At 46.9% G+C, this 70,960-nt stretch overlaps 3 protein-coding genes across 3 annotated transcripts; all 3 read right to left on the reverse strand.

Moving 5' to 3' along the window:
• Window positions 1–3,088: 3,088 nt before the first annotated feature.
• Window positions 3,089–6,370, reverse strand: LOC115645246 (lymphocyte antigen 6E-like). The gene is made up of 3 exons (XM_030549616.1): window positions 6,319–6,370; window positions 4,758–4,877; window positions 3,089–3,288 (listed from the first exon to the last, which is right to left on the reverse strand). Exons 1-3 carry the CDS (start codon window positions 6,368–6,370, stop codon window positions 3,089–3,091), a joined length of 372 nt encoding a protein of 123 aa, XP_030405476.1.
• Window positions 6,371–14,266: 7,896 nt separating this feature from the next.
• LOC115645247 (lymphocyte antigen 6E-like) lies at window positions 14,267–20,271 on the reverse strand. Its single transcript, XM_030549617.1, has 3 exons — window positions 20,191–20,271; window positions 16,746–16,865; window positions 14,267–15,300 (listed from the first exon to the last, which is right to left on the reverse strand). The coding sequence occupies exons 1-3, from the start codon at window positions 20,240–20,242 to the stop codon at window positions 15,092–15,094; spliced, it is 381 nt and encodes a 126-aa protein (XP_030405477.1). The 5' UTR covers window positions 20,243–20,271; the 3' UTR covers window positions 14,267–15,091.
• A 43,663-nt stretch (window positions 20,272–63,934) lies between these two features.
• LOC115645076 (lymphocyte antigen 6E-like) lies at window positions 63,935–66,551 on the reverse strand. The gene is made up of 3 exons (XM_030549478.1): window positions 66,500–66,551; window positions 64,474–64,593; window positions 63,935–64,092 (listed from the first exon to the last, which is right to left on the reverse strand). The coding sequence occupies exons 1-3, from the start codon at window positions 66,549–66,551 to the stop codon at window positions 63,935–63,937; spliced, it is 330 nt and encodes a 109-aa protein (XP_030405338.1).
• Window positions 66,552–70,960: the final 4,409 nt, after the last annotated feature.

Raw genomic sequence — 70,960 nt, forward strand, 5'->3', positions numbered from 1 at the left:
AGGTTGCTAAGGGGAAATAATGCCCAACTGAAACTGACAAAAGTCAGGCAATACAGAGTAGAGTTGTAGCATCACAAGAAATCAACAAGGCACATGGGATGGGTTGTGTACCCGACGCAGGCAAAGAATGAGGGCCTGAGAGGCCAATTAAGCCCTCAGGCTGCACCTGTGGGGTGCAACAGATGAAGCCCAGCTGGGGAAGGAGCTGGGTGGTATAAAGGCAGGAGGTCTGGAGCAGAAGGGGGCTGGGCTGGCTTGAGAGAGCTAGGAGGGGAGATGCTGGCTGGGAGGAGCTGTGACAGGGCTGGGGCTGTTGAACTAGGGTTCAGAAGGCTGCTGGCCGGCTGAGCTGTGGCTGGCTGGGAAGCCAGGCAGAGTGAGATGGAAGAGACAACAAACGAGACTGACACCAGGATAGACGATGAGGCTAGGGAAAGCGTGAAGGAAAAAGAAAAGGGTAGATTCTCTGGCACTCAGAAGAAGGACCTGCAAGGAGAAGGGCATGAAAGGGAAATGGCAAAAGTTACAGAATTGTAAATTCCTTAGATGAGAACATAAAGACAGGGGATCTCAACCTCCCGAGCACGGCAGAGTGGATCAGAACAAGTGCTGGAGATATAGTAAGAGCTAAGAAACTACCTGGAGGAGACTGGTTAGTGGAATGTAAAATACAAAGAACAAGCAGGGAACTCCATAAGACACAGGTACTAGGTAAAATGGACAAAAACCTGTCAGCTGCCTAAATTCCTTACGGAAGCCAGAGGGGTAGGATATGGTTTGCCACCTGAACAGTCATCACAGAGGAAATAAACATTGCTAATAAGTAAGACGTCCCAGCTTTACTTTGCATTCACTCAGCTGATGTTTTCAAGGCTGTCATAGAATCATAGAAGATCAGGGTTGGAAGAGACCTCAGGAGGTATCTAGTCTCACCCCCTGCTCAAAGCAGGACCAACCCCAACTAAATCATCCCAGCCAGGGCTTTGTCAAGCCTGACCTTAAAAAACCTCTAAGGAAGGAGATTCCACCACCTCCCTAGGTAACCCATTCCAGTGCTTCAACACGCTCCTAGTGAAATAGTGTTTCCTAATATCCAACCTAAACCTCCCCCACTGCAACTTGAGACCATTGCTCTGTCATCTGCCACCACTGTCATAGCAACCAGGAGATTTAGAACATTTAGATGTTATCTGAATGGAAGCTTAGTTTCTGGAACAAAATTCTGCTGCAAGGGGTGGGTTCTGTGACTGATTGCCTGACACCAGTATACACAAGGCACTTGGACATTCCTGACTAGTAAATACAAGGAGAGGCCTTTCTTCCCCTTATAATAGTCCTTGCTGCTTATAAAGCCCCTTCCAGTGGAGGCTCTTAAATCACTTTACACCCCCGACCATGGATTAAGCCTCATTCCCCATGCTGCCAAGGCAGGGAAGTCCCATTTTCCCATTCCTTACAGATGGGGAGATGGAGGTGGAGAAATGTGATGTGATTTTCCTGAACGCCACCCCCAACCCACATGTGGCATCCCACTGCCACCTGTGGGCTTGTAGCACCTTGCTGGGAGCAGAAGCCCGCTTCTGGCCACCTCTTTAAAAGGCCACTTTCAGCTCATGGCGCAGACTCTGCGGCCTGAGATCAAACAGGAAGATTTTTATATAGAAACACACTAGACAGCCCCAGCTAGTGTGCTCCAGGGACTACAGCAATCTGGTGAAAATACTGACACCAATAATTATAGTTTCAGTATCATACAAACTCAGACCTCCCGTCTTCTTGTTCCCAACCTGGCAGGACTGTTTTCTCCAGCTAGCCCAGAGCTGACACATCAGACGCATACGCAATAAAATAAAACGACACTTTATTTTGTCCAGCCTCTAGCTGACAGAGTGTTTCGAAAAGGGCTTTTCACAGAGTGAAACAATACAAGCCAGCGATTGGTATTACTGACCCTCTGAGCCGCGTGTGATAATCTTCAGAAGTTCAAGAGCCCAGTGTGCCTGACGGGGCTTGGGGCTTCAGCCCTGCAGGGTGCACCAGTCAGGACTCAGGGCTTTAGCCCCGCTCCTGCCACAGAAGGCCCAAGACCCCACTCCCAGCAGGGCAGAAACCTGTAGCCCCACCACCCTGCCGCAGGGCAGGAGCCGTGAAGTCCCCCCACCCCAGGCTGGTAGGTAGAGAATGGGGTGGGGGGGCTCCATGAGCCACACTTTAACTCTAGAAGAGCCGCCTGCAGCTCATAAGCCATGGTTTGCCCACCCCGGTATATGGGGGAAAAAGACAGAAACTGGTGGTGAGGACAAAATGTAGGTGAATAAACTCAACTCTTGGTTCACTCACCGGGGCTGATGTTAGAGGGGCAGAAGTAGGGCAGACCTGGGAGTAAAGGTCTGTTCAGAAACACAGGGAGGCAGCCCTGGTGAGGGGAAGGCTCTCGAGCTGTCGGTGGTGAGGAGAGGCAGCGAGGAGACAGGTGCCAAGGGAATTACACAGGGTCTGCGGCAGAGGTTGAAACAAGTAACTCTAACAGTGTTAGTACTTTGCCCTTCTGAGCAGGCAGCGCCCTTTAGCTGAGCATCCCAGGTCACCAACGCCGAGCACGGAGTTGTGGTTGTGCCCAAGGCAGAACCACCATGTGAAAACGGAGAGAGGAATGACTTGCCGACGGAATCTGAAGTGACTCTGAGGCCAAGTCTAGCTAGTAGTGTGACTCCCAGCCCATGTAGACGTACTAGCCCCAGCTCTCATTGAGCAGGTTGCTAACGGTAGAAGTGTAGTCATGGCAGCACAGGCAGCGGCCACGTACTTGGGGCAACTAGGCCCTGCTGCTGCTTGCTGCGGCTCCATGTTACCATGGCTACACTAGTGTTTTTAGCATGCTCCTTCAGTGAGAGCTGGAGCACGAGGACATCTGTGTGAGCTGGGCTTCACACCCCTAGCTTTAGGGTAGACGTCGCCTTACCGGGCACAGGGCTGTGTTAACCCAGGTGAAACCTTTTGCACAGAGGATGTTTGGTGTCTCACTGGAGAAGCTCGAGCTGGTTCTTTGGGGCATCACGGCCTCCTTTTCCTGGCCCCATCACAGTCCCTATCTGAGGACATAGATGAGACTGGCCAAGATCCCCGTGGCCATCACTGCGTAGCTGGATTTCACGCTGCTGGCCCCGCTGATATTGCACAAGGAATGCTGACAGCAAGAGGTAGAAGCAGCTGCTATACCAACATTCCAGTTTGTCTGAGGACACTCGGCAGAGCATTTCTTGGTGATGCGGTACTCAGCTTTCTCACCTTAAGGGGGAAAGAAAAACAGAGCGAAGAATCCTTATTCAGGAGTCCCCCAGACTTCCAGCAACTCTGCTTATCAAGGAGATAATGGTACTAAAGCAGCTAAGCAACAAAGGGCAATGGGAAGGACATTTCTCAGAAGTTAGGATTGGTTGATTTGCCTCAGGCTTTTAACCCAACCAGTCCATCTGCTAGGCAGTGCCCGACCTAACACTCATTGTTGCTATCAGCGCAGCAATCATGTCACAGCACCGGTCTCTTGATAGCAGTTACAGACCAGTATGCAGCAGTATGGGAATGTTTACATAAGTTTTCTAATTCCTTTAATCATTATTGTGATGGACTCAAGAGGCACAAATTAGGTATTTGATTTAGTTGGGGATTGGTCTTGCTTTGAGCAGGGGGTTGGACTAGATGACCTCCTGAGGTCCCTTCCAACCCTGATATTCTCTGATTCTATGTAGCTTAGCAAAGAGACGGTTAAGGGATGACTTTTGATCAAAGTCTATAAGAACGTACACAAGGGACAAATATTTGATAATGGGCTCTTCCATCTAGCAGAGAAAGATCTAATATCATCCAGTGGCTGAAAGCGAATCTAGACAAATTCTGACTGGAAAGAAGGTGTACATTTTTAACACAGACGGTCGTTAACCATTGGAAGAATTTAGCAGGGGTCATGGTGGAGTCTCCATCATGGGCAATTTTTCAGTCTGCTCTAGGAATTGTTCTGGGGCAGTTTTCTAGCCTGTGCTATACAGGAGGTCAGACTAGGTGACCCCAATGGTCCCTTCTGGCCTTGGATTCTATAATCCTCTCCAGATTCCTGACCATGGCTTTGGAACAGCCAAAGGAGAGATCTTCCCAGGATTCAAACGGAGCCCCTGGAATGTGGGGGGACGAGGGATTGGGGAGTTTGAAGCTTTTGTGGACACCCGTGCAGTGCAGATATTATCAATATGGCTCACAGCTATGCATCTCACTCCCACTAGTAACCTGGGTCGCTGCCCAGCACCTACAGCAGTAGGAGAGAGTAAGGATTCCCTGCCAGCCTAACATTAGGATTCTTATAGGGCCACGTTCCCTAGGGTTCTCAATCCTTTTGTGCATGCACAACACAACACAGATATATTTTTGAGCATCAAGATCAGGCAATGGGATTTTGCATGTAAATTCTATTTCTCCAAATAGGTCCCTCCCCGGAGTGTGATTACTGAGGAGTGAGGATCTATCCCTGGTGAGAAGGGATACAGGTCATTTGAAGTGTCCTACTGCTGTGTAGTTTGCTCTCCACATGCTATGCTCACTACTCCTGAGTAATTATTCATCCTCCCAGGAGAGGGAAGAAAGAATCCAGCTTCCTGGCATGGGGGTGAGACAGAGGACCTATTGCATGATCAATAAAGGGATACCCAGACATCATGGTGATCGGAACCTTAGACAAACCTTACTGAGATATTGCAGGCACTCACCAAGCCCTGTCTTTGTGTAGGTTGTTAGACAGTATTTGTCGTTCTCTGCACAGTCCGTTATTTTAATACAATTCCAGTTGGAGGGTTCATCATTGCAAGTGAAGCATTTCAGGGAGGAAACTGCAAAAGGAAGATGCAACACAGTTCAGACCCTTGCGGAAAACTCTTCTTTGGAAGAGTGCTGAGAAAATTGGCTGATCCTCCTACGGAAATAGTGACACTGGCACCACATAAAGTGCTATCAAATGTATGGAGCTGAACAAGCTGGAAAAATAGGGACAGATGCTTTTTTTCTGATCTCAGGCATATTAATAATATTAATTAATTAACCACAATTGTTACATCTAACAGCAGTAGAAACATTTCAGACAGTGATTGGTGATGTCCCTGTACATAACAATTGCCCAGTAATGCGCATTGGTTAATAGCCAGAGCTTCTCCTTCGTAGACGGCTCCAGACAGGGAACAAAAGACAAATAGACAGCACACATAGGTTTTCTCTCTGACGGGCTCCCCACCATGCACTGAGCAAACTCAGACCTACCTTGGCTCCAGTACTGCAAATACTTTGTCTAACCTTACACATGTAAGGTTCAATAGTCCCAATCAGTTCAATAGGATTACTCATATGCAGACAATGACTCACCTGTGCAATTGTTTACAAGGTCAGGGAGGTAGTTTTGAAAAGCATGAGATCAGGAATCCTTGCAGCAGAACAACTATCTCCTTGAAAGGATCCAGCCGCTGGCCTTTCAGCTAGAACTTCTTGCTCTGATTGCGTATTGTTAGATCCTCTAGCAAATATCTGCTATATCATTGTACACATTTATTTTGTATTTGATCACATTTATTAAACTCTTGCCTAAGGGCTCAACCCAGCACAATGCTGAGCACGCCAGTCCGCAGCCAGCAAAACACTTTAGACCTGCTGAACTTTCTACATGGGAGTAATCCTATTGACTTCAATGAGAGTATTCACATGCTTACAGCTAAGAATGTGATTACGAGCTTTGCTGGATAGGAAGCAGCATGAACAGCACTGGGCAGAATCAAAGCCTATGCAACAGGACAGTTGAGGAAGGTTATTTCTGTAAGAAATGGTTCTGGGAAGCACCGCTCATCCTAGCAGAAGGCTCAAGATTGCAGAGTGGATAAATGATCTTTGTCAAATGTCTAGGTAGGTCCCCAGAACTGGCCTCGTCCTGTATTGTCCTCTCCCTCAGGCCTTCATAACATGCAGCTGGTAGACTGGACACCTAGGTTACGGGCATGGGACTGTGGTCCTTTGCATAGCCCAATCTGCAAGAGTTCAAAGCTTTGCATGGCTTTCTGAAGGGAACGGGATGAAACTAATTAGTTGAAGCCACTCTGAAATAGCCCAGTCACAAGCTGGTGCTCAAAGACAGCAAAGGGGACAGCACCAGTGTCAATTCACTGTTGACTATCGCATCTTCGCCACTGATGCTGTAAAATCTCCCTGTGTCCCTGCCATTTCTACGCTGGTTCTCTCTCATTATCTGCACATTCTTTGTCTAGCAGAGAAGAATCATTAGCATCTCACCTCGCTCCGCACACAGGACTGCAGCCAGCAGGGCGAAAAGAAAAGCCTTCATCTTCGCTATGTCTTGCAGCCTTTGCAATAAGGGCAGCTCCATCCAGGGCAGGTTTTATAGCTGTCTGGTGTTTGCTTTTCATTACTAGGATGATGGTGATTTGAGGAAGTGAGAGGTGTGCCATAGCGTAGGACACGAAATTGATGGGTGTGTGTCTGTGTGATGTCTCCCTATGGAAATAACCTCTCCCTATGGAAAGTTTCTGCCTGAGTCTTTCAGTTAGTATTTGGCTTATGCCCCAAAACACGAAAGATTTGGTTTCAGAGTAGGGAATTCCTGTGAGAATGTTTTTTTCTTATGCTTTGTATAATAAGGTGCCTTTGGGGGAACTGGTTGGTTTTGTTTTTGGCATTTTCTTCAAAAATTTCTGCTGATAGCATCCACACCACACAGCCAGTGAGGGAAATGCCAGGAGGAAAGAGAGAATTAGGTTTAAAACCACCGGGAAGAAAACTTTTCTGAAATGTTGTCTGATCTAAAAGAGTTATTGTCCCATAGTCTCATTTTCATCAATGAAATTTTTCAGTTCCAAAACTGGTAATTTTAAAGATGCAATTGGCTTGATTTTTAAAACATCCTGACATGTGATTAAGCTGACCAGTCAACATGAAAATAAAAAACAACATTTAGAAGAACAATTTCAGAGGGAAAATATTTACAACAGAGTAAATGGAAGCACTTGATTGACAGTCTATGAGTAGTTCAATATTATGTTCACCACTGTTATAGCCCCTCTTGTCTCTCTTCTCTCTAAATTAAAAAGTCTGAATCTTTTTGGGCCTCGAATGATTTTTTTTGCTTTCCCCTTCACTCTTCTGATTCTCTAGCTCTTCTTTGAGGTGGAGTCATGGTCCCATGGTTGAAATGCCAGTACACATACAACCCAAAATTACACTGGCAATGTTTTTCATGCCTTTGCAAATGACTGTCTAACTTGCTGTTCTCCATCATTCCCAATGTCTCTGTTAAGTCTTGACCTCAAGTTTCTCTCTCCCACTGAATATTCACGTTTCTGAATATTTTCCACCTACAGCCATGAGCTCTCTTACAGAATATGTGAGTGAGTCATAGAATCATAGAATATCAGGGTTGGAAGAGACTTCAGGAACAATTCTAGTCCAACCCCCTGCTCAAAGCAGGACCAACATCAACTAAATCATCCCAGCCAGGGCTTTGTCAAGCCAGACCTTAAAAACCTATAAGGATGGAGATTCCACCACCTCCCTAGGTAACCCATTTCAGTGCTTCACCACCCTCCTAGTGAAATAGTGTTTCCTAATATCCAACCTAGACCTTCCTCACTGCAACTTGAGACCATTGCTCCTTGTTCTGTCATCTGCCACCACTGAGAAGAGCCGAGCTCCATCCTCTTTGGAACCCCCCTTCAGGTAATTGAAGGCTGCTCTCAAAGTCATTTAGCAGTGATGCCATTTTTCCAGCACGCACTCTTACATTAATTAATAATGCCAAATTTGGGCCCTGTGTGACTCAGGCATGGATATCTCTTGTTTCCCAACAGCTGCAACTGTGAAACTGGGAGCAAGGATAGGTATCAATTAAACAACCAAACCTCACAAGAGTATGTGTGTTGGGAAACTTTCCAGGCCTTTAGGGTGGTATCAGGCACGAGGCAGAAGGTAGCAGGTCCCCTGACTCCGCATGCCATGTCCTGTCTTGTTTTGTTGGGATTATAAAACAGCCCCGTGTCAATATTAGTGGGGGTGGGTATTAAAAGAAAAGTCTATTTTGGGTATTTCCCTGCTGATCAGAAACATATCATTACGCCTAGAAAAATAGTTCCAATGGAAAGCTATTTAAATTAAACCAAATATTTGCTGAAAAATAATAATCGTTGGTGAGTGTGAACCAATGGCTTTTGAGGATGGGACAGCTAGGCTGCCTGTGCTCCTCAGACCCACGTCTGTCTCAGGGGAGAAGCATCTATCATTCGCCAAAGAATGATGTGTGTGGTTGGCTGTGGCCCAGTGCTGGACTTTGGGAGGGTTTTCCAACCTTTCATGCTCATCCATAAGAACCTAAGAACAGCCATACTGGGTCAGACCAATGGTCCATCTAGCCCAGTGTCCTGTCTTCTGACAGTGGCCAATGCCAGGTGTCCTAGAGGGAATGAACAGAACAGGTAATCATCAAGTGATCCATCCCCTGTCACCCATTCCCAGCTTCTGGCAAACAGAGGCTAGGGACACCATTCCTGCCCATCCTGGCTAATAGCCATTGATAGAGCTAACCTCCATGAATTTATCTAGTTCTTTTTTAAACCCTGTTATAGGCTCGACCTTCACAACATCCTCTGGCAAAGAGTTCTTCAGACTGATGGTATGTTGTGTGAAAAAATGCTTCCTTTTGTTTATTTTAAACCTGCTGCCTATTAATTAATTCCAATCCAAGCCGCCTTCTGCTCCCTTCTTGGCTGTTTCGCCTGTTTGGTCAGGCATTTCCTGGGGACAAACGTGTTCAAATTTGCTGCAAGATTGGAGTGAGGAGGAAACACACGAGCGAAAAGAACCGAACTGCACAGTGACCTGGGGAGATGAGGGGTGAGGGCTGCAGGTAGGGAGGGACCAGTCAGTGTCAGTGAATGCAGATTCCTCCACCCAGTGATGGTACATTCAAGATCACCTAAGACAAAGCCCTCGGGCCTCCACACCGACAACAAATTAAATTCTACTTTTATTGCTCCCTATTCCGAGCTAGAAATAAAAAAAGAAGGTCAAATCGCCACCCACTACCATTCTGCAGTCCATATGTTGCCCTGCACAACCAGCCACCACTCTGATGATGGCGCATTTCACATTTCATTCAGTTAGCATCATCCATTGTCAGTTACAGAAAGAGCAGGCGTCATTTTGGCAAAAGCGTCTTATTGCCTGACACAGCTCAGGAGTTAAAATACCCATTGGACAACTTTTCTCTCCTGCATGCTGTGGGAATTTAGAGATGACAGCTTTGCTGTGTGTAAATGATTCTTAGCTGGATTTCGGGCAGACACAGGATATATACTGCTAAATTGGTCTGGTATCATCTGGCAATTCCTATATGTTTCTGTGATCTTAATATTAGCTTCGCTTTTCAGCACCTCAACACCAGAACGATGTAGATACATTGGAAGGAATTCAGAAAAGAGGGACACAATTGATTGGGGAATGGGTTTGATCAAGGAAGAAAGATTGAAAAGACTAACAAGGCTAGGTAAAGAGACTAGGGAGTGTATGAGCCAAGGGAGTGGAAATGATACCGTCTACAAATATTTGGAAGATACGTATGTCCAGGAGGGTGGAATTAATTAGGGAGAAAAATGGGGTTTAAATAGGGAAAATGGGAGGAGTTGGAGCATGGGGGAAGCTATTTATGGATCTATTTCATCTTAGACATTCAGTGAGTAGAAAGAAGTGCCCATCACTTGCTCAAGGTGCTCCTTGACACTAGAGCTGTTTAAAATGTATCAACTGAAACTTTATCAGCTGGATTTTTGGATGTATCACCTGTAGGCTGTCTGGTCCCCTCTCTCTAGACCGTTCTGGTCAGGACTCCTCTCAGGCTGAGGAAGGCCCAGGAGATGCTGGCGGTGGCAGCCATGATGGTGAAGCTGGCTTCAATAGTCTCTGTCTGCGCTTCTATATTCCCCTCTGCCCTCCCAAAGTCTTTCTTTATGGACCCATGATGGGCAGCAGTTCCTCTCCCCCCCTCCGCTCATTATTTTGTCCACCTATTAGGCCTCATATCCAACACACCTCTTTTGGTTCATTAATTTCCAGTTCCACTTACTGTTTTGAACAACCGTAATTTCAACACTCCTTGGATTAGCTCAATGTGGCCTTTTCGGTTTAGCCTAATCCAGTTTCTCTGCCTGGTTTTCTTGCCCCTGTTCCCGTCCACACCTGTTGTCAGAGCTTATTGTGATGTTTTATGCATTTACACTCACTTTTCACAGGTAAGCTCACAATTAGGATGATATTCATAGGCCCGATTGCCACAAAATACCCCTTGTCCTCCTTGAGCCATATTGTGTCGCTACCAGCCTCTTGAGCCTCTGTTCTGGGGGCAGGGAGTTGGGAAGTTGGCAGGTCACTCCTTGGTTGGTTTTTCCCCACCTGGATAAAGGCCTGGGCATGGAAACCATCTCCCCCCATCCCCCTGAAACACAACAGCAGATACCATGTTACAACAGCAGATATCATGGCCCTCTGGTGTTTCATTAAGCACTCCGCTGTAGGAATACTGGCCCTCATCCTCAAAGATCTTCTGGGGCCTAGCTCCCGCTGATTTCATCGGACTGTTGTCTCTAGTGCACAGGCAAGGTGGGGCTGCGGCACTCACTGGCTTTGATGCAAAGGGAAGTTAAAAGTTTAGGAGCTGCTGCTCTAGAAGCTGCATCAGGGCTGAGATGTCTCTTGCTGAAAGCAGCAGTGTCTCCAAAGAGAGCCTGTTTCACTGATCACCACTAGGGGGGCCACATCTAAGCTCCCCCTGCCTCTGACACACACCAGCTATCATGTGTTTGTTGCTATATTTTATGTGTTGCTTAAAACCCCAGCTCCTGGAGTCAGGGGATTCATAGATCATAGAGTTGGAAGGGACCTCAGGAGGTCATCTAGTCCAACCTCCTGCTCAAAGCAGGACCAATCCCTAGACACATTTTTTCCCTCAGTTCCCTAAATGGCCTCCTTGAGGATTGAACTCACAACCCTGAGTTTAGCAGGCCAATGCTCAATTACATGACAATCTGAGCTCGGGCAGGTCTTCTTTGTCTGTTTGTTATTCGGGGAAATTTCCAGCCCTCATGGCTCTGGAGTAAAGCTTGAAAACATAACCCCACAGACTCAAAACCAGAATATAAATAAAAAGAATCCAACATTTATTATTATTTTTAAGACCTTTTCATTATTTCGCGGACTGACTCATGAGTTTCCAGCACTTGGGGTTGACATGCTGCTCACATTGCTCTTGTTTTTGGGGAAGTCTCCTGGCCTGGGTTTTGGGATTTTTTTTTTAATTATTATAATTTTTTGTAATGGTTTCTTCCTCCCATCCCCCATGCTGCTGCTTGTGAACTCAAAGAGCCAGCAAGGGCAGCGCCAAGAGTAGAACCCATGATGGGAAGCACTCGACCCCTTCTTCTGTTTGTGGGTCACAGATCCTCCTTCATTAGGGTCCAGAGACTCCTGTAAGCCCATCTCCTGCGCGCTGCCTCCAAAAACCCAATCTAGGCTTCCAGTAAAAAAGCTTCTCATTCGAGAAATCAAGAGACCCCAATTTCCCACCCACTTGCTGTGTCCCCCCTTCCCCATCCCAATCCACACAAGAGATTTTCTTTGTTAGGGGTGAATTTAGCCACAAACTCCTCCCAGATCCCCAGTTCGGACAGGATCTCACCCCAGGAGAGCACAAGCGTTTGGGGAAACATGAGGAATTAACAGAGGCCAACAAAGGAAAAATAGCACTGTGCCCTGTTTACGTCTTTATGAAGCAAAAAAGTGGCCTGAAAGGTATGTGTGTGCATATATCCTCTGCAGTAGGAGAGAGTTCACCGTCCACTGCAGTATAGAATTGGGGGCCGGTTGCCTCCTACCTGGCCCTGTAATAGGAGCTGGGCCATGTCTCTGCAGTGCCTTGGGCGGTTTCCCCAGTGAGAGGGGAGTGGTCAGCTCTCTGCAAGAAGCTAGGTAGGAGGCAGTTGTCAGGGAACCTGGCACTTAGAGAGGGGTGTGGATAAGCACATTAGCTGGATGTTTCTGGTAAAGTCATCAGCAATGAAAGCGTTAACAGTGTTGCAATGGGATAGTCATCACAGTCAACTATCACCTTGGGGTACTTGGTCCCCTTACAAACAAACAGACAGATGATTTAGGTGATAATGACAGTGCTGGAAATGAAGAGGTTCGGACCAGTGGGTGGACCTAAGCCAGTGATGGTGTATATACATGGAGGGTCCTACATGGAAGGCACTGGAAATTTATATGATGGCAGTGTTCTGACATTGACACAGTGATTCCTACCTTTCTGAGTCCATACCCTGAAGCTCACAGCCTCCGCATGCAGCTTTTGTCAGGCTCAGGCAGGCCTCCCCGCATCAATTCACATCCAGTCGGTTCATGTTTTCAAGACCTTCTCCACCACAATGTAGCCTAAAATTTTAATTATTTTTAGTGGAAGCTTAAAGTTCTGGAGCAAACTTCTGCTGCAAGGGATGGGTCCTGTGGGTAATTCCATTGCCACTGAAAAGCCAGGGCAGCCTACAAGGTGCACTCAAACATTCCTGACTACTTGTCTTTCAAGTGCAAGGAAAGGCCCTTTTTCCTCCTTACAATGATTCTTTCTGTTTATTCAGGAACTTCTACTGGAGGCTCTGAACTCCCTTTACGCACAGTGATGAATTATGCCTTTTTGCCCCCTTGTGAGGTAGGGAAGTATCAATATCCCCATTTTGCAGATGGGGAAACGGAGGGTTGGTGCAGTTCAGTGATTTGTCTGAGGTCACCCAGAGAGTTTGTGGCAGAGCCAGGAATAGCGCCTAGATCTGTAGACTCACAGGCCTGCGCTTCAATCACAAAACCATCCTTCCTACTTCCAGGACCGGCTTTAGGCCGATTCGCCTGATTCCCCGGAATTGGGCCCTGCATCTAAGAGGGCCCTGCTCCAGGGCCCCGTGCCTTAGGCTCCTTTTTAATTTTATTTTTTCACTCACCCAGTGGCAGTCCGCTCTGGGGTCTTCGGCGGCATTTCGGTGGCGGGGTGTCCTTCGGTGCAGCAGAAGACCCGGAGAGGACCCCCCCGCTGCCAAAGTGGCGCTGAAGCCCTAGACCGCCGCCAGCTATTCAAATCAGGCCCCACAGTTAATAAAGCCAGCCCTGCCTATTTCCACCTGTGACTCTTAGGACATGGCTTTGCTGCAAGTGAGCGTGTGATTACCACTTGGCGAACCAGACCTGCATTAGATTCACTCTAGCTAGCAGAGCTAAAAATAGCAGTGAAGATGCAGTATCCCAGAGATCAGCACAAATTGTACAAGCCTGCCCAGAACCTGTGGGTACATTCTCAGGTGTTGCTGCATTTTCACTGCTGTTTTTAGTCCAGCTAGCTAGAATCAAGCTGGCACAGGTCTGCCTACCCAAGCTGCAATCAGACCTCCCAATGCACTGGAGACAAACCTATGGAGTCTGAACGCCTTCCGGCCTCACCACCCTACTTCCTGGATGGCTCGGGAAGAGCCTGGGAGGCTGTTTTCCTTATGGGACTGCTTTTGAATGGTCAGAAAAAACAGTTTTAAAAAATATAGCTATGCAATACCACCTCAGCTGGCACGCCGGGGCTCACCGAATCTGAGACAAATTGCCGTTTAGCTGATTCAAACAGTTTCAATATAATGAGGCTGAAACAGCATTTGGATTTTTGTTTTTTATCATTTTGATGGATGATATCAATGTTTATTTTTAAGCATTTTTTCCCAATTTTTATCTATGTACATGTTCACAGTTGCAAGGAATTATGAGTGGGAGGGCCAGGTAATGGGACGGGTTCAGAGAACAATTATTTAACGACAGGAGATGCTGAGATTCAAAAAAATTAAAGCTTTATAACCATTAGAGCACAAATTGTCAACATCCCCTGTCCAAATATACAACATAAGTAGCCCTAACTCTCAAGCAGCATTTTTCTTGCTTTGCATGTCTGTAAATGTCTATTACTGTCAATGGAAATTGTTTGTGTATGGACAGTGCAATGGATGGTTACCCACATTGCTCAATAAAAATCGAATCCTTCCAAGCCTAAATGTGACGCACAGATTTAGCTCACCCATCTTTTTGTTCCCAAGCTGGCAGGGCTGTTTTCTCCAGCTATCCCAGAGTTAACACAACTGACGTTTCCACAATAGAATAATAAAAAACAACACTTTATTGTGTCTGGCATTTGTCCTACAAAATGAATCGAAATGGGCTTTCACAGGGTGAAGCAATGCAAGACCACAAATGCTTAAATGGGAAAAATTACAGGAACAAGAAATGGGAACAGAGTGTAGATGAATACAGTTGAGTATGCGTTCATTCACTCATCAGGGCTAACATTAGGGGGGTAGTAAGGGGACAGACCTGGGCGTAAAGGTCTGTTCAGAGACTCAGAGAGCCTGCTCTGGTGAGCGAGCTGCGGAGGAGAAGGCTCTTATGCTCTCAGTGGTGCAGAGAAGAGACAGTGCTAGGGGGAATGACACAGGGTCTGTGGCAGAGGGTGGAATGAGTATTAATACTTCGTGCTATATGTGGACTTTCCCCTGAGCCGGCACATCTATCCAGGCAGCACCATTCTGCTGAGCATCCCAGGTCACCAGCACCAAGCAGGTGGGAGGCAACTCTGGCTCTGCTAAAACAAAGGTGGAGGAGGAGGTATTAACTATAGATAGATAGATAAAATCTTAGGTGCGTATCTAGCCTCCATCAGCGTAATATCTTTAATGCTTTTATGCTCATAACCCCCCGGCGAGGGAAGGCAGTGCTCTTATCCCAGGGTACAGCTCCCGTCCCTCTGAGAAAGAACAACAGCGTAGAAAATTAGCGAGAAATTCCTTGTTGAGGGGATCTGAGGTGGCACGGAAGAGACAGGGCAGTGTTAACCTGGATGGCAACTTTGCACAGAAGGCTTTTCATATCATTCTGGGAAAGCCCAAGTTGGTTCTTTGGGATGGCAAGTCCTCTTTTCCTGGTCTCATCACAGTCCTGTTCTGAGGCTGTAGATGAGACTGGCCAAGATCCCCGTGGCCATCACCAGGTAGCTGGTTTTCACACTGCTGGCCCCACTGAGGTTGCAGAAGGAATGCTCACAGCAGGAGGTAGAAATGGCGGCTACACCAAGGTTCAGGTTTGTTTGGGGACACACCGGAGAGCATTTCTTAGTGATGCGCTGCCCCTTTTTATCACCTGAATGGGGAAAGAAAAACAGAGAAGAGATTTGTTATCAAAGAGCCCCCCAGAGTTCCAGCAGCCCTCTCTGTAGAGGAAAGAATGGTCTTAAAGTAGCTAAGCAGAGAGGGCCAATGGAGAGGGCATGAATGGTAGTTTTGCCTCAGACTTTTAACCCAGACAGTGTTTCTCTGCTATTCTGTGCCCTGGGGACACTCAGCACAGCAATCACCCATCTCTTGCTAGCAGCCACAGACCTGCCTGGGAACATCCTCTCCAGACCCCTGACTATGGCTGCAGAACAGCCAAAAGAAAGACCATCCCCAGGGCAAAGACTCCTTCTCAGGATTCAAACTGAGCCTATGCATGCGGGGGGAACAGGGGTTTGAGGCTTGTTGTGTGGACACCCGGGCAGTGCAGAGCTGGTCAGTAGAACTGACTGGTCATGTGTCTCACTACCATAGGTTTGAAGTGTGGCTGAGACAAGGCACAGCACCTGTAGTAGTACAGAGAGCAAGGATTCCTTGGCAAAGTCCCAGTAGGATTAGAGGAACACCATCCCTCAAGGCTTTTGTGCATGCACCCTACAGGCACTTCTTTTTCCTTGAGCACCAAGATAAGGGGATGGGAATTGTGCCTGTAAATCCTGTTCTCCAAATGGCTCCCTCCCCTGAGTGCACATATGTGACAAAGTGGAATGGTCTTAATGTTTTCTCTGAATACTGTGTGGGTGCCTCAGTTTCCCCTCTGCAGTCCCTAATCATCTAGGTGGTGGGATAAGGGGTGTGATTGTTGCAGAGCTCTAGAGGGCAGGTGTGATAGTGTCTGCACAGATAATGGCTGACATCTGTCTCCTGGCAACTGATGGCCTGGGCCCCTCCCCTGCAAAGGTGCTAACTGAAGGTGTTGGAGAACAAAGAGATCAGGTGGTCTCCTGGCCTGGGAAAGAGACAAAGGCCAGAGGAGGGGCTGGAGAGTTTCAGTTTGGAGCTGACTGGGGACATGGAGGGAGCCCCAGGGCTGAGGTCTAAGCTCCCTTCCCCCCCCCCCCCCCCCAAGATGGACCTGACTGAGGGGGTCCTGTTCTCTGTACCTACAAGCTCCGTTTTGGACTGTGTTCCTGTCATCTAGTAAACCTTCTGTGTCACTGGCTGGCTGAGAGTCACAGTGAATTGCAGAACATGGGGGGTGCAGGGCCCTGACTCCCCCACACTCCGTGACAACATAAGTGAGGAATTAGCCTCTTGGATCGTTTGCAGTTTCCTAAGGCCCAGCTCTTTGCTCTCCATGTGCTATGCTCAGCACTCCTGAATGATTATTCATCCTTTCAGCAGGAGGAGGGAAGAACCCAACTTATGGGCATGGTGGTGAGACAGAGTGACCTCCTGCAGCCTAAATAAACTGATACCTGTCACCGAGCAGGGACTTAGGAAAACCTCGCTGAGATAATGGCAGGTACTCACCAATCCCTCCAGACGCATAGATTGTGAGGCAGTATTTGTCAGTGTCAGCACACTTAGTTGCTTTAACACAATTCCAGTTGGAGGGCTCGTCGTTACATGTGTAGCACCAGAAGCAGGCCACTGAAAAAGGAGCACATAACCCAGCTTAGCCGCTTGTGGAAACGCCCTCTTCAGAGGAGAGGGTCCAAAATGTTTCCATTTTTGGAAAAAGGAAAGAGAAAAGTGGGGGGCGACCCAAAACAGAGCCAACATTTTCTACTTGAGATTAAATGCCACAGAAACTTTAGTTTTAATTTGTCTGGTCAGAGAATTCTAGGACCAGTTTCAACCAGAAGGAAAATTTGCAAATATATGCAGCATATGGTGACCAGATGTCCTGATTTTATAGGGACAGTCCCGATTTTGGGGTATTTTTCTTATATAGGCTCCTATTTCCCCCAATCCCCTGTCCCAATTTTTCACACTTACTGTCTGGTCACCCTAATGCAGCAATTACTTACCATGTTTCAACCAGCGCTGCCTTCTCCACCTATTTCCTTGCCTCACACAAACCATTGATCTAACTCTGCATCTCAGCGTCATGCTGAGCAGGACTCTCAGCTGACCCTCTTTTCAAATCCATCTCTGCCCCCACTCCACAGCCATCTCTCTTTGTCTGCCAGGAATGACTGACCTCCCAAGTCTGCAGAAAGCAGAGCTCAGTGAGGGCCTTATTTCCCAGCTCCTTGCTGATTAGTAATTGTCTTTCCTTGGGGAAAACTAATTAGCTTTGTTCTCCTGTGAGAGCATGATGTTTAGCATTTCATAACGCAGTGCATCTGCAAAGCATTACACAGACATGAATGGCTCTTAATAAAGCCCAGAAAATTAGATGTGTGATTACAGAGTCAAACTGAAGGAAGTTCCTTGGAGAAGGGTCACTAGAGGATAAAAGGAATATTCCTGGGGCTGTCTGGAACAAGGCAGTCTTGCAACAATCCCATTAAAAGGATTAAGGGAGACTTAATGTGAGACCAAAGGGCATTTGCAGTGTGTGTGATCAGGCAAGGGTAACAACCAGGGCTTAAATTCTCATAGAGAAGCAGTTCTCAAACTGTAGCAACCCAAGGACTCCCATGTTGATTTAAAAAATTTGGGGGACCTCCAAGCTCCCTGCTCAGCCCCAGCCCCTGCCCTCACCCCGCCCCATCTCTTCCCATCCCCACCCTTCCCCTGTCCCTCCTTTTCCTCGCCTCTTTCCACCCCCTCTCCCAAGCATGCTCTCACCCCGCTCCTTCCCCTCCCTCCCAGCGCCTCCTGCACACCACTGAACAGATGTTGCCCGGTTTGCAGGAGGCAGTAGGCGGTTGAGGGAGGGAGAGTGATGAGCTGATCAGCAGGGCCCAAGTGGCCCCTGGAGTAACCTTGCACGCCCCCAGGGGTTCGCGAACCCCAGTTTGAGAAATGCTGTCATAGAGTATTTTCCAGAACCCATCACTCCCTCATCCCATTCTCCACGAGGCACGCCGGGGCTCGGGACTTCTGCCCTGTGGGGTGCACTGGAACTTGGGACTCCGGGCTTCAGCCACAGGGCCCCACTGACCCTCTGAAACTGTCTCGCAGACCACCAGAGGGCTGCGGACCTCTCGCTGAGAATCGCAACAGCATCAGGCTGGAGTCAATGTTTGAAAATATTTACTGGCGTTGTGCTCCAGACAGCTCTGGCTGAATTTAAGCCCTGGTAACAACACTTTCAACTCACAGCCTGGCCGGGAATCTACTGAAATAGACACTGGGGCTTGGTTAAGAGCCACCTGTTTGCCTGCAAGTGAATTCATATTCGAGAGACACCATCTGGCTGCCTTCCACTAAGTATCCCAGGAGACTGGAACTGCTCCTGATTTCTGGGCCAGAACCTCAGCTGACTGAGAGCAACTTGAGGGACAGGTTGTCTTAGCCTGTTCTGCGTTCTCATCTATCAGGTGAAGGGCTGGGGGCAAGAATTGTAAGACATTTTCTAAATGTTTGCTACCATGTGCAAGTAGAGGCATTTGTAGTGACACATCTCTGTGACCCATAGAGAATCATCTACTGTATCTGAGACAATACACATGATCTTGTAGTTAGTTTAAGAGGCATCATTAACCTGAACCTTAGCGGCTTGTGTACGTGAGAAAGCTGCACCAGTTTAACTTAAATTGGTTTTAAGCTGAATTATTTAAGCCAGTTGCAAACCCCTGTGTGGATGCTTTTATTGTTGGTTTAAGAGGAGCTTATTTCAGGTTAGTTTAAACCTGTTCTTAATCGACCTAAGCTACATTGAAGTGTAAGCCCTTCTTATACCAAAATGAAAGCAGCCACAAAGGGGTTTGCAGCAGTTTAAATAAATCGGTTGAAATTCATACCTTCAAATAAACCATTGCAGCTTTCTCTGAACACAAGCCCAGAGTCCATTTTTAAAAGGAGTTAAAAATTCATTTCTGGTCCTATCGCTGCACCTGATTCCAGTCTATCAAAATCTGTGGGTTTATAATGACATTTTGCTACCTTTTAACATCTTCTCTCCCCGTAGACATGAAAGACTCACAACAGAACAGGGAAAACTGGCTGACCCCAGTAGTGAAAGAGTGAATTTGGCTCTCCATAAAGTGCTGTCAAAGGTACAAAGTAAAAAAGCTGCTAAAAATAGGGACAAAGGTTGTTTTTTCTCTCTAATTGCAGCTACAGTAACCCCACGGGTCACCGATAACAGCTGTAGAAACAGGTCACACCACTTTCGTCAATGACACTCCTTTAAATTGCAACATTCTTGGCTGAGCAGCCTAGAGCATCTTCTTCACAGGTTGCTCCAGACGGACTATAACATATAACATGTCGCAGAGGCCCCTTTTCCCCCTGAGGTCTCCTATCCAGGCATTGAGCAGATTCAGCCCTGTCTTGGTTCCCATTCTGCAAATATACTATGTTGAGTCACCTTAGCATGTAAATAGTCCTGATGATTGCAATGGGTTGATTCACACGCATACAGCATCTCACATGTGCACTTGTTTGCAGGGTCAGGGCTTTAGCTTTTAAAAGCAGATGAGATCAGAACAGCTGGTGCAGAATAATGGTCCCCTTGAAAGCATCCAACTTTTAGTCAGGCAGCTAGAACTTACAGCTGATTGTGTAAATTGCTCATTTTCAGATGCTGGAATAAATCTGCTTAATCATTGCATGCATTTATTTTTTAGTTTATTAAATTTTATAAGTTACTGTGTAATGGCTCAGTCCTGCAAGGGAAGCATGGAGGGAGCACCTTGGGATATAGGAGGGATCCCACCCAAGAGATAAGGCAGTGTCAGTGCATAAACTGTAGAATCTTTACCACCGCTACTGTAAAATCTCAGTGTCCCTGCTATTATCTAAACTGGGTTCTCTCTCATCTGCATGTTCTTTCTCTAGCATAGAAGAATTATTAGCTCACCTTGCTCCACACACAGGACTGCAGCCAGCAGGGTGCAAAGAAAAGCCTTCATCTTCACTACAGTCTTCGCACAAGGGCAGCTGCACCACCAGCACCAGGGCAGTTTTTATAGCTCTGCGGTGTTTGTTTTAGGTTACTATGACGATGGTAATTGTAGGGTTTGGGTTGTCACATGGAGCACAACACAAGGCTCATGGGTATGGGTGTGTGGGAGGGAGTTTGGTCATGTTAAGAATCCAGCTGGAATTTCCACTCCCTGATTTTCCTGTTTTGCCTGAGAACTGCCAGACTGGCTCTGCCCAATGGTGTATCCAACATCCTCCTGTGTGTCCAACAGCGGTCGTATTAACTGCTTCAGAGGAAGGTGCAAATCAGCCTGTAGCAGACAAACATAACCTCCCCCGATGGGAAGTTTCTGCCTGATCCCTTCAGTTAGTGGTTGGTTTTTGTCCTACAACATGAAGGGTTTGAATCTCAGACTAGGGAATGCCCATGAGAATTTGTTTTTAATTATGCAGGGTTTTTAGGGTTTCATTATTTTGTTACATTTTCTTCAAAACACTGTTGTGTCAGCATCCTCACAGCCATCGAGGGAAATGCAAGGAGTGAAGAAATTAAGTTGAAAAGACAGATTTTTTTTTAAAAGAAATGTGAACAATTTGAAAGCATGCATTTTCCCATTGGGAATCTAGCAGTCTGATTTTTGCATTTTCTGACTTTTCAGCTGACTTTTGTTTTTAATGAAAAACCTTGCTTTCATAGTCAGATGTTTGCAAACACTACGTGTTTCTAGTTCAACTTTTGAAGACTAAATTGTTTTGATTAAAAAACCCTAATCCTGCTGTATGACTAAACTGACCAATCAAAACCGAGCGCCAACAATTTGAAATTAAATGAAAACACTTCTGGAGAACAATGACTGGATACATTTTTGTTTGTAAATGTCAAAAAAAATGAAACATGTTTGCAAACAAAGTACCAAATTTAGACAAAACACATTTTGATTGGCAAAATATTCACCAGCTCCAATTATGCCAGACGGTACATAGAAGTTCTTGACTGACCTGCTATGTCTTACTTATTCTTTTATATCGCTCTGTCATACACCCCTTCTCAATGAGCAGCAACGCCCAAGGGCCAGGTCCTCAGTAGGTGTAAATTGTCATAACTCCAGTAAAGTCAGTGAAGCCACACCAATTTACGCCAGTCATCACAAGCCTCTAATAATTTTTTCCCCTGTCCCTTCACCCTTCTATTTCTGCTCTATCTTTCTGAGATGGAATCATGGTCCCACTAGTAGTTTCACCAGATGCCAATGCACGTACAGCCCAAAAATGCTCTGGCAAATTTTCATGCCCTATTCCTTTGCAGATGACCATCTAACTTGCTGTTCTCCATCATCACCTATTTCTCTCTCCCACCGAATATCCATGTTTCTGATGATTTTCCACATGGAGCCATTAGCTCACTTGGAAAATATGCTCGTCACTTAAAGGTGATTAAAGAGATAAGGAGGCTGAGGTAATATCTTTTATGGGACCAACTTCTTTTTCTGGGTAAATTGTGGTGTGGAGTTGTCTTTGAGTTCTTTATAGTAGGTTGGCCTCATTAACGTAGTCATCACAATTGAGGATTACTATGGTGCTCCGTTTGTTGGCTGATTTGCTCGGTATCTGGTGCTTAGATTTCAGGGACTGTACAGCTGTCCCCTCAGCAGTGGAGAGATTGTGGTGGATGTGATGTTTGTTAAGGGTTTCACAGTCAATATTTTCCCAGAAGCAATCACCAAGAAGAATGTGGTTTTGCATACTCTGTGGTGTCCAGTCAGCTGTCATTCACAGGCAATGTTATTTTTCCAGCACCCACTCTTCTTAGGCACATAAATCTTCCTAATTTGGAGCCCCGTGTGACTCAAGCACGGGCGTCCCTGCTTTCCCATGGGGTCAAGTGACAAAACTTGAATCAAACAGAGGCAACAATTAAACAACCAAACTTCACAAGGGTGTGTCAGTCTGAAAACCTTCCAAGGCTTCAGCGTGATATCAAGCATGAGGCAGAAAGCAGCGAGTTGACATGCCATGCCATGTCCTGTCTTGTCTTGCTGGGATTACAAAACAGCCCCATGTCAATATTATTAGAGGTGTGAGTAGAATCAGAAGAAAGGGTCCTTCATGGGTGTCTTACTGCTGATCAGAAGATATCATCTCAGTGCTGTTCAACACACTCATAATGATCTGGAAAAGGGGGTAAACAGTGAGATGGCAAAATTTGCAGATGATACAAAACTGCTCAAGATAGTTAAGTCCCAGACAGACTGCGAAGAGCTACAAAAGGATCTCACAAAGCTGGGTGACTGGGCAAGAAAATGGAAGATGAAATTCAATGTTTATAAATGCAAAGTAATGCACATTGCAAAACATAACCCTAACTATACATATTAAATGATGGGGTCTAAATTAACTGTTACCACTCCTGAGAGAGATCTTGGAGTCACTGTCGATAGTTCTCTGAAAACATCTGCTCAATGTGCAGTCAAAAGAGCTGTCAAAAAAGTGAACAGAATGTTGGGCATCATTAACAAAGGATAGATAATAAGACAGAAAATATCCTAGTCCCGCTACATAAATCCATAGTACAGCTTGAATATTGTGTGTAGATGTGGTTGCCCCATCTGAAAAAAGATTTATTGGAATTGGAAAAGGTTCATAAAAGGGCAACAAAAATGTTTAGGGGTATGGAATGGCTGTTGTATGAGGAGAGATTAATAAAATTGGGACTTTTCCGTTTGGAAAAGAGATGACTAAGGGTGGATATGATTGAGGTCTATAAAATCATGCCTGGTGTGGAGAAAGTAAATAGGGAAGTGTTATTTATTCCTTGTCATAACACAAGAACTAGGGGTCACCAAATGAAATTAACAGGCAGCAAGTTTAAAACAAACAAAAAGAAGTATTTCTGCACAGAACGCACAGTCAACTGTGGAACTCCTTGCTGGAGGATGATGTGAAGGCCAAGACACTAACAGGGTTCAAAAAGGAACTAGGTAAGTTCATGGAGGATAGGTCCATCAATAGCTATTAGCCACGATGGGTAGGGATGAGGTCCCTAACCTCTGTTTGCCAGAAGCTGAGAATAGGCGACAGGGGATGGATCACTTGATGATTCCCTGTTCTGTTCATTCCCTCTGGGGCACCTGGCATTGGCCACTGTCAGTAGACAGGATACTGGGGTAGATGGACCTTTGGTGTGACCCAGTATGGTTATTCTTATTTTCATATCATTACGCCGAGAAAAATAGTTCCTGATAGAAAGTGGTTTAAATTAAACATACGCTGAAAAATTATAATCCTACTTTTCATTGGTGAGTGTGAACCTGTGGAACTGGGCAGCGAGGCTGCTTATGCTCCCCAGATCTGCGTCTGTCTAAAGCGAGAAGTAGCTATCATGCTCCAAAGACTGGTGCTTGTGGTTGGCTGTAGCCCAGTATGGACTCTGGGAGGGTTTTCCAGCCTTTCATGCCCATCCAAGCCGCCCTCGGCTCCCTGAGTAGCTGCTTCGCCTCTGGCTTGGTCAGGTGTTTCATGGGCATGAATTCAAACATGATCAGATGAAGCCCAGACTGGGGTGGGGAGGAACCGTACAAGAGGTGGGAACCAAACAGTGCAGGGACCTGAGGAGAAGAGAGTGGGGGGCAGCGAGGACAATCAGCACTGAGGGAGGCAAATTCCACCATTCAAGGAGAGGAAAGGAACCACCCAGCACTTAAAGGGTGAGTGGAAGCCCGGCAGCTCTGCTGACACATGAGGATTTCATGTAACCTAGCCTCTAATTGCTGCAGGAAGGGAGCTGCATTGGAGTTGGGATGTGCCCATGAGAGGATCTCCTATTCCCAGCCACTGCTTCTGCCAGTCCCTAGGGAAGCCAGCGCACAGCCCCTGCCCCCCCCCGCCTCTTTTAGGGTGACCAGATGTTCTGATTTTATAGGAACAGTCTCGATTTTTGGGTCTTTTTCTCACATAGGCACCTATTACCTCCTACCTCCTGTCCCGATTTTTGACACTTGCTATCTGGTCAGCCTAGCCTCCTTCCTCCTGCCCCATAGATGGCTCTTCCCCGCCGCCCCCCGCTTCCCTTCCTAGGGCCTGCAGGCTGCCCTCCATGTCCCTTTGGCTCCTGCCATGCTCTGGAGGAAAGAGGTGCCCTCCCTGTTGATCCCTTGTTCCCCTCCGTGGCTGTTTGCAGGGGTCAGAGAGGGAGAGCCTGTTGCTGCTGCTCCTTTTCCCTACCTCATTCTAGAACTAAGGGCCGAGGGAGGGCTTTGGGCCCCACCATTTCTCCTGCATCACCGCGCCCTGCCACCGTTTTCTCCCCTCCCCCTCTGCCCATCACCCTGGTTTCCTTCCTGCCACTCTCCTCCCAGCCTCCTTCCTTCCTACTGCCTGCCTCCACCCTCGGCCCATGCCCAGAGATCTCCCATCTGATTCCTTCCATCACTCCGTCCCCAGAGACTTTACACCTGCTCTGAGCACTGACCCCCTCACCCACATACATTCCTTCCTGAGCCCGGCTTCCCCGCTTTTCCTAGCTCCCCAAGCTTCCAGTTGGGGTGTATTGACCACTGGGTTAAAATGAGAAGCTACCACTTTAGGTGTAAGAGGTTTCCTGCTCATGCTTGTAGGCTAGGGGGCCCTGCAGGGAAGCACTGGGTCTAACAGCCAGCTTGCAAAGGGCCAGATTAGTGCCTCGCTATCTTATGGAGCAGCCTGCTTCATCTCTCTCTGTTTGTTTGTTTGTCTTCGGTTCTTGCATGTTAGGGCTTTGGATTCTAAGAAATAAAGTCGTCTTGCACTGAAACAGTCCAGCAAGGGGATTTTGTAGTTTTTAATCTAACTTCTCTACGGGTATGTCTGCACACAACACAAGAGAGTCCCCTTCTTTCTGACAGTAGTAGAGGAGGCCCTGAGATATAAATCTTGGTATCAGAGGCCTGGTATGAGGCCTAAGGCCTGAACTAAAGTAATGGTCAAGACTTTGCGAACATAAAGCAAAGTGAAGCTGTGAGCCAGAGGCAGGCCCTGCTCGCAGAAGCTGGCAAGGAACGGGCTGATGCTGCAAAAAGAGACATATCTAAAAAGTACTGGACACCAGATAGCAGAACATTCGCATACTTGTACACTCCACACAGATAACAAGGAACAGGCTGACCCATCCCAATGACAGGGGCAAAAGGGTACTATGATGGATAGAGTTGTTTTGTTCAAACCAACATGTACAAGGTGAGAGGCGGCACCTTGCTATGTAGAGGGGTTGAATCTCCATACATCAGGAGTGATGTGTAGCTTGTTTGTACCTGTGTATAAGAATGCATCCCTGGGGCAGTGTCTTTGTCCAGCCTAGGGGGCAGTGGAAAGTCCCGCCTCTGACTAAGCTAAGTCCATTGCCAGAGGGCACATATTCGTAGTATGTCCTGTAGAGTAAAGTCTAGAGGGAACTATCATTGTGCTTCATTTGACAATAAACCTGGCCGACGTCCCATTGTACCTTACTAGAGTCTGTGGTCACTGGGGGTTCTCTCGGGGTCTGCTGTGTCAGCGATCTGTGCTGAGACAGGGCAGCACACAGAGGGAACACACGCACACAGCCGATTGATATCAGCATTGAACAGAACAGAGCACCACACCTGGAGCGTCTGACAACACTGACAATGGCCTGAAATCTGCCACTGTTTGCCCTCTGAGTGAATCAAAACCCTGGGGATAACTCACATCCCCTATCTGATCAGTTTAGTTGTCCCATCCGTAACAAACATAGAGAGTGTGAGCTAAGTTCCCATTCCACCTAAAATCCCTTCCAGGATTTTAAGAGACAAACAGGCTCCCCTCTGCCATGAATGTAGTGATCAGCCTTCAGAATTACTCTGCAGAAGGGTGGCACTGTCAACATGAGAACTAGCCGTGCAAGCAGGTCCCTGGCTGCAAGGCACAAACAACCACAGGCAGGGCATGGGAGCTGCCAAAGGAATGTGTGAGAAAGCTCTGGACCTTGGCTGATATTTGTCTGGATTGCAAAGATGCCCTAATCAGATCAAAGCCCCGTTGTCCAGAGGCTTTACTGACACACAGTAACAGGGAGCCACCTTGTCCTGAAGACTGGAAAGAGAAACTAATTCCCGACTGCATCTGAGTGCAGGAAACAAAACTTTAACTTCAGTACAGAACTGAAATTGATTCTCCTGCCAGCTAATCAGAGAAATGAAATTTACTGCTAGCAATGAAATCAAACTGACAAAACACAGAGCACAGCCAAAGGAAAATAAAACACAGAGGAGGGGAAGCAAAGATTTTTATTTTCTTTAAGCTCCACACAGTTGTAGGGGGCAAAGGTGTTGCAAAATTTATAAAAAAAAAAAACTTAAACAAAACCTAACTAAATAGAGGCTTTATAGAATCATAGAATCATATACTATCAGGGTTGGAAGGGACCTCAGGAGGTATCTAGTCCAACCCCCTGCTCAAAACAGGACCAATTTCCAACTAAATCACCCCAGCCAGGGCTTTGTCAAGCCTGACCTTAAAAACCTCTAAGGATGGAGATTCCACCACCTCCCTTGGTAATCCATTCCAGTGCTTCACTACCCTCCTAGTGAAATAGTGTTTCCTAATATCCAACCTAAACCTCCCACACTGCAACTTGAGACCATTACTCCTTGTTCTGTCATCAGGTACCACTGAGAACAGTCTAGATCCATCATCTTTGGAACCCCCTTTCAGGTAGTTGAAAGCAGCTATCAAATCCCACCTCATTCTTCTCTTCTGCAGACTAAACAATCCCAGTTCCCTCAGCCTCTCCTCCGCTGACTCTTTCCAATTTTTCCAAATCCTACTTGTAGTGTGGAGCCCAAAACTGGACACAAAACTATTCCAGAGCATAACTACCTTTAGAATGTCCTACTCCTAGTGGACATGGGGATCAACTCTTCACCATCCTCTTTCTAACAGCCTTTTACAATTGGAAGACTATCATTCCTCCCGACATGCACACTCACTTTAACTCTCATTATTGAGTCTTATACATTGGAAGGCTGTCCACAGAGCTTCTGTTACTGGGGTGAAGAAGCCTATATCTTCAGGCATCTAACTTCAAGCAATAATGCTGGATTACTGCTCATGAATACCAGGCAGATTTTTCAAAAGAGCTCAGTACACACTGAAACCTGGCATTGCTCGCTTTCTTGCCTTCGGAGTACGAATGAACGGCCCAGATACAAAATCCAGCCCCTTGAATGCAGCATATGAAAGGAAGCTCAGATCTATCTTGTGCCCTTAATTATATCCTGAAACTCCATTTCACCCTGTGAATCCGAGTACTATATTTAATAAGATTTATATTTGAAGGACCAATACATTTTTTTTTCATTTATATTTTTATTAATTTTCCAAATACACCAAAATATCAAATTCATCATCATACGCAAAGTAAATAAACAGGGGTAGGACAAGGGGAGGGGAGGGAAGCGACATATTTAGCTTCAGGGCCTATATTAATCAGAGAGCTCTAAAGAATTACTTTGAATTTTTCAGGATTTCCCTTTCTGAACAACGCCAGTTGTTCATTAGCGCCGAGGGCAGCCATATCGCTGAGCCAGGCATCAGTACCTGGGGAGAATCGACTTTTCCATTTTTGCAGAATTAATTTTTTAGTGAGCACAATTTTATTTAAATTACCCTTTCTCATCATTCCATAGATCCCACGGCTGGGAGGTACCATTGGGACTACAGTCTGTGGATGTTTTAATCCAGCCCTCAAGCTACCCCCAGGTGCTCTAGTCGGGGAGCGGGGTCGGGGACTTGGCTTCCTCCACTCTGCTTGTGCAGCAGCTTCGCTTGGCTCCCAGAAGCAGGGTCAGCCAGGGGGCTACACACGCTGCCCCTGTCCCAAATGCGGGCTCTGCAGCTCCCATTGGCCAGGAACTGCTGCCAATGGGAGCTGCAGGGGTGGTGTGCTGAGCGATGGGCTGCTGTTTCCAGGAGCAGCTTCAAGTCAGCACAACCCGGATCCTGCACGCCTGAGCCCCCCCTCAATGCCCCAATTCCCTGGCCCAGACCTGATCACCCTCCAAACCCTTTGATCCCAGCCTGGAGCACCCTCCTGCACCCCAAACCCCTCCTTCCCAGCCCCACCCCAGAGTCCCCACCCCCAGCCGGAGCCCTCATCCCCCTCGTGCATCCCAATCCCCTGCCCCAGCCAAGAGCCCCCTCCTGCCCTCCGAACCCTTCCATCCCAGCCTGGAGCACCACCCTGCACCCCAAACTCCTCATCCCCAGCCCCACCACAGAGCCCGCACCCCTAGCCAAAGCCCTCATCCCCCTCCCCCGTGCACCCCAATCCCCTGCCCCAGCTGGCCCTCCATATAATTTCCATACCAAGATGTGGCCCTCAGGCCAAAATGTTTGCCCACCCCTGCACTGGGATCATCTTGTCTTTAACAAAGCAGAGCTGATAGCACAAAAAATTGCCCAGCCCTTTTCATTCTAATCTGGCAATGAATTCCCCTTGGATCCGATTTGTGACCTGTTGGTGTTTGCTTTTCGTTCACGTTTCGAGCTTGAGGGCAGGGTCTGTCTCTTTGCTGCATGCTTGTGTAGCACCTAGCCCATCGAGGGCCAGATCCCTGTGTCAAAGCTCCAGGTGCTACCATAATGCAAATAATCATGGAATGGTAGGACTGGAAGGGACCTCAGGAGGTCATCTAGTCCAGTCCCCTGCACTCAAGGCAGGACTAGGTACTATCTAGAGCTAGACCATCCCTAGCAGGTGTTTGTCCAACCTGCTCTTAAAAATCCCCAATGATGGAGATTCCACAACCACCCTAGGCAATTTATTCCAGTGCTTAATCACTCTGACAGTTACGAAGTTTTTTCTAATGTCCAACCTAAATCTCTCTTGCTGCAGTTTAAGCCCATTGCTTCTTGTCCTATCCTCAGAGGTTAAGAACAATTTTTTTCTCTCCTCCTTGTAACAATCTTTTATGTACTTGAAAACTGTTATCATGTCCCTCTCAGTCTTCTCTACGCTAAACAAACCCAGTTTTTTTCAATCTTCCCTGATAAGTCATGTTGCTTTTCTCTGGACTTTCCCCAGTTTCTACACATCTTTCCTGAAATGTGGCGCCCAGAACTGGACACAAGACTCCAGTTGAGGCTATATCAGCATGGAGTAGAGCGGAAGAATGACTTCTCGTGTCCTGCTTACAACACTCCTGCTAATACATCCCAGAATGATGTTCAATTTGTTTGAAACAATGTTACACTGTTGCCACATATTGAGCTTGTGATCCACTATGACCCCCAGACCCCTTTCCGCAGCGCTTCTTCCTAGGCAGTCATTTCCCATTTTGTATGTGTGCAATTGATTGTTCCTCCCCAAGTGGAGCACTTTGCATTTGTCCGTATTGAATTTCATCTTATTTTCTTCAGACCATTTCTCCAGTTTGTCCACATATGAATAATACCAGCATAAAGGCTCGCTAAAATCAAAATTTTAGCTTTGCCAAAAGCCTGCCCCACCTTCCCAGAAATATTCAGTGTAGCCAATACAATTTAATTATGAGTTTTGCAATGGTTGGTACTTTTATTCAAGCCCCAGCTCCTGGAGGCATGTGATTGTGGGACAATCTCAGCTTTGATCTGGAAAAAAGTAAGTTTTTCACTCTCATCATTATGGAGAAAAGCTTGAAATGGTGATTCCCTAATGTCTCAAAAAATGGAGGTCAAATGAAAACATCCCAGCATTTATTATTTGTACAATCTCATGATTTTTAAGCCAGTCTCAAGATTTGCTAGGGTGTTTGACTCATGATGTTTTTGAATGCTTGGGGTTGGCAGCACAGCTGAAACCTGTGCTATGGGATGAGACATGGTAGATGAATTTTCAGGAGGGACAGTTGGCTTTATAATGAGAAGCTAGCTTCAACCTTTACTGTGAAGAAGTTGTGATAGTTCATCTAACTACGCTGTTCAGTTTCCAGTCTCTGTGGCTGATTTTTATGAGCATGGGCTGTAATAATTACGGCCTTGTCCCTAGATGAGAGTGGGTGAAACTCACATCTGGCCATATGCCCTCTATGACTATTCATGCCTCCCCCACCCCACCCATGACTCATGTTGGAATAACAAGTCAGAACCTGGTTGTAAATGGGGAGGGAGCTGAATGTTCCTGGTGGAACCTGGGACCAGCCCTGTTTGCATCCAGAAACCTGTCACACGTGCAGCAATAGACCTCCCAAGATCAGAGCAATAGCATGAACAAAGCCCTCAGGAGGAGAGGAAGGGTAATGAAATCTCAATCCTGACGTGTGGATCAAACATCCTCACAAGACATGGGTGTTACTTTGGTCTGGTTGCATAGGACTTTTTGTTCTTCAATGCACAAGCCCATAAGGTGTGGAAGAGGTGGTCACTCCAGTAACTGCTAGGCTGAAAGCATCCCAGCCCCACCGAATAATTTCCGATGGGTGTTCCTAGGCAGTGAATTTCCCGCAAGTTGGCACAGTTAATGAATGAAGGAGGAGCTCAGAAAGCACAATGGGACTTGGCACTGAGCTGACTTTAAGGCCAGAAGGGACCATCATGATCATCTAGTCTGACCTCCTGCACATCACAGGTCACAGAATCTCACCCACCCACTCCTGTAATAGACCCTTAACCTCTGGTTGAGTTACTGACACCCTCAACTCTTGATTTAAAGACTTTAAGTTACAGAGAATTCACCAGCAACCACACACTGCACCATAGTAACTCTAACTCAGGAACCAATCCATGCAACAAACCTCGAGGCCAACTCTGCTCGCATATCTACATCAGCGACACCATCACAGGACCTAACCAGATCAGCCACAACAACACCAGATCATTCACCTGCACGTTCTCCAATGTAATATACACCATCATATGCCAGCAATGCCCCTCTGCTATGTACGTCGGTTAGCCTGCATAGTCCCTACATAAAAGGATAAATGGACACAAGTCAGATATTAGGAATGGAAATATACAAAAACCTGTAGGAGAACACTTCAATCTCCCTGGCCACACAATAGCAGATTTAAAGGTACCTATCCTGCAGCAAAAAAACTTGAGGACCAGACTTCAAAGAGAAACTTCTGAGCTTCAGTTCATTTGCAAATTTCACAACATCAGCTCAGGATTAAACAAAGACTGTGAATGGCTAGCCAACTACAAAAGCAGTTTCTCCTCCCTTGGTGGTCACACCCCAACTGCTAGAAGAGGGCCTCATCCTCCCTAATTGAACTAACCTCATTATCTCTAGCCTGATTCTTGTCTGCATATTTATACCTGCCTCAGGAAATTTCCACTACATGCATCTGATGAAGTGGGTATTCACCCACGAAAGCTCATGCTCCAATACCTCTGTTAGTCTATAAGGTGCCACAGGACTCTTTGTTGCTTTTTAGAGAATTCACCATTTACTCCAGTTCAAACCAGCAAGTGACCCGTGACCCATGTTGCAGAAGAAGCAAAAAAAACCCAGGGTCTCTGCCAACCTAATCTAGGGAAAATTTCCTTCCTTACCTCAAATATGGTGATCAGTTTGACCCTGAGCATGTGGGTGAGACCCACCAGCCAGACACCTGGGAAATAATTATCTGTAGTAACTCAGAGCCCTTCCCATCTAGTGTCCTGTCACTGGCCATCGGGGATATTTGCTAATAGCAGATGTGGATATGCCATTGTAGACAACCTCACCCTACTATTCCCTCTCCCCTCCTCAAGGACAATGCAGCCATTAAACAATGCTGGAAGGAGCACTTTGAGATCCTACTAAACTGTGAATCCACAGTCTCTGAAAACACCAAGTCTACTCCACAACGCTCAGCAATAGAACACCATGCTGATCCCCCATTTTCTGAGGAAGTCTGGCATGCCATCGCCCAGACAAAATAATTACAAGCCACCAGGCCCAGACGGCATCCCAGCTGAGGTTTTTAAAGCTGGTGGAACAATGCTCCAGCACAAACTTTGCCAACTCCTCGACAAAATCTGGATCTGTGAAGAAATTCAGCCTGACTTTAATAATGCCAACATTGTTACAATATTCAAGAACGGGGACAAATCTTTATGCAGGGACTACAGAGGTATTGCTTTCCTCTCCATCACAGGGAAGATCCTTGCTCAAATCCTACTAAACTGCCCTTTTCCCCCTTGCCGAGGAACTTCTCCCCGATCACAGTGTGGTTCCAGGCCATCCCGAGGCACAACTGACATGATGTTCATGGCGCAACAGTTTCAGGAGAAGTGCAGATAGCAATACCAGGAACTGTTCATGGCATTCATCGATCTAACCAAGGGCTTTGACTCTATAAATCATGATGCTCTATGGAAGGTCCTGTGAGGTTTGGCTGTCCACAGAAATTCATTTCCATCATCAGACTGCTTCATGATGGGACGACTGCCACCATTCTGTGCAACGGCTCAGAGACCAAACCACTCATCATTCGCACCAGCGTCAAGCATGGCTGTGTCATTGCTCCAACACTCTTCTCCATTTACCTGTCCATGATTCTGATTCTCATCTGTGACTGCCTTCCTGATGGAATCAGGATTGAGTATCATGTGGATGGTCAACTCCTCAATCTCTGATGTCCTCAAACAAAATCTAAGATCACGAGAACTGGCATCACTGATCTTCAGCATGCAGATGACTGCATCATTCTTGCACACACAGAGACCGACCTGCAAAGTACCCTAAATCTTTCTGCAGATGCCTAGCACTGCCAGGGTCTCTCTCTCAACATCGGGAAAACCTAGGTACTCTACCAGCCCTCATCTGCACAAACTATTCTTCGTACTCCACAAACCACCATCAGTGGAGAACCCCTGGAAAATGTAGACCATTTTCCCTACCTTGGCAGCCACCTCTCCCAAACAGCCAGCACTGACACAGAAATTGATTACAGGATCTGCTGCACCAGCACATTGTTTGGAAGATTATTCAAATGAGTCTTCAGTGATAGGGATCTGAAAACAGGCAGCCTGATCTTGGTATACAAGACAGTTGTCATCCCCACCCTTCTCTGTGGGCGTGAGACCTGGGTAACCTACAGACATCGCAAGCAGCTGGAGTGGTTCCAGCAGCGCTGCCTCGGGAGGATTCTCAGGGTCAGCTGGGAAGACTGACACACTAACATCAGCGTTCTCTCTGCAGCCAACATCAGCAGCATAGAAGCACAGGACATGAAACACCAACTCTGCTGGGCTGGCCACTGTGTTCATAGGCCTGACACTCGCCTCCCAAAGCAAGTTCTCTTCCCTCAGTTAAGTCAGGGAAAAAGGGCTTGCAGAGGGCAGTGGAAGCGTTTCAAAGATACATCTTAAAGTACATCTTAAAAAGGGAGGCATCAACCCAACAGACTGGGAGGAGTTGGACCTGAACAGAACACAGTGGCACCACACCATACACCAAGCCACAGCTCACTTTGAGTAGAACAGACATGCTCATGAGACAGAGAAGCCACAAAGGAGGAAAGAAAGTGCCCAACAGTCCAGTCAACAACTATGTCTCCTCCAAGATTACACTTGTCATTTCTGTGGGAAAATCTGCAGGGCACGAATTGAGCTCCTCAGCCACTTAAAAACCTACCAATGAAACCGCTTGGCAGACATCATCCTCTCACCGGGGGACAGGCAAAGACTATTCCCTCCACAAACCTATCCAGCTCTGCCTTGAAGACAGTTAGGTTTTTTGGCCTCACTGCTCCCCTTGGAAGGCTGTTCCAGAACTTCACTCCTCTGATGGTTAGAAACCTTCATCTAATTTTAAACCGAAACTTGTTGCTGGCCAGTTTATATCTATTTGTTCTTGTACCAACACGGGCCCTTAACTTAAATAATTCCTGCACCTCCCTGGTATGTCCCTCTGATGTATTTGTATAGAGCAATCTTATCTCTCCTCAGCTTTCCTTGTGTTGGGCTAAACAAGCCAAGCTCCTTACATCTCCTCTGATAAGGCAGGTTCTCCATTCCTCGGATCATCCTAGTAGCCCTTCTCTGCACTTGTTCCAGTTTGAATTCATCTTTCTTAAATATGGGAAACCAGAACTGCACACAGTGTTCCAGATGAGGTCTCACCAGCGCCTTGTATAATGGCAACAACACTTCCCTGTCTCTACTGGAAATTCCTTGCCTGATGCATACCAGGATTGCATTAGCTTTTTACATGGCTGCATCACATTGGCAGCTCTTTATATCCTGTGATTGACCAATATGCCCAGGTCTTTTTCCTCCTCTGTCACTTTCAACTGATACTTCCCCAGACAGCTGCAGCGGCACAGGAGCCAGCCAACAGAGCTGCTAACAGGGGCGTTTCAGTGGGAGTTTCCAGGGGGAGGTTACAGGGGGAGGTTACAGGGGAGACCAAGGCAGAGGAACCAGGAAGGCAGACTAGGGAAGAGGCAGGGGTCTGCCAGCAGCCCAGTGCTTGTTGGTGGCCTGCGGTGCGGTGTGAGGTGTGGATTGCCAGGCACAGAGTTGGAGTGCTACGATGGAGGCGGAGGTAGCAGGTGCAGACACACTGAGGATGACCGGATGCGGTAGCTGCGGCATGTACATGGTCCTAGAGGGAGCACCTGAAAGGAGTTTCATCTGCATGAAGTGCCGCCTGATAGAGCTGCTGGAGGAGAAGGTAAGGGGACTGGAGATGCAGGTGGAAACTCTGGCTGAGTTTAGAAGGGGATTTGAGCAGATGATGGAACACAGACATGATGAGGCACAGGGGACAAGCTCAGATGAGCGGATAGAAGCAGGACCAAAGGACTCTGAGGAGGGGCTGCTGGGTGAGGAAAGTGGACGGTGGAAGCATGTGACTAGGAGAACCAGGCAGAGGAAAAGACGGGCCAGCGATGGAGAAATAGAACTCAGGAACAGGGTTTGCTGAGTTGGGAAATGAAGATGGAGCACAGCAGGCTGCTGAAGGAGAGAGGGCAAGGAAAAAGAGATGAGCAGCTAGTCCTGCAGAGGGAGGGGAGGAGTCAATGGAGGCGACACCAAGTATGAGCCCTAGGAGGATTGTAAGGGCGAATACAAATCGAGAGGACTTGCGGCCAGCTGGTGTGGGGGATAGACCGGAGAATCACACTGTCGCCAGGAAAAGGCAAGTCTACGTGATTGGAGACTCTTTACTGAGAAGAATAGACAGGTCTGTAACTAGACCTGATCAGAAGAACAGAAGGGTGTGCTGTCTGCCAGGGGCTAAGATACAGGATGTGGACCTGAGGCTGAATAGGATCCTAGTGGGAGCGGGAAAGAATCCGTTGATTATCCTTCATGTGGGAATGAATGATACGGCTAGTTACTCGCTGGACAGTATCAAGGAGGACTATGCCAGACTGGGGAAGATGCTCAAAGAAATCGAGGCTCAGGTGATCTTCAGTGGGATTCTGCCAGTTCCTAGAGCAGGGCGACGAAGGAGTGACAAGATTATGGCGATCAACAGATGGCTCAGGCATTGGTGTTATAAGGAGGGCTTTGGGATGTACGGTCATTGGGAAGCGTTTACGGATAGATAACTGTTCGCTCAGGATGGACTTCATCTAAGTAAGGAGGGAAATAGAATTCTAGGATGGAGGCTAGCCGACCTCATCAAGAGAGCTTTAAACTAGGAAGTTGGGGGAGATGGTTGGGAGATGTTCAGGAGATCTCCACGCCGGAATATAACCTGGAGAGGGAAGTAAACAAAGTGAGAGGGGATACCCTTGCGGACCAAAGAATTGATCCAAGGAGGAATAGTGGAGTAGAAACCAGATTAACGGGTGATGCTGGTGGTAGAAGGTCTGTGCATGACGGAGGAAAGAATGTCACTGACGCCAAACGCCAAAAATTAAAATGTCTGTAAACTAATGCAAGGAGCCTAGGTAACAAGATGGAGGAACTGGACTACTGGTGCAGGAAGTGAAACCGGATATTATAGGGATAACAGAAACCTGGTGGAATAGTACTCATGACTGGAGTACAGGTATTGAAGGCTATGTGCTGTTTAGAAAAGACAGGAAGAAAGGCAAAGGTGGTGGAGTAGCCTTGTACATCAATGATGAGATTAACTGTAATGAAATAAGAAGCGATGGAATGGATAAGACAGAGTCTGTCTGGGCAAAAATCACACTGGGTAAAAAAGCAGCTAGAGCTTCCCCTGAGATAGTGCTTGGGGTGTGCTACAGACCACCGGGATCTGATTTGGATATGGATAGAGACCTCTTTAATGTCTTTAATGAAGTAAACACAAAGGGGAAATGTGTGATTATGGGAGACTTCTACTTCCCGGATATAGACTGGAGGACGAGTGCTTGCAAGAATAATAGGGGTCAGATTTTTCTGGATGTGATAGTGGATGGATTTCTTCATCAAGTAGTTGAAGTACCTACGAGAGGGGATGCCATTTTAGATTTGGTTTTGGTGAGCAGTGAGGACCTCGTAGAAGAAATGGTGATAGGGGACAACCTTGGTTCGAGTGATCATGAGCTGATTCAGTTCAAACTAGATGGAAGGATAAACGAATGTAGATCTGGGATTAGGGTTTTCGACTTCTCGAGGGCTAACTTTAAAGAGTTAAGGAAATTAGTTAGGGAAGTGGATTGGACGGAGGAACTTGTGGATTTAAATGCAGAGAGGCCTGGAATTACTTTAAGTCGCAGCTGCGGAAATTGTCGGAGGCCTGCATCCCAAGAAAGGGGAAAAAAAACATGGGCAGGAGTTGTAGGCCAAGCTGGATGAGCAAGCAACTTAGAGAGGGGATTAGGAAAAAGCAGAAAGCTTACAGGGAGTGGAAGAAAGGCGGGATTAGCAAGGGAAGCTACCTTGGTGAGGTCAGAACATGTAGGGATAACGTGAGGAAGGCTAAAAGCCGCATTGAACCGGACCTTGCGAAGGGAATCAAAACCAATAGTAAAAGGTTCTACAGCCACAGAAATAAGAAGAAAACAAAGAAAGAAGAAGTGGGGCCGCTATACACTGAGGATGGAATGGAGGTTAAGGATAACCTAGGCATGGCCCAATATCTAAATAAGTACTTTGCCTCAGTTTTTAATAAGACTAGTGAGGAGTTTAGCGATGATGGAGGGACGATAAACAGGAATGTGGATATTACCACAACTGAGGTAGAGGCCAAACTTGAACAGCTTAATGGGACAAAATCGGAGGGCCCGGACAATCTTCATCCGAGGATATTAAAGGAACTGGTGAGTGAAATTGTGAGCCCGTTAGCGAGAATTTTTAAGCAATCGATAAACTCGGGGGTTGTGCCGTACGACTGGAGAATTGCTAACGTAGTTCCTATTTTTAAGAAAGGGAATAAAAGTGATCCAGTTAATTATAGGCCTATTAGCTTGACGTCTGTAGTATGTAAAGTCTTGGAAAAAATTTTAAGGGAGAAAGTAGTTAAGGACATAGAGGTCAATGGTAATTGGGACGAATTGCAACATGGATTTACTAAAGGTAGATCGTGCCAAACCAATCTGATCTCCTTCTTTGAGAAGGTGACAGATTACTTAGATAAAGGAAATGCGGTAGATCTAATTTACCTCGATTTCAGTAAGGCGTTTGACACGGTTCCACATGGGGAACTGTTAGTTAAATTGGAAAAGATGGGGATCAATATGAAAGTTGTAAGGTGGATAAGGAACTGGTTAAAGGGGAGACTCCAGCGGGTCGTACTGAAGGGTGAACTGTCAGGCTGGAAGGAGGTTACTAGTGGAGTCCCTCAAGGATCGGTTTTGGGATCGATCTTATTTAACCTTTTTATTACTGACCTTGGCACAAAGAGCGGGAATGTGCTAATAAAGTTTGCGGATGACACAAAGTTGGAGGGTATTGCTAACACGGAGAAGGACAGGGATACTATTCAGGAACATCTGGACCACCTTGTAAACTGGAGTAATAGTAATAGGATGAAATACAATAGTGAAAAGTGCAAGGTCATGCACTTAGGGATTAATAATAAGAATTTTAGATATACGTTGGGGATGCATCAGTTGGAAGCGACAGAAGAGGAGAAGGACCTTGGGGTATTGGTTGATAGCAGGATGACTATGAGCCGCCAATGTGATACGGCTGTTAAAAAAGCAAATGCGATTTTAGGATGCATCAGGCGAGGTATTTCCAGCAAGGATAAGGAGGTGTTAGTACCGTTATATAAGGTGCTGGTGAGACCTCATCTGGAATATTGTGTGCAGTTCTGGTGTCCCATGTTCAAGAAGGATGAATTCAAACTGGAACAGGTCCAGAGACGGGCTACTAGGATGATCCGAGGAATGGAAAACCTGCCTTATGAAAGGAGACTCAAAGAGCTTGGCTTGTTTAGCCTGGCCAAAAGAAGGCTGAGGGGGGATATGCTTGCTCTATATAAATATATCAGGGGGGTTAACGTTAGGGAGGGAGAGGAATTATTTAAGTTTAGTACTAATGTAGGCACGAGGACGAATGGGTACAAACTGGATATTAGGAAGTTTAGACTTGAAATTAGACGAAGGTTTCTAACCATTAGGGGAGTGAAGTTCTGGAACAGCCTTCTGAGGGAAGTAGTGGGGGCAAAAGACTTAACTGGCTTTAAGACTAAGCTTGATAAGTATCTGGAGGGGATGTTATGATAGGATAGTTTAATTTGGGCAATTGATCTTGGATTATCACTAGATAAGTCTGCTCAATGGTCTGCGGGAGATGTTGGATGGGATGGGAACTGAGTTACTGCAGAGAATTCCTTCTTGGGTGCTGGCTGGTGAGTCTTGCCCACATGCTCAGGGTTTAACTGATCGCCATATTTGGGGTTGAGAAGGAATTTTCCTCCAGGGCGGATTGGCAGGGGCCCTGGAGGTTTTTCACCTTCCCCTGTAGCGTGGGGCATGGGTCGCTTGCTGGTGGATTCTCTGCAGTTTGAGGTCTTCAAACCAATTTTGAGGATTTCAATAACTCAGTCCTGGGTTAGGGGTTGTTATAAAAGTGGACGGGTAGGGTTCTGTGGCCTGCCTTGTGCAGGAGGTCAGACTAGATGATCATATTGGTCCCTTCTGACCTATGAGTCTATAGCAAAAAAAAAGTTGTTAGTTCCGAAGTGCTCCATCTTGCACTTTGTACTATTAAATTTCATCCCTTTTCTATTACTCCATCTTTCAATGTTGTCCAAATCTTCTTGCATGATATTCCGGACCTGTTATGTATTGTTAACTTTGTGTCATCTGCAAATTTTATTTGCACACTTCCACTCTTTGTGCCAAGATCATCAATCAAAATGTTAATTAAGATTGGTCCCAAGATCTACTGCATTTCCTTTGTCTAGAAAATTGGCTATTTGCTCAAAGAAAAAGATCAGGTTGGTCTGGCACGATGTATTGTTTGTAAAACCATGTTGTATTTCATCCCAGTTACCATTTAGCTCTGTGTCTTTAATTACTCTCTCTTTTTACAATTTGTTCTAAGACCTTGCTTACAATTGAGGTCAAACTAATGGGCCTGTAGTTTCTTGGGTCACTTTTTTCTCCTTAAATATAGATGCTGTATGTGCAATTCTCCAGTTATTGGGTACAACCCCCAAGTTTATGGATTCATTAAAAATCCTTGCTATTGGGCTTGCAATTTCATGTAGCCATTCCTTTAATATTCTTGGATGGAGATTATCCAGTCCCCTTGATTTGGTCTCATTAAAACTGTCTGAGTTTGGCTTCCATCTTGGATGTGATGATTTCAACTTCCATACCCGTGTTCCTGTTAGCCACCCTGCCACAGCCCCAGTCTTCTCATTAGCCTTATTAAAAACTGAGGCAAAGTATTCATTTACGTGTTGGGCCATACCTGGACTATATTTCATCTCCACCCTTGTCCTCAGTATTTAATGATCCCACTTCTTCTTTCCCTGTTTTCTTTTATTTATGTGGCCAAAGAACCTTCTACTATTGGTTTTAATTTCCTTTGCAAGGTCCAGCTCTGCTTGGCTTCTGGCAGTTCTCACTCTTCCCCTACACTTTCTGACATCCAAGAGGTCATTTTTTTCTGCAGATCCAACCTTCTCCCATTCCTTGTAGGCTTTTCTTTCTCTTAATAGCCTGTTTGAGCTGCTTGTTCATCTTGTTTGGTCTGCAACTCTTCCCTGGAGTGTTTTCCTTTGCTTGGGATCTGGAGTCCAGTTAATGTCTGTAATTTTGACAAAGTAATTCCAAATCTCCTCCACTTTCAGATCCTTGACTTCTTCAGTCCAGTCAACTTCCCCTAGCTAATTTTTTAAGAAGGCCCTTTGGAAATTAAGGACCCTATTTTGTGACCTGTTTTTGATTATCTTTCCATTTAGTTTAAACTGAATTAGCTCATGATCACTTGAACCAAGGGTGATCTCTACAGCCAGTTATTCTATGAGGTCCACGCTACTTGCCAATACTAAATCTAAAATAGCATTCCCTCTTGTTGATTCAATGACTATTTAGTGAAGAAATCTGTCAGCAATCACATCCAGGTGTATCTGGGCCCTACCATTATTAGTAGCACTTGTCCTCCAGTCTCTAGCTGGGAAATTAAGGGCTCCCATAAACACACAATTCCCAGCAGTATTTATTTCATTAAAAATAGCCATATCGGCTCTTGGTGGTCTGTAGCAAACCCCAAGTGGAGCTGCTGTTACCATTCTTCCCCAAACCGATTCCATTTTATCCATTCCATCACTTTTAATTTCTTTAATTTACCTGATCATTAATGTACCTTGCTACTTCACTGCCCTTTACCTTTCCTTCTGTCTTTTCTGAACAGCACATACCCTTCAAATCCTGTACTTCAGTCATGACTACTACTCCACCATGTTTCCATTATCCCAGTGATATCTGGTTTCACCGTCTCCACCAGTACTTCCAGTTCCTCCATTTTGTTACCCAGGCTCCTTGCACTGATGTGCAGACATTTTAGTTGTTTCTGCTTGGCCTTGCCCCAATTTCTCACCAGATTTACTGCCTGTATCACCTACCCATTGATACTGACACTATCTTTCCTTCCATTGTCCATTCTTCTACCGTCTGTTGTTCCTTTCTCCATTGCTGTAGCCTCTTTTCCTTGGTTTTCCTCCCTCTCAATATTAGAATCAGGCATGGAAATTGCATGAGTGTCTCCCAGCCATCTCCCCCAAATTCCTAGTTTAAAGCTCTTTTAATTGGTTGTACCAACGTGTATCCAAGAAGTCTATTTCACTTCCTACTCAGGTTGGGTCCATCCCATGAGAACAGTCCTCTGTCTGTGAATGCATCTCCATGGTCGCATATCCAAAAGCCCTCCTTATACACCAAGGCCTGAGTCATATATTCCCAAATATCCTGTAGAAAATTCCCCCTCAGATCTGCACTGATGGATTTACAGCCTTTCATTCACTTTCTGTGACTATTCGTACAATTTGTTTCTCAAGAATGTTCACAGAAAGTGAAGTTGTTGCAAATATTCGTGCAGATGACTCCACATACCATGTGGTTATCTTGAGAGTCAGTTGCGAGCTAGAAGACTGTCCAATCAGGGGCCAGAAATAATGCAATGTGATTTTAGGTGACCAATCATTCAACACAAGCACCGAGTTTGAATAGTAGAGGCGGACAGTGTGGGATGGAGTGACCCATGGGCTGAAATCCCCCACAGAGATTCATTGAGCCACTGCAAACAGCAGAAGAATGAGTAAAAATAAAAAATAAAAAAAAATCACAGTCTGTGTGCAAACAACTCTGAACTCACTCAAAGAAGGAGGAGTTGTGAACTGTTCACCTAGATCTGACCTCAGATACATGCAGCATGTTAGCATGCGGCAGGGCCCTGGCTGATCTGCTACAGAACTAGGGCGACCAGACAGCAAGTATGAAAAATCGAGACAGAGGTGGGGGATAATAGATGCCCATTTAAGAAAAAGCACCGAATATCAGGACTGTCCCTATAAAATTGGGACATCTGGTCACCCTGTACAGGACGGAAATGTGTAAGCCATGTTGCAGACAACTGCATTTGTATTTATAATGTAGATGGAGCCCTAAAAGCTTATTTCTAGAAGGGTTTTTTTCAGTTCCCTATTGTCACCGGGGAGGCAGGGCGTTGGAGAGATGGATGGGGAATTTCTCTCTCTGATGGAGAGAGCAGCCCACAAAGTTCTCTTCCTCCTTCCTGGGTCCAAATGAAGCCCAAAGGAATGTCATCTCTTTTTCGTTGTGGTAAAAGGCCCCCCAGCACAGTGTCAGCTGGCTGTTGTGTTTCTTCACACAGTGCAAAATCCATCTGACTTCAGCCTGAGATGAGTCACAACAGGAAGGGCTTCTCCAGGAGAGAGCACGGTGCGTGTCACCTCTGGAACAGGCTGCAGCAACTCTGCAGACAAAATGGCTGCTGTTTCCACCTGGGCAGGATTCTTCACATAGGAAACCAAATGCAGCAATCGTTCAATGTACATGGCACTGGCCATTCCTTTGCATTTCTTCCCTTTCTGAGCAACAGCAGGGCCCTCTAGTGTAATGACCCTGCACTGCCACCCCAGCCACTTCGTTCCATTTCCCTGAAGCCCCGATGGATTAATTTGTAGACCAGGGCTGTTCCTGAGTTTCAACTGGACCTAATTCTGATGGGTGGTAGGTACCTTCAGAGTATTTCTATATGTGTTTACGCTGTCATCTGGCTGGGAGGCCTTTCCAAAGGGTGACATCTGGCAGTTCAGGGACAACATCAGCCATCTCAGTGTTTCCCCATTGTAACCTCCCTGGTGCCTGAAACCTTTGAATACAGCAAGCCATCATGCCATGTCACAGTGAGTTACCACAGGCTGACACCTCTTTTGTTACCGGGATTTGAGCTGAGCATGGCAGGTTTGGACAAAAACTTGGGCAGGAAGGGAAGGGACTTGACAAACTACACTGGCTCTGTCCAGACAAAAATTATTACCATAAGGAAACAGCTGGTTTAGAGGATTCTTGGAAACAATGGGCAGAGAACAGTATTGTGGAGGAAAAATGGTTTCAGGAGGGAGTGGGGAGGTAAAAGAAGAAGGGTAGAAAAAAATTAGAGAAGCAAAACTAACCGTTTGTGATTAATAGCTGCCCAGTGGTGGAGCAAGAAACTGCAAAACTAAGAAAGACGAGAAAAGCTTTCTTTGCTTTCTCCATTATATGAATGTAAAATTGTAAGGAGGTAGATGTAATCTTGTGATTTTATCCTATATAAGCTTTCATATTTTATTGGCGGGAGGAGGGGGTTCTGCTGCCTTGGCTGACTCCCTCATGCATGCATGTTTAATTAATCAATAAAGGAGCCTCAGGGTGTCTGTTGGGATTTTGTGGTTCCCAATGAATCTGATGCTGGGCAGAATCAAGGGACTTCAATGCGATTCAGGTCAACAAGGCTTTATTCAGTGTGCACAAAGGGAGAACCCCTGGACAAAAATCAGGCAGAGTCCCTCCCCTTGCTATTTTATAGCACATGGCACTTACATAACAAGTTACATAACACAGACCTCTAACTAATCATATTTAACCTTACTATACATGGATTTGTTCACCACATGCTTATACTTCTCCACTCCACATGTTGAGCGCACCCCACTCCTCCTGGTCTTCTCTAGACTGTTCCTAGGGTGGGGAGCCACAGCCTGCTTCCCTAGGCATAAGCACGCTGCAAACCACATTTTATCCACAATGAAAACATGCGTATCCTTCAGCTTCCCCATTTGGCTTTGGGGCTAAGAACAATTCTTAGACTCCACTAACACCACTTCCTTGTATTTATTCAGAGCAATGATTATCTTTATCAACACTTAATGAACTACAATTTTGAGAACAGAATGGACTAATACATAATAATATTTACAATAAAAAGAGTCAGTCCCCGTTCCCTTTGCGAGAACACAACCCAAATCCATCCCCACGGAATCTTTGTTTCCACAATAGCAAACCCTTCTATTCACTGAATCACTGTAATTGCCTTACCACTTCTTTAATACATATTTTTAAAAGGCTTAACACAATAGGAAGAATGAGATGTCTAAGCAAGGCTTGCCTGCCAAAGCCTAATCCAAAATCAACCGCGTGGTCGATTTTCCACAACAGTATCTTGAAGAGCTTCCAGAGGAACTGAAATCATAGATAACTGTATGTTCCAAAGCAATAGAGATGCTATGAGGGACTGAGGAATTAGCTCTGAGCTGGTTAGGCCTCAACTGGAGTATTGTGTCCAGTTCTGGGCACCGCATTTCAAGAAAGATGTGGAGAAATTGGAGAGGTCCAGAGAAGAGCAACAAGAATGATTAAAGGTCTTGAGAACATGACCTATAAAGGAAGGCTGAAGGAATTGGGTCTGTTTAGTTTGGAAAAGAGAAGACTGAGAGGGGACATGATAGCAGTTTTCAGGTATCTAAAAGGGTGTCATCAGGAGGAGGGAGAAAACTTGTTCACCTTAGCCTCCAATGATAGAACAAGAAGCAATGGGCTTAAACAGCAGCAAGGGAGATTTAGGTTGGACATTAGGAAAAAGTTCCTAACTGTCAGGGTAGTTAAACACTGGAATAGATTGCCTAGGGAAGTTGTGGAATCTCCATCTCTGGAGGTATTTAAGAGTAGGTTAGATAAATGTCTATTAGGGATGGTCTAGACAGTATTTGGTCCTGCCATGAGGGCAGGGGACTGGACTCGATGATCTCTCGAGGTCCCTTCCAGTCCTAGAGTCTATGAGTCTATGAGCTAGCCAGTAAATAGATCAGAGGTGGGCAAAGTACAGCCCATGGGCCAGATCCGGACCACCTTGCCTGGCCCTTGAGCTCCCGGCCAAGGAGCCTGGACCCTGGCTCCTTCCTTACTGTCCCCACTCCCCTGTGGCCTCAGCTTGCCGTGCCACCAGTGCTCTGGTCAGCAGGGCTGCGAGAGCCATCAACCTGCCCTGGTGCTTTAGACTGCACGGCAGCATGACTGGCTCCGGCCAGGCAGCACAGCTGCCAGTCCTGGTGCTCTGAGCAGCATGGTAAGGGGGCGGGGAACGTCGGGGTTGGATAAGGGGCAGAAGGTCCCAGGGGGCAGTCAGTGGACAGGGAGCAGGGGGTAGTTGGATGGGGCGGAGGTTCAGAGGGGGGTGGTCAGGGGACAGGGAATGGGCGGGTTGGATAGGCATGGGAATCCCAGGAGGCCTGTCAGGGGGCGGGGGTACAGATAGGGGTCGGGGCAGTCAGAGGACAGGGAGCAGGGGGGGATTGGTTGGGGCATGGGGTCCTGGGGGGAGGTGGTTAGGGGCAAGGGGTCCCAGGAAGGAGCAGTCAGGGGAAAAGGAGCAGGGGAGGTTGGATGGGTCGGAGGTTCTGAGGAGGGCCAGAAGTGGGAGGAGGTGGATAGGGGGCAGGAGCCAGGCTGTTTGGGGAGGAACAGCCTTCCCTACCTGGCCCTCCATGCAGTTTCAGAACCCCGATGTGGCCCTCGGGCCAAAAAGTTTGCCCCCCCGAAATAGATGGAAAGCCATTGTCTATAATCTATACTGAGGGCAAAGGGTGTGGATTTAGCTTGGTTTAGTATGTCCTGTTATGTGTCCCCACAGTGCTTGGCTGCCTGGTAGCAATAGCCACCTGCTATTTAACACAGTTGAAGGGGTTTGTAGTTTGAATGCAGAAGATCCCAGGTTCAAGCCCCCTCATAACCCTACTGTCTATAGACACCACACAGAGCTGTGGTTCATTATACAAGTAGCTCCTTTCCCAAAATGGGACCAGTTCTATACAGCCTAGGGAGAGCATCTGTGTAGCCCATAGGACTACCTTGCTTTCATTATATTCAGCAGCAATCCAAGAAACCTACAGGCCTGTATCCTGTCAGACATTAGCTTCGCAGTTAGCATGAAGCCTGTGACCTTTGGTGATTTCCATGGCAGCCAAGGAGACACAGAACCTCTTAGTAAGTGCTCAGCGCCACTCAGGATTGGGCCCTAAGCCAGTCTCATTCAAACACCCCCTCCGCCCACCCGCCCACCCCCACTTTCAGGGGTCCAAGAGCAGGCAGAAGGACCTTGGTCAGCAGTTCTGTCTACCGGCAGAGGGAGGGCTAATGACAGGATCACTCCACCCCGGAAGCTAAACACAGATAATCGTCCCAGGGTGAAGGGAGCAACACTGCTCTGGCCTGGTCACCTGAGGCCTGCGGGCAAGTCTGAGGTATCCCAGCAAGTCTGAGGGGTGGATCAGCAGCATTGTGTCAATTGTTTTGCATCGCTCTACTGCCGGTAGTGCCTGCTGCGTGTCCCCTCATGCTGCAAATAAGCCATTTTCCACAGCTACCACAGGTGCATGACTTACCACATACGGCTCCCCTGTGGCTGGGCTCATCCACCTGTGCGTTAGAGCAGCCTCAGAGCTGCTCTAGATTCTGCCTGACTGTCAATGGCCTTAAGAGGCTGTTCCACATAGCCAAGTAGGCACTCCCCAGCCACACACCTCTCCCCCAGGATCACCTGGAAACCAGGAGGGAAGTGCCATACAAGTCACTATGGCATCACCCACGATCCCCCCTCCCCACACCTGGGAGGAATCCTCCATGGGACAGATCCACTGGCTTTCCAGCTGCTTTACACCACCCAATGCAGCACAAGTCAGCTGTAGCGGGGCCCAGGGTCCCGCCAAGGTTATGAAGGTAGCACAACCTATTTGCTTGTGATTATTGGATTTGCATTAGCTAACAAATGATAATTCCTCCAGGCTGAAACCATAGCAACGAAAACAGGAACAGAAACAATTCCATACACCCACTCTGGCTGAGTCAATAGTGAGGAAATCCCCTCAGCTGCCAGAATGGCCTAGATCTTACCACATCAGTGGTTCAGTCACACAAGTCCTTTTGTATTGCACCACAGAGGGTGCAAAGTGACGCTCATTTAGGTTCCTCTAATGCCTCAAGGCATCATTGTGTTAGGCACTGTACAAATACATTGTAGTGAGCCACGGTCCCTACCCCGAAAAGCTTACAAACCACTGACCGAGGGTGTATCGTAAAGCTCATTTTATAGATGGGGAAATGAGGTGCCTAAATATCTCTGAGGCTCTAGAGGTCCCCAAACTGTGGGGTGCTCCCCCCGGGGGAGCGTGGAGGAATGTTCAGGGGGCACAGCAAAGGCCCGGGCCAGCCCCCACAGGGGGTGGGGAGGGAGCACCACCCAGCTCCGCTCCTGACCCTGGTCCTAGCTGCCAGCCCCACACCTGGGGCTCTGCTCCCAGACCTGGCTGCCAGTCCCAGACGAGGGGCTCCACTCCTGGGGTCCCGGCTGCCGGCCCCATGCCCAGGGCTCTGCTCCCAGACCTGGCTGCCAGTGCCACACCAGGGGGCTCCACTCCCAGGGTCCCGGCTGCCAGCCCCACGCCCAGGGCTCTGCTCCCAGACCTGGCTGCTAGTCCCAAACGAGGGGCTCCAATCCCAGGGTCCCAGCTGCCGGGCCTGCGCCCAGGGCTCTGCTCCCAGACCTGGCTGCCAGTCCCAGACGAGGGGCTCCACTCCTGGGGTCCCAGCTGCCGGCCCCATGCCTATGGCTCTGCTCCCAGACTTGGCTGCCAGTCCCACACCAGGGCTCCACTCCCGGGGTCCCAGGTACTGGTCCCGTGCCCATGGCTCCACTCCCGGGGCTCTGGGTGTCAGTCTTGGCTCACAGTCAGGGCTCCACTCCTGGCCCCACCCATGCTTCCAGCTGTGGCCCCAGCCTCAGCCTCCTTACTCCTGTCCATCCCCCCTCCCCGGAGCCACAGCCCCACTGCAGCCTCACAGGGAATGCAGACAAGGGTAAGGGGGGGGGTGACCCTGAAAAATTTGGGGACCACTGATCTAGATCTAAGTTACTTGCCCAAGGTCAGCCAGGGAGTCTGTGGCAGAGCCAGGAATTGAACCCAGGAGTCCTGAGTCACAACCCAGTGCTGTAATCAAAAGATCCTCCTTCCCCTCCGGGTGTTTTATAGATATAAGAAAACAAAATCTCTGCCCCATTCTGGCTAAGAAAGGAATCACAACCAGTAAATGCACCAGACCATGGGGGGGCCAGAAGGACTAGCAAGCAGGGACCCACCCCCAGGGGGTCAGGCGGAAATGTGCTAGCGATTTCCCCCCTTTTTTCAATTTGTCTTGTTGCATTACTCGTTAACTGGCTTTTGTTCGCTACAATGGTCTGGGGCAGATGCAGCAGTGGAGGAACTGCTAAAAGCATAGCTTGTGGTTTGATATGAAAAATGTTCAAGAGACCAAATAACCTCTAAAGACAAAGCAGCACAATGCAGAAAATAGAGTGTGACCACCATACCAATCCTTCTGGGAAGCTTATGTCTGCAGCGTGCAGTTCCCTTTACCCAGGGGAGCTTCCAAGTACACCCCCAAAATGACCTAGATTTATATCAGCTGTTGCTGAGCTACAAGCATGTTGTACCCCATCTATGACTGACATTTATCCCTCAGCTTTTTAGCTTGTTTGCCTGGTCCCAAGGCATCCCAGTCCTTATCTCGGATTGTTCTAAACCAGTTGCCTGTGAAAGTCCCTCCCTAGCTTGTACCAGGGCAGAACAGCCATGTATCTTGCCTTTCTCAGGTTTCCTATCCACCTATGTCAAATGCTGAGTTGTGCAATGCTGGGTATTCAGGGATTTATACCTTAACCCAAGAGAGCAAGCGTGAGCAGATTGCAATTTAGCACAGCTCCCCAATGCCCATGGTCAATATAATCTATTCCATATTAGTACTCTACCTATAACACCTATTCCTGTGTGTGAGTGTATATAACTTGCGTGGACTGGCCGACAGAGGGTGCCGCTGGAGTTAGTGGAGTTCAGTGGTGAGATGCTAGAGGGAAGAATCAGAAGTGTAGCCGTGTTAGTCTGGATCTGTAAAAAGCGGCAAAAGAGTCCTGTGGCACCTTATAGACTAACAGACGTATTGGAGCATGAGCTTACGTGGGTGAATACCCACTTCGTCAGACGCATGTGAGTATTCCCCCACGAAAGCTCATGCTCCAATACGTCTTTTAGTCTATAAGGTGCCACAGGCTCCTTTGTCACTTTTTAGAGGAAAGAAGTGAGTTTTAAAGAGCAAGAACTGTGGTTGCCAGGTGGCTGGGAGAGGAGAGCCTCTCTTCATGTATGAAAGGATTGATGAAAGGTATGAAGGTATCTGGTGCGAGTCTTTGATTCTCAGGCCAGGGCAGATAGCAGATCCCAAGAACTCCATGTTGGTCTGTGGCTTGGATGCAAGAAACAGGCAAGTATCCATCTTGATGGTTGCGGTGGAGAGAGTCCATGCCCCACTTTGGAGCAGCCACATGGTTGCAATCAGGCATCCTGGATGAAAAGCTGAGGGCCTGGAACCAGCTTTCTGGAGCAACTGGCTGCGAGCGCTCTGCTCTTAAAGGAGCAGTAGCACGTTAGGGGCTTTCCCTTCACCCCATCCCCTGGTTCTTCTCACGCAGACAGAAAGCAGACTGGAAATCCAAAGTGCAGGCAATGCTATGTTTATTGGGGTTAGTTTCAAGCAAGTATATCCATGGCTTTGACATTGCAGAGCCTTTACCCATGTCCCTGTTCCCTAGTCCCACCTTCTCCTTCCTAGCAGGCCCAAATATACCTGTGGTGCCAACCCCTGGTCCAACCACTTACAACTTATGGTCATGTTCCATATTGGAGGGTCATGAGCCTGGGGTCTTGGTACCACCTCTTTTGTATCCCATTGGAGGGGTAAGGAGTGTGGTTATATACTGGCTTTTCTTTGGCTTTTAGTGTTTCTTATGCCCCCCGCCCCAATTGCCCCTCCTGACTGGTTGCTTGACCTTGGCTTGAGAAAGAAGCCAGGCAGCATTTTAGTGTATGCTTGTATATTACACCCCCACCATGACCTGTGACACTTTTAACTCGATCTCTTAGCTCTTCTCTCCTGGTGGACTGAGAGCAATTAATGGAACACAATCATTCCGAAAATATATCGGAAGGACAGAACAGGTCGTGCAGAGCGGGGAGTGACACTACATGTGAAAGAAAATGTAGATTTAAATAAAGTAAAAATCTTAAGCGAATCCACATGTTCCATAGAATCTCTATGGACAGAAATTTCTTGCTCTAATAAAAATATAACATTAGGGATCTATTATCAACCATGTGACCAGGACAGTAATAGTGATGATGAAATGCTAAAAGAAATTAGAGAGGCTATCAAAATTAAGAACCCAATATTAGTGGGGGATTTCAATTATCCCCATATTGACTGCAAAAATTTCACTTCAGGACTAAATGCAGCGATAAAATTTCTCTATACTTTAAATGACTGCTTCATGGAGCAGCTGGTACGGGAACCCATAAGGGGAGAGGCAACTCTAGATTTAATCCTGAGTGGAGCACAGGAGCTGGTCCAAGAGGTAACTATAGCAGAACCGCTTGGAAATAGTGACCATAATACAATAGCATTCAACATCCCTGTGGTGGGAAGAACATCTCAACAGCCCAACACTGTGGTATTTAATTTCAAAAGGGGGAACTACCAGGGCCGGTGCAAGGATATTTTGCGCCCTAGGCGAAACTTCCATCTTGCACCCCCCTCCCCAAAAATCACATACATTATACACAATACACTGTCACGAAATTGTGCCCCAGACCTTTTTTTTTAAATCTGCCATGAGGCTGCATAACTGTAAATGAAAAAAAATGAAATTTTATTCCTATCTGTCCTTTTTCTTGTTCACTATTAAAGTAAAGGATAGAGAATGCATGTCACTTACTATAATTAACTATTTGAATTTCATCAACTGTTTGACGTAAATATTGATTAAGAGATCAAGATGACGTTCCCTTAAAATTAAGCAATGTTGATTGTAATCAGAAATACACCTTTTTTAGTCACATATACGTCCTTCCTTCATATCAAAATCTGACTGGGAGTGCTGCCGAACCCATTCTGCCTAACTAACCATGCACCTCCAAATGATTAAAAACATCAAATGGTACAAACTCAATTTGAATGAAAAATTCCATTTTCTAACTAAATAGGTCACACACACTCAAATGGTTGCCAAGTGCTCTCTGTGGTGGTATGTTCATCTGCTCTAAATGCCTACCAACTTCCCTGTGAAAATAATCTTTGACTTTGATCCAATGAAAGCAGGATGGAAAAGCTCCCCCCCTAAAAGACCTAAGACATGATGGCTGGATGACATAAACAGACACCTCTCCCTCACAGGCACTACCTCATAACATGCCAGTTGTGCTCAGGACAGAACATCAAAGAGGAATACTATGCATTCAGTGGTCTCTACACTGGCCAAACAACAGCACGACAACTAACCTAACCAGTCCATCCGACTTTTTTGACTGTTTCTTGGGCACTGGTGAGGGGTAACGGTGCCAGACTGAGCCCGGTGACGGGTGCAGTACAAGTCTACAAACTGAGGCAAGGCGCTGGGCCTAGAGTCCTGCTAAGACTGCTGTCCTGCACCAAGTGGGGCACAGCCTCCATGAGGAGAGAACTCAAATAAATATCACGCTCCTTCTGCATGATTCCCCCAAGCACTTCTTCAGGCAGCTGCTATGGGGGTCACTCACAGGCTTAGGCCTGCCTGTTGCAGGCAAAACACAGCAGCAGGGCTTAAAACTCAGACAGGGCTGCCCAGAGGATTCAGGGGGCCTTGGGCAAAGCAAAATCGGGGGCCCCTTCCATAAAACATTTGCAATACTGTAGTAACATGTATTAGGAAATGTAAAAAATAACTAGTGAAATACATTCAAAAATTAACTTGTAATAATTTGAAAATACACTAAATACATTATTTAAAAACATTAAAAGCTGTAATGGTCTGTATACATTTGCAATTACATAATGGGCAGATGATGGGTGATTGTGATGGTTGGTACCAATGGGTTGTCGCTGCCTGGGGGTGGTGCTGCTGTTGCCCAGGGCTGAGTGGGGAGCTAGGCTCTGGGTTCAGGGGTGCCCAGCTCACAGGGGCTGGGCTCAGGGATGTGGGGAGATGGGGTCAGGGTGGTGTCCAGCTCAGAGGGGCTGGGCTCGGAGCTGGGGGTCAGAGCTGTGGGGGGGATGGGGTCAAGGGGGGTGCCTGGGGGCACTGGGGCAGCTCAGCTCTGCAGGCTACTGTTCTCTAGAGCCGCCCACATACAAGGGGAGCAGGAGCAGGGACCAGCCAAGGACCAAGGGGGCAGGAGCACAGTCGCCTGAGGCCGAGCTGTGGGGAAGCACTTGCTTACCTTGCCCAGCACATGACAGTCAGGGTCTTCTTTCTTCCTCCACTCCACCAGACCCCTCCAGAAGCCCTTGTGTCGCGCCGTCGCAGGGCTCCTACCACGTGGGCTAAGCAGAGCTGCAGAGCTCTGCCCAGCCACTGCAGCCCCGCCGGCAATGAGAAAAATTACATTGGCTGGAGCCCCTGCTCTGGGAGGGAGAGGAATTCTGATTTCTGAGCCTCTGCTAGCAGCCCAGGGATTCCCTTGGGTCAGTGCACCGCCGGCAGCCTGAACCTCTGGGCAGTCGCAGCGGCGCCCTGACCCAGGGGTCCCCTGGGCTGCCGGCTGCCGCGGTGGCGCCCTGACTTGGGGGACCCCCTGGGCTGCCGGCTGCTGCGGCGGTGCCCTGACTCGGGGGACACCTTGGGCTGCCGGCTACCGCCGGCAGCTCAGACTCCCTCTCTGTCTCAGCAGCAGCGACTGCTCAACCATTTAAAAAAAAAATTGGGAGGCACTTTTTGGCACCCCCAAATCTCGGCGCCCTAGGCAACCGCCTAGTTCGCCTAAATGGTTGCACCGGCCCTGGGAACTATACAAAAATGAGAGGGTTAGTTAAACAGAAGTTAAAAGGTACAGTGACTACAGTGAAATCCCTGCAAGCTGCATGGGCACTTTTTAAAGACACCATAATAAAGGCCCAACTTCAGAAACACAGTAAAAGAACTAAAAAAGAGCCACTGTGGCTTAACAACCATGTAAAAGAAGCAGTGAGAGATAAAAAGACTTCCTTTAAAAAGTGGAAGTCAAATCCTAGTGAGGCAAATAGAAAGGAGCATAAACACTGCCAAATTAAGTGCAAGAGTATAATAAGAAAAGCCAAAGAGGAGTTTGAAGAACGGCTAGCGAAAAACTCCAAAGGTAATAACAAAATGTTTTTTAAGTACATCAGAAGCAGGAAGCTTGCTAAACAACCAGCGGGGCCCCTTGATGATCGAGATACAAAAGGAGCGCTTAAAGACGATAACGTAATTGCGGAGAAACTAAATGGATTCTTTGCTTCAGTCTTCACGGCTGAGAATGTTAGGGAGATTCCCAAACCTGAGTTGGCTTTTGTAGGTGACAAATCTGAGGAACTGTCACAGATTGAAGTGTCACTAAAGGAGGTTTTGGAATTAATTGATAACCTCAACATTAACAAGTCACCGGGACCAGATGGCATTCACCCAAGAGTTCTGAAAGAACTCAAATGTGAAGTTGTGGAACTATTAACTAAGGTTTGTATCCTGTCCTTTAAATCGGCTTTGGTACCCAATGTCTGGAAGTTAGCTAATGTAACGCCAATATTTAAAAAGGACTGTAGAGGTGATCCCGGCAATTACAGACCGGTAAGTCTAACGTCGGTACCGGGCAAATTAGTCGAAACAATAGTTAAGAATAAAATTGTCAGACACATAGAAAAACATAAATTGTTGAGCAATAGTCAACATGGTTTCTGTAAAGGGAAATCGTGTCTTACTAATTTATTAGAGTTCTTTGAAAGGGTCAACAAACATGTGGACAAGGGGGATCCAGTGGACATAGTATATTTAGACTTCCAGAAAGCCTTTGACAAGATCCCTCACCAAAAGCTGTTACGTAAATTAAGCTGTCATGGGATAAAAGGAAAGGTCCTTTCATGGATTGAGAACTGGTTAAAAGACAGGGAACAAAAGATAGGAATTAATGGTAAATTCTCAGAATGTAGAGGAGTAACTAGTGGTGTTCCCCAAGGGTCAGTCCTAGGATCAATCCTATTCAACTTATTCATAAATGATCTGGAGAAAGGGGTAAACAGTGAGGTGGCAAAGTTTGCAGACGATACTAAACTACTCAAGATAGTTAAGACCAAAGCAGATTGTGAAGAATTTTAAAAAGATCTCACAAAACTAAGTGACTGAGCAACAAAATGGCAAATGAAATTTAATGTGGATAAATGTAAAGTAATGCACATTGGAAAAAATAACCCCAATGATACATACAATATGACGGGGGCCAATTTAGATACAATGAGTCAGGAAAAAGATCTTGGAGTCATCGTGGACCTTTCTCTGAAGATGTCCACGCAGTGTGCAGAGGCAGTCAAAAAAGCAAACAGGATGTTAGGAATCATTAGAAAGAGGATAGAGAATAAGACTGAGACTATATTATTGCCCTTATATAAATCCATGGTATGCCCACATCTCGAATACTGCTTACAGATGTGGTCTCCTCACCTCAAAAAAGATCTACTGGCACTAGAAAAGGTTCAGAAAAGGGCAACTAAAATCATTAGGGGTTTGGAGAGGGTCCCATATGAGGAAAGATTAAAGAGGCTGGACTCTTTAGCTTGGAAAAGAGGAGACTGGGGGGGATATGATGGAGGTCTATAAAATCATGAGTGAAGTGGAGAAAGTGGATAAGGAAAAGTTATTTACTTATTCTCATAATACAAGAACTAGGGGTCAGCAAATGAAATTAATAGGTAGCAGGTTTAAAACAAATAAATGGAAGTTCTTCACGCAGCACACAGCAAACTTGTGGAACTCCTTACCTGAGGAGGTTGTGAAGGCTAGGACTATAACAGCGTTTAAAAGAGAACTGGATAAATTCATGATGGTTAAGTCCATAAATGGCTATTAGCCAGGATGGGTAAGGAATGGTGTCCCTAGCCTCTGTTTGTCAGAGGATGGAGATGGATGGCAGGAGAGAGATCACTTGATCATTGCCTGTTAGGTTCACTCCCTCTGGGGCACCTGGCATTGGCCACTGTCAGTAGACAGATAGTGGGCTAGATGGACCTTTGGTCTGACCCAGTACGGCCATTCTTATGTTCTTATGTTAAACTCATCTGGCTGGCCAGATGCAACACACGGTGTCTTTGTTCTTCCTTCACACATTAGTAGGGATGTAAGAGTCAGACCCAAACTTCTATCTCAGGCTAACAAACAGGCCTATGTACTGACACAGCACCATATTGTGCGGCTGCATGGAGAGCCCCCCAGCCCCCAGGGTAGATCAGCAAAGCTGGCCGTGCAGCCAGACCAAAAGGTTTTTCCAGCAGCCACAGTAAAAGATCCTCTTCCCTCAAAGACGTGCCAGTGTATGGGCATAGGAGCCCCGCCCAAGCTCCAGCCTGGAGGCTGGGCCTTGTGCGTTTTGCCATTCTACCTAGCAGAGTTGAGTATTTTGCTGGAATCCCATGTTTTAGCAGTGAAATCCGCTGTTTTGCTGCAGCCAGCTGCCTGGCTTCCATGTCCTGGTGCAGTGCCTTAGCCACCAGGCCATCCTACTGCGCTCTGCTTCAATAACCAAATGGCCCCAACAGCAGGAAAAATGGACCATTTGACCAGCTGGCCTTTAGTAAACTCCCCCTCCTGATCCACTCAGCCAGTTGTGTCCCCTGCTGCCCTGTGGAAGGCCTATGCAAGGCCATGGGCTCTCCCCTAAGTGCAGCATGGGGTACCATTGTGGTCAGGCGGCATCTTCAAGGGGTATCAAGGAGACAGGCACATGTTCATCATTGTGCTGTATTGAAAACAGTGTTAAAATTACAAGCAATCACTTTAAATTGGAAAGGGTTTCCTGGTCCTGCTTGTAGGCTAGGGTTCTCTGAGAGAAGCATGTGATCTGGATCCTCAACAGTCTGCAAAACAGCAGTCATGGGCAAAGTTGGGGGAGTTGCGCCTTGCTGCCTTAGGGAGCAGCCTGCTTTGTCTCTCTCTGTCTTTGTTGCAGTGTGTTAGATTTCTGGATTCTAAGAAATAAAGTAGTGTTGTGTTGCAACTAGGGCTGTCAAGCGATTAAAAAAATTAATTGCAATTAATCACACAAATAAAAAATATTAATCTTAATTAATCGTGCAGTTAAACAAGAATGAAATATAATTTACATAAATATTTTGGATGTTTTCCATATTTTCAAATATATTAATTTCAGTTACAACACCGAATACAAAGTGTACAGTGCTTACTTTATATTTATTTTTTATTATAAATATTTGCACTGTAAAAATAAAAGAAATAGTAATTTTCAATTCACTTAATACAAGTACTGTAGTGCAATTTCTTCATCATGAAAGCTCAATTTACAAATGTAGCATTATGTGCAAAAAATAACTGCATTCAAAAATAAAACAATAAAGCTTTAGAGCCTACAAGTCCACTCAGTCCTACTTCTTGTTCAGCCAATCACTCAGACAAACAGGTTTGTTTACATTTGCAGGAGATAGCACTGCCCTCTTCTTAGTTACAGTGTTAACTGAAAGTGAGAACAGGTGTTCACATGGCACTTTTGTAATCGGTGTTGCAAGATATTTACGTGCCAGATGCGCTAAAGATTCATATGTCCTTTCATGCTTCAACCATCATTCCAGAGGACATGTGTCCATGCTGATGGTGGGTTCTGCTCGAAAACGATCCAAAGCAGTGCAAACCAAAACATGTTCATTTTCATCATATGAGTCAGATGCTACCAGCAGAAGGTTAATTTTCGTTTTTGGTGGTTCGGGTTCTGTAGTTTCCACATTAGAGTGTTGCTCTTTTAAGACTTCTGAAAGCTCCACACCTCGTCCCTCTCAGATTTTGGAAGGCACTTCAGATTCTTAAACCTTGGATCGAGTACTGTAGCTATCTTTAGAAATCTCACATTGGTACCTTCTTGGCATTTTGTCAAATCTGCAGTGAAAGTGTTCTTAAAACGAACATATTGGGTCATCCTCTGAGATGTCTATAACATGAAACGTATGGCAGAATGTGGGTAAAACACAGAGCAGGAGACATACAATTCTCCACCAAGGAGTTCAGTCACAAATTTAATTAATGCATTATTTTTTAATGAGCATCATCAGCATGGAAGCATGTCCTCTGGAATGGTGGCAGAAGCTTGAAGGGGCATATGAATGTTTAGCGTATCTGGCACGTAAATACTTTGCAATGCTGGCTACAAAAGTCCCATGTTTCTCTTAGCAATTGGCTGAGCAAGAAGTAGGACTGAATAGACTTGTAGGCTCTAAAGTTTTACATTGTTCTGTTTTTCAGTGCAGTTATGTAACAAAAAAAAAATCTACATTTGTAAGTTGTGCTTTCACGATAAAGAGACTGCACTATGGTACTCGTATGAGGTGAATTGAAAAATACTATTTCTTTTGTGTATCATTTTTACAGTGCAAATATTTGTAATAAAAATAATATAAAGTGAGCACTGTATACTCTGTATTCTGTGTTGTAACTGAAATCAATATATTTGAAAATATAGAAAAACATCCAAAAATATTTAATAAATAAACTGCTATTCTATTGTTTAACAGACTGATTAATTTTTTTCATTGCAATTACATTTTTTTAGTTAATCATGTGAGTTAACTGCAATTAATCGACAGCCCTACCTGCAACCTTCCAGGAATTCATAGATTCCAAGGCTAGAAGGGGCCCTGATCTCCTCTATAATACAGTCCAGAGAACTTCCCCAAAACAATTCCTGGAGCAGGCCTTTCAGAAAGACATCCAAATGTGATTGGAAAATTGTCAGTGAGGGGGAATCCAGCAGGAAGGATCTGTGGTAAATTGTTACAATGGTTCATTACCCTCACTGTTAAAAAAAAATCACACCTTATTTCCAACTGACTAGGTCAAACTTCAATTTCCAGTCACTGGATCATGTTAGATCTTTCTCTGCTAGATTGTAGAGCCAATTATTAAATATCTGTTTCCCATGTAGGTACTTATAGGAGGAGGATCTTTGGGGAGAGGGTTTGTCTAACTGTCTGTGTGTATGATGTGAACATGCAGGAATGGGGGGAGGGGGCAGGAAGCCATGACCCTATCATTTTTAAAAGGGCACGAGGATAGGGGCTCTGGGAGAAGGGGCAGCGTGAAGGTGGGGGCTGCGGGAGAAGGAGTGCTACGGGAAGGCAGGGCCATGGTTCGGACGCCTATGCGATCCCCCTAAACTTTAAGGGCGCTTCCACCGCTCCTGTGTGAACATAACAAATATCAGCCTCAGGTCTGCCACACAAATGGATCAAATGCTTCTCCTAGCCTGGCTGGCCTCCTTCTGGCTGCTGCGGGTCTCTGCTGGCTTCACACATGCTCCAGGAACCTTTCCTTGTGCCATTTCTGCAGCTCTGTTTCCCTGCTGCCTATGCCTTGCTGAACACCCCATAAGTCGGTTTAGGATTCTGTCAGCAAAGAGCCCGTATTAACAAGCATTGTTTTATAAACCAGTCACTGTTTGGTACCGTCAGCTCCCCCTCGTGGAGTTCGGCTTGGTTTTTAGTTACACTCCTGTGGCTCCAGCTAATCTCCATTTTCAAGGGGAAGGTTTTTCTCCTGGAAAATGCCACTTTGTTGAAACGGAAACTTTCTGCGGGAACATGTCAATTTCTACCACATTTCATTTTGAGGAGGGGAACTGGAAACAAAGCATTCGGGGAATGTCAAAAAAACTTCAAAAACAGACTCCAAAGAGAGACTGCTGAACTCGAATTAAAATGCAAATTAGATACAATTAACTTAGGTTTAAACAGAGACTGGGAATGGCTGGGTCATTACACTAATTGAATCTATTTCCCTGCGTTAAGTTCTCCTCACACCTTCTATGGGTCATCTCAATTATCACTTCAAAGGTTTTTTTCTCCTGTTGACGATAGCTCATGTCAATTGATTGGACTCTTCCAGTTGGTATGCGTACTTCCACCTTTTCATGTTCTCTGTATGTGTAAATATCTCCTATCTGTGTGTTCCGTTCTGTGCATCTGAAGAAGTGAGCTGTAGCTCACGAAAGCTTATGCTGAAATAAATGTGTTAGTCTTTAAGGTGCTACACCTACTCCTGTTCTTTTTGCAGATACAGACTAACATGGCTGCTACTCTACAGAAACCATTCCATTGCTGGCATGTTTGGAAGGGAATATTTGGCTTTTCAGTCAGAAATTTATCCAGCCTTTTTGACCATATCAAAACGAAACCTTTCAATTGATCCCAAACTAATTTTTTTCAAAAATTCCATTTAGTGGGACGTCTCGATTTTTTGTTCCAGTTTGGAATGAATTGTTTTTCAAGATGTCAGGATATCCTGCAGAACAGAAACTCTGATTCTGGACTAGTTCTGCTCTGGAGGGGGAAGTCTCTCTTCCCTGATCAGACAGGTCCTTCAATGTGCATTCCCATTGCATGTCAGACCCAGCATGGTCCTTAAAGCCATCTTTCTCATAGACTTTAAGGTAACAAGGGGCCATCGTGATCAGCTAGTCTGACCTCCTGCACATCGCAGGACCTCACCCCCTCACTCCTGTAATCAACCCAGAACCTCTGGCTGAGTTACTGACTTCCTCAAAGCTTGATTTAAAGACTTCAAGTTCCAGAGAATTCACCATTTACTCCAGTTCAAACCAGCAAATGACCCAGGCCCCATGCTGCAGAGGAAGGGAACCCCCCCTCCAGGGTGTCTAGCAAACTGACTTGGGGAAAATTCCTTCCTGACCCCAAATATGGTGATCAGTTAGACCCTGAGCATGTTGGAAAGACCCACCAGCCAGACACTTGGGAAAGAATTCTCGGATGTAACTCAGAGCCCTCAGAGCCCTTCCCATCTAGTGTCCCGTCACCGGCCGTTGGAGATATTTGCTGCTAGCAATCGCAGATCGGCTACATGCGTTGTAGGCAGTCCCACCATACCCTCCTTTCCATAAACTTATCAAACTCAGTCTTGAAACATGTTAGGTTTCCCCACCCCAACCCCCACTCCCACCCCCCCACCCCCGTTTCCCTTGGAAAGCTGCTCCAGAACTTAACTCCTCTTCTGACCCATCCTCCAACGCAGAGGTGACTTTCTAATATGCCTGGGGATGTTTGATCCCCACTCTGTCCCAGACCTCGCAGGCTAGAAGAACAATACCGTGTACTTTTCCATTCAGTGGACAGCTACTTTCCATCTTGTAATCTCTGAGCATTTTGCAAACATCAGGGCGAATTCAGCCTTATGCAGGAAGCTGGCAAAAAGCCACGGTACCACTTCAGATCCACTTAAACCTTCAAAATAGGCATTTTATAAATGGGGAAACTGAGGCACAGAGCTTTACCCCATAACAGAACCCAGCTCTCCTGGCTCCTATGCCTGTTCCTTAACCACCAAAGTTTAAATCTGGTAGTTAGAGTTAGTGTCTCTCCTATGCTGAGAGCCACTTCTTTCAGATTGTGTGATGTGGGAGGGATATGCTGGCAAGGAGCCAGTTACACTTCTTTGATTTCATGGACCATTCTGCATTAGCCATTGGCCTGGGCCTTTGGGGGAGCTAAAGCAGCATAGTGGCTGCTCTAATTTATGCCAGCTAGCTGTGGTGCCTATGGGATCATTCACCAGGAGAAGATTAGTGGACTCTAGTTGCCTCTTCTTGTCCCCAAAACACCAATTACATTGGAGAGGGGTGGACAATGTAAGAGCTGCCTATGATGGAGATATCCTCTCCTCTAGGATTGGAAGGGACTTTGAAAGGTCATTGAGTCCAGCACTCTGCCTTCACTAGCAGGACCAAGTACTGATTTTGCCCCAGATCTGTAAATGGTCCCCTCAAGCATTGAACTCACAACGCTGGGTTTAGCAGGCCAATGCTCAAACCACTGAGCTATCCCTCCCCCACATCTTTATGTCAGCTGTGTTCCCCCAACTCGGGGAGTTTTCAGCTGGACCATCGCAGTCAGATTCTAGCTCCTTTGAGCTACTGAAGCGGTACATAGGAGCCACTACTCAGAAGAGAACCTGGCCTTTTGTCTTTAAATATGCCCAGACCTGTTTTCTTTATGTGATACTGATGACAGCATTAAAGAATCACAGAGAAACTTCTTTTCAGCGAAGCAAAAATGATTTTTAATGACAATCTATCAAACAAAACCTGACCAGTTAATAGTTCTAGGAAAGTATCCTCCAGTGTTATCAAATGTTGGTTGCATTTATTATCTGTCACACACATGGGATTCCACAGAGTTTTTGCAGAGCAGGCCAGTGCAAGGCTACAAAGGGTATGGTGTAAAAGGTACAGAAAACACCTGATGCACAAACATCATATGGTGAATAAATTAAAGCATTCAATCATAAAGAGCAATGTCAGAGGGAGAGGGAGGTTAACTGCTTCAGGGAAGGGAGAATAATGTGCATTATTAGATGATGTTTCAAAGAGATCATGGGCTGATGCACAGATAAAAGATGGCTGTTCCACATGGCAGGAGCTGCGGAGAAGGAGCCACTCACTCCAACAGCTGGGTGATGGTGACAAGGGCCAGAAAGGCCCGTGTTAGGAGAATGGAGGGAGCCAAAAGGGGAGCAGACTGATGAGAGAGAGCAAATCCTGCAAGATTCCTCCTGTACAGAATCACAATCCATCTTAACCAGGAGTCTTTTCTTAAAGTAGACAGCTACAATCCCAGACACAAAGAAATAGTCTTCCACACAACTCAGCTCCTCTCTTTGTCTCCCCTGTTTACCAGGGGCCCTCCCTCAGTTTGCAACTCTACACAACACAGAGAGACATCAAGTGGCAGAATAACTTATTGGAGGAAACCATGGGGATTGGTCCTGCTTTGAGCAGGGGGTTGGACTAGATGACCTCCTGAGGTCCCTTCCAACCCTATATTCTATGATTCTATGTTACAGATGGGGGGGGGGGAGTTACCCACCAGGAGGGCAGTATTGAACTGGGTCCTGAAATGAATGGGGAGCCCAGGGAGTTGCTTGAGAATGCAGATGATGAGCTCATACATCTTGCAGAGGAGAAGCCAGCATATCCTGGAGTCCCGACTGCTTGGATTTGGGAAGGAAGGGAATTGTACAAGTCCAGGCAAAACAGGAAGTGGGATTTCAGCAGAACAGGGGCCGAGGCAGCAGCTGGGTGGCAGTGAGAAGATCTGCAGATGTGGGAAGAGAAGGAGGGCCCAGGGTCTAGGATCGTGGATATGAACAGAAGAGACAAAAGAGATGCTTAGGTCAAAGAAGGAGCGAGAGGGGCGGAGCTTGGCTTGGCAATGCCGTTCTTGCCCAAGAGGGAGCACAGCCCCGTCTGTCCAGGAGATGGTGCTGAAGCTGGGAGTCTGCCTGCTCAAGGCATGCAGAGAGGGGGACGACGGAGGAGTTAAAAATGCATGCAGAGAAGCGCAGCTATATAAGAAGTGTCACCACAGCTAAACAGGAAGTGACTGAGAGGGAAGCAGGAGCTTGGCCAAGAGGAAGAGGTGTAACCAGATGTAGTGAGAGAGGTGTGACTGCGAGCAGAGGCACTCTGACAGAAGAGAGCCAGGGATGGCTGCCTGGCTAAGGCAATGGGGTAGGAAGAGGTAGAATGATCCACAGGGCTGGAAGCTGCCCTGAGGTGAAGTCTGGAGCCCAGGCACTTGGTTGTAATAATAATTACCCTCCCTAGTGCTTATCTCATACTTTCCATCTGTTGATCTCAAAGCACCTTGTGTAGAAGCTCAGTCCTAATGTCCCCTGTTTACAGACGTGGAAGCAACTTGCCCAAAGTCACCCAGCAGGCTGCGGGGGCGCTGGGAACAGACAATGCTTCTGAGTCCCAATTCAGAGCCTTTTAGCAGGCCACACTGCCTCTCCTGCTACAATGAACCCAGGGCCAGGATTTCAAAATTGGGGTGAGGGGATGCTCCCTTCACCAGCAGCAGACAGTGAAGGGCTGGTGAGAGTCCCATTATTTTGCCTACGAATTTTACTTCCTTTTTCACCATTGAGATCGCAACCAATGTGACATGCCCCATCGTGATAGACTCAAAGAGATCAAGCTAGGTAGCATAGCAAAGAGAAGGTTCAGGGGTGACTTGATCACAGTCTAAAAGTTCCTCCCTGGGGAGCAAATATATAATAATGGGATCTTCGATCTAGCAGAGAAGGGTCTAACACTATCCAATGGCTGGAAGTTGAAGCTAGACCAATTCAGACTGGAGATCAGGTGTAACATTTTTAACAATGAGAGTAATTAGTCAATTTACCAAGGGTCGTGGTAGATTTTCCATCAGTGGCAAGTTTTAAATCAAGAGGGGAGGTTATTCTAAAAGATCTGCTCTAGGAATTATTCGGGGGGCAGTTCTCTGGTCTGTGTTATCCTAGTGTGACACTGACTAGAAACATCTGTAGGAAAGGAAATATTATAGAGACTGGCTGGGATTGCACCAGAACCCCTTTCTGCAGAATTGCGTCCTCTTGCCTCGCCTGGCCATAGGTGGCACCACCGTTCAGCCCAGTCCAATGCCCAAGACCACACAGTAGAAGATGCTGCATCTTCCAAGAGATGTGCCAGGTGACAGAACCCCAGTGTGAAAGGCAACAGAGAAGCTATTTGTTCAGAAGTTTTGAGGCAAAGCCTGGCTGATAGGATACATCGTTAACCCCAATGTACAGAAGGTGTCAGTCTCTTGCTGGGCAAATCTGAGCAGGTTCTTCAGGGTTAAGGCCCCTCTTTTCCCGGCACATCACAGTCCAGCTCTAAGAAAGGCCCCAATCCTCTTACCCCATCAGTGAGGACCTGACTTGGGTGCCGGCTTCCCACTCAGGTTGCACAAGAAGCTCTTGCAGCAGGTAGTGGAGTAGGAGGCTATGCCCAGGTTGATATTGAACTGTGGGCAGGTTGGGGAACATTTCTTGGTGATTCGCCTCCTGGCTGTCCACATGCCTTAACCAAGGAGAAGAAAGAGAAAACTATTATTAAAAGGTCTTTCCCGGAGGTCTGAAAGCCTGTTCAGGAAAGGACTTAGATCTGATTTCCAGGAGTCTCTAGGAGACTACAGTAAAATTATCCCTCCATTCGCCGCTCTCTCAACCTTCCCATCCCCATCTCTCATTGGGATCTGGATTTCATACCCCACAAAGGTTGGGGTGCTCATTCAGCCTTAGTAAGGTTCTCCACCTTCCTAACATGCGTCTCCTGCTAGGTTCATAAATCCTAGATCTGTCCCCTAAGTAAAAGCCACTATGAAAAATGTGTACAAAACCCACTGTTCTCCACTCTCCAGGATTTATTCCCTAGTTCCCAGTCAGTGATCCTGGCACTTACCAATCCCCGCATAACCAACAGTCGTCAGGCAGTGCTTGTCCACATCCGAGCACTTTGTGATCTTCAGACAGCTCAAGTTGTTGGATTGGTTTTCGCACGCGAAGCACCACAGCGAGTCAGCTGTGGAAGGGAGACATGGAGGAGTTAGACATGTAGAGTGGTATGGCCACTCCGGCAGCCCAGCTCTCTCATTTACTGTACTGTCAGCCAGGACTTAGCCCACTGATGCCCGTGCAGTGAGAGGAGAACTGAGCCCACGGTTCTAAATCGATCCACCCACCCTGCAACAACTGCCCTTTAGCCATGCTCCCAAACTGTAGTAAAACTACCCTCTCACACTGGATCTGGGGATGGGGAAAGCGTTCAGTGTGTCGTACCATCAGAGCAAAGCTTTGAGAGAAAAGATGTCCTTGTGATTAAAGGCAGAGGAAGCCAGGAGAGACAGGTTCTTCCTTGAACTTTGTGACCATCGCTAATGCACTAAGGGCTGATTGGAAGCTCAGTGAGGACCATGGGTGTCTTTCCACTGACGCATTGTCAAGCCACCAACAGCTGGGTAAGAGTTTGCGGCGCAGGCAGAAGGGGTCTCAGACCAGCAGGAAGCAGCTCAAGGAGTTGCTCTGCGAAAGGGCTGGAGGCAGGTGAGAAATACAGTGACCTGGCCAGAAGGCTGAGTCATGAGACGGGGCGAATCACTGCAGGCTCTGAGGGGCTTTCAACGGGGGGTACTGAATCAAAGAGGCTGCCACACGCCCACCTATCCACAAGGGGGTGCACTCTCTGGTGAGCGACCCCCTCCATGATCTCACTATGTACCTGTGCAACACCTGGCAGGAGGGGGCTCTGCCCTAGGCTGTCGCCTCTAGGTGCAACTATATAATAGAAATAATAAAAATACCAAAACAAACCCGCTCGGACAGATAACCAAACCAAAGCCCACTAGAACCACCCACAGCCCTGGAGCAAAAACCCCCTTAAATTCACCATATCGACTGGAAAAAGAAATGACGTGAACTAACCAGACAGCTGCACGGGCCCAGGGCAGGGTGACCAGACAGCAAATGTGAAAAATCAGGACAAGAGTGGGGCCTATATAAGAAAAAGACCCAAAAATCGGGATTGTTCCTATAAAATCGGGACATCTGGTCACCCTAGCCCAGGGCCACACACTGAAGTCAATAGGAGATTTGCCAGTGACTTACACGGGAATAGAGTCAGCCTCCAAGCCAGAATTAATATGCAGCAGCGCCTGGCTTTGTGCCCTGCACTTAGCCCACAGAAGCTTTTAAACAATGCTGGGTTTGTGTTATCGGAACACAGAAACCTCCCTGAAAGAAAAACACCCTTCTCTGGGATGAGGGTGGAAACTTCTTCCACTTTTCTCCCATCAAAAACATTCACTTCTAGGCTGAGTTCGTGCCTCGGAGCCCTGTCGGGTCGCAGGAGAATGAGTGAAGACAACTGAGAGCAGGGCTTTCCCACAGCACCGCCCCTCGCCTGCCACATCTCTGCTGCACACGTTATGACGGTGCCTCATATTTTTGTTGCTAGCCCAGAGGTGAAGATGATCCTCTGATTCCCCATCTTCTGAATGGGGTCGTACAGGGGCCACAAAATCCACAAAAACCCTTTGCTGGGCTGGGGGATGTTACACCTGGCGGGGGCAGCGGGAGGGGATTTGGGTCCTGCCCCTGAGGGATGAGTGCCCCTGAAGAAGCAGCTTCTGCCCCCAGAGGTGTAATGGAGATGGGGGGAGTTGGGTGCTGCCCCTGGCTTGTGGGAGATCACAGCAGTGTATCTTATACTGCAGGACCAGACCAGCTCCCTGCTCCAACCCACTGGCTCTCCCCACGGCGCACCCATGGGGCTCTGCCACCAGGCTGCCCCGCCCCCTTCCTTGCCCTGGTGCTGTTGGTGCTCCTAGCTGGGCCGGGCTGGGTCTGGTGGGCCAGCAGCATCCCCTGGGCCCCCACTTGCTCAGGATCTTGTTTGTCTAGCAACACAGGAGCCTCTCTCGACGTCTCACCTTGCTGTGCGCGCAGGACGACAGCCAACAAGACAGCTAGGAAAAGCTTCATCTTCTCTGGATCTTGGCAGCGTCCTGGTGTGAACAGCTTCTCCCAGGGCAGGATATAAATCTCCCTGGTTGGATTCGGTGACTAGAGAGACAGCAATTTTGAAGGCTGGGTCCTGCTGGGCTGGGACAACACTCGGGTTGGGAGCGGTGGAATGTGCGTGGGAGGCTCAGTTCTGTCTCACCCTGTCCTGGCAGGGTGGTGTGGTGGGCCCGCTGCAGAGTGAAAGGTCCTGACCCTTGACTGCTTTTGTTTCTATATGTTGCCTTTCTGCCAGGAGCAACCAGGGCTGGGCTCAATGTGTAGGGGTCTCGTTGAGCATTACAAAAGAGAATTGGGTTGAGCCGGCAGCCAGTAATCTGGGAAAACAAAGCACCACTCCCAGGCACTTCTAGGAAGCAATTTTGCCCCCTCGCAAGCACAGAATCTGGGTATAGCAAAAGAAAACGTATTAAAAGGCAGAGGAAATCCAGCATTAATGTGGGAAAACATCACCACCACAATTCCAAAGCATGCAAACCATAAATAAACACCTACCCACAGCAGCGTCCTTTGCCTCAGTTTCCCAGCTTGCAGCGAGAAAGTCCAATAAACAAATGCCCCTTTAACACCCTACTCCCCTTTCCCTTCACTACACCCCATTCCCCGTTGTTTGTCCAAAGTCAGCAAAGTCCCAGAATTCAGGGGTGTGGGCTTCACCTCCCACCACTGAAAAGAGAATTGAGCAGTGCCCTGCAGCTGCTGCTGTCCACTGCCTTTGCCACCTTTGCTGCTGCTCATCACTGCTGCTCCTCTGCCAGCCACCTTTACCTCTTCTCACCCCTGTTATCTCCGCAACTGCTCGCTGCCACCACCTCTGCAATACTGTGTTAGAGGTTCCACCACTTGGCCCCCTTTGTAGCCGCTGCAGCTCTTTGCAATTTCACGGAGTAATGGGGAACCTTCTGGCCACTGCAGTCTCTGCATTGTCTTTCACTGTCCCCAAACCAGGTCTGAGACTCCATCCTTAGGCCTGCTCATCAATAATTTCAGTTATAGCAATCATCGAGCAGAAACAAGGACTCTCCTGCGTCTCCTACTCAGCTGCATCTTTAAACAATGGTGGGGGAGAAGGGTCAAATGTTACCTGAGACTCTTTAAACAACACCCACTTCACCAAGTACAAGAATCCATCCCTACCGCTCTCTGACTTTCACTTGAATTTGGCATCCTTTCTCCTTACTTAGCGAGTGCGGTTCAAATTAGGGTGACCCTCTCACTCAGGGCATTCAGAGTATAGTGCTTCGCTTTACTCATACAATAAGGATAGCAACTTTTAATTACCTAGCATTAGTACTAAAATGAATTTTAACCCAGAACAGCCAAAATCAATCACTTTGGCAAAGCAGCTCTGTCTGCTGGACACCTAGGCAGAGTAGGTGTATTTATGCAAATACTGTCTGGGTGTAAGGTCTTTGTCCCCCAGCTTATCACTAGATGTTGTGGGAAAGCTCATTCAGATCCTGCTTACATATCATTTCTCAGGGGTCAGGACCCACCTGGTTGGACATTTGCAGTCTTATCTCTGATCAGATCGTTAGCAATGTGGTTAGAGCTGGGGAATGCTAGAAAAAGGAAGAGATGCGAGGCAAAATTCACGGCAAATAGAATGAGAGCAGCATATGAGATCAGTGCCTGTCACTAGCGTGTGTTATTTCAGTGCATTCTACCAGGGGCTAGCAGTTGATTGTTCCTACCTGCCTGGTGGTATGATCAGGACATGTATCAGATCAATAACTTCCTGTTTGTTTCTAGGCGCAATACAAGGTGCTGCCGTTGCTCTGCAAAGCCCTACATGGTTTGTACGGGATCTGATTCAAGTCAGCAGAACTCCTTCCACTGATTTCAATGTGGCTTTGGAGCAGGCCCCTGACTGGACACTATTGTAGGTAGGGACCGTCTCGCACTATGGGTCTGGTTAGCACCTACCGCCGCAGGGGCCCTGAGCTCAGCCGGAACCTCTAGACGCTATCATAATACACATAAATTATGCCAATAGGAACAATTTCTAGATTTGGATACTGGAGTCAGGGTGTTCTCAATAGAAGCCCCTCAGCTCAGGAATTCCACCCCGACAATAGGCCCAGGCAGAGTCCATCTTTATTGACCCAATAGGCTAGACTTGAGGCATTTAGAAAAAAGGGCAAGGTGCGTGTGATCTTAGTGTTTTCTGGAGGCCTTTCCTTTTCCATCTGCGTGTGTGAATATCATGTTTCACAACACACATCATCTTGGGGTACATCTTAGAAGCCTTAAAGATTCATAAAATCAAAATTGTCCCATCCATTAGGAAATGCAAGAAAAAATATAGAGTCTCCAACTCTTACAGTTTTATTGCACATCTAGTGCTATTTGGTATTTTTATTAAAGCCCCTGCTCTTGGATTCATGTTATTTCATGAAAGTCTCTCCTTTCTTGGGAGGAGAAAAGGAAGCGTCTAGCCCTTGAAACGTCAGAGAAAAACTTGAAACTTAAATGAAGTTCACCCTAAAGGCTCAATCACCAGAATGCAAATATAAAAACCCCTTATTTTTATTTTTCAAAAAGTATGATTTTATAAGCTAATCTCATGATCTTTGGGGCCTGACTCATGACTTTTGAACACCTGGATTGGCCAACACTCACCTATGCAATCTGCTGTGCCAATGAACATTTAATGATCGGGGCACTGAACAAGAAAACTGTGGGTCAATTCCTCACTGCTTTACTCCAGCTTTGGTAGCAATCAGTGTGGAACTTGGAGAGAGGAGCACAGATTGCTGGAGGGAAGGGTTTGGAAGAGGCACCAAGAAGTCAGTCTATGTGCACATGGCTGGAACGCTAAGCTGCAAGTGGAGTAACTCTGTAAATAGCTGCTTTACTGAAGAGCGGGTTCAGTTGCATAGGAATGGAGGCCTCGTGTGTTATTACCCAGCATGCAGTGCATGAAACGCTTGCATCCTGGGGTCTCTCCAGTGATATCTATGACATGACTGAACAGTGTTGCCAGCTCTCATGGTTTTCTCAGGAGTCACATCACTGTCTGGAGCCCATCTCCAGGTGGAGGATGAAGCTCTAGCCTCCTCAGGAATTTCAACCCTACCTGTGGGGGGGACACTTTGATTGGTTGCCTTCCCCGCTTGCCCACTCTCTTGGGAAGAGCAGCCAGTCAGGGCTGCTGCAGGAAGCAGGTAGTTCCAACCCCCAGGAGCTGCAGCTATTCTTGCAGGAGTGAAGGAGAGAACAAAACGTGCCCATCAACTCAGAGATCCCCATTCCCTACTCTTCCTCCCTGCAACACTCAGCCTGGAATGGGGGACAGGGGACCCTGCTGCAGCCCCACTCCCAGGCCTGGGAAAGGGAGATGAACCCCGGGAGCTGCAGGAGAAGCAGAGTTGAGGCTGTGGGGGGCTGAGCTGTGACAGAGGGCTGGGATTGATTTCAGGATTGAGGCAGAATTAATTGCTGGGCAGGGGGTGAGAGATGTGGGGTGAGAGATCCTGCAGTGGGAGGGCCAGAATCCCCTTGCCAAATCAGTATGGGTGTGTTGGCATAATTAATTCTCTCTCTCTCTCTCTCACCCACCCACACACCGGGGATGAGCCTGGGAGTTCAAAATCAAAAGACGCACCCAACAAAAATACCAGATAGTCTTTTTGACCCCCAGATCTCCTGATTTTGAGGGTCTGACTCACAGAATCATAGAATATCAGGGTTGGAAGGGACCTCAGGAGCATGAAATTAACAGGCAGCAGTTTTAAAACAAATGAAGTTCTTCTTCACAAACTGCATAATCAGCTTCTGGAACTCCTTGCCTGAGGAGATTGTGAAGGCTAGGACTATAACAGCATTTAAAAGAGAACTGGATAAATTCATGGTGGTTAAGTCCATTAATGGCTACTAGCCATGATGGGTAAAGAATGGTGTCCCTAGCCTCTGTTTGTCAGAGGCTGGAGATGGATGGCAGGAGAGAGATCACTTGACCATTACCTGTTAGGTTCACTCCCTCTGGGGCACCTGGCATTGGCCACTGTCAGTAGACAGGATACTGGGCTAGATGGACCTTTGGTCTGATCCAGTACGGCCGTTCTTATGTTCTTAACCCCCTGCTCAAAGCAGGACCAACCCCAGCTAAATCATCCCAGCCAGGGCTTTGTCAAGCTGGGCCCTAAAGACCTCTAAGGAAGGCGATTCCACCACCTCCCTAGGTAATGCATTCCAGTGCTTCACCACCCTCCTAATGAAATAGTGTTTCCTAATATCCAACCTAGACCTTCCTCACTGCAATTTGAATCCATTGCTCCTTGTTCTGTCCTCTGGTACCACTGAGAACAGTCTAGACCTTTGAACCTTCAGTGCAGGCAATCCAGCAGGCAGACAGCTGGGATAACACT

This window comes from Gopherus evgoodei, chromosome 2 (assembly GCF_007399415.2).
Source record: "Gopherus evgoodei ecotype Sinaloan lineage chromosome 2, rGopEvg1_v1.p, whole genome shotgun sequence".
Classification (NCBI taxonomy): Eukaryota; Metazoa; Chordata; order Testudines; family Testudinidae; genus Gopherus; species Gopherus evgoodei.

Coding starts and splice junctions, on each gene's coding strand:
- LOC115645246 (XM_030549616.1), bottom strand. CDS start 6,370: ATGAAGGCTTTTCTTTTCGCCCTGCTGGCTGCAGTCCTGTGTGCGGAG. Junction 4,878..6,318: donor AGTCCTGTGTGCGGAGCGAG/GTGAGATGCTAA, acceptor TTCCTTTTGCAG/TTTCCTCCCTGAAATGCTTC. Junction 3,289..4,757: donor CTACACAAAGACAGGGCTTG/GTGAGTGCCTGC, acceptor TTCCCCCTTAAG/GTGAGAAAGCTGAGTACCGC.
- LOC115645247 (XM_030549617.1), bottom strand. CDS start 20,242: ATGAAGGCTTTTCTTTGCACCCTGCTGGCTGCAGTCCTGTGTGTGGAG. Junction 16,866..20,190: donor AGTCCTGTGTGTGGAGCAAG/GTGAGCTAATAA, acceptor CTCCTTTTTCAG/TGGCCTGCTTCTGGTGCTAC. Junction 15,301..16,745: donor CTATGCGTCTGGAGGGATTG/GTGAGTACCTGC, acceptor TTCCCCATTCAG/GTGATAAAAAGGGGCAGCGC.
- LOC115645076 (XM_030549478.1), bottom strand. CDS start 66,551: ATGAAGCTTTTCCTAGCTGTCTTGTTGGCTGTCGTCCTGCGCGCACAG. Junction 64,594..66,499: donor CGTCCTGCGCGCACAGCAAG/GTGAGACGTCGA, acceptor TCCCTTCCACAG/CTGACTCGCTGTGGTGCTTC. Junction 64,093..64,473: donor TGTTGGTTATGCGGGGATTG/GTAAGTGCCAGG, acceptor TCCTTGGTTAAG/GCATGTGGACAGCCAGGAGG.